Source organism: Coregonus lavaretus, assembly GCF_964263955.1.
Source record: "Coregonus lavaretus genome assembly, chromosome: 3".
Taxonomy (NCBI): Eukaryota; Metazoa; Chordata; class Actinopteri; order Salmoniformes; family Salmonidae; genus Coregonus; species Coregonus lavaretus.
In genome coordinates, this window is record NC_139990.1 from 33,986,685 (window position 1) to 34,058,773 (window position 72,089).

A 72,089-nucleotide genomic window follows, 5' to 3' on the forward strand; every position below is an offset into this window, starting at 1 on the left:
CTAGTCCCATGCAGGGTTTGATACAGTACTACCTAGTCCCATGCACTCTCAGATACAGTACTACCTAGTCCCGTGCAGGGTTTGATACAGTACTACCTAGTCCCGTGCAGGGTTTGATACAGTACTACCTAGTCCCGTGCAGGGTTTGGAAAGTTCAAACGAGAGGGATCACATCAATGGAATTTGGAAGTATGGTCCCCATAACAGCCTCAACTGTCATCCCAAATGTACTCCCCTCTTAGTCTTTATTTTCTGTTTCCCTTCTTTACCTCGTCGCTTTATCCTTCCATAGTTTCTCTTTCATAAGGCCTTCAAAAAGTTTCTGCTTTCATCTTACACTCATCCCATCTATCGACTTACTTTTACCTCATTTTCATCACATTACAGTCCATTTCGGTCTTTCACAGTAAGTTGTTCACTGCAAAAGAAAAGAGGTTGATCAGATAAGTTTCAATCCGCAACAAAAAAAGTACAACTCCAGTTTGGCCTTTTCCCTGTCAATCACATTTGAAACTAACCTTCAGAAGAGAACACCTGTGTGCCATGTATGATTAGTATTTTAATTGTTCGGTACTGAGAGATTGAGGTATTGAGAGGTTGAGGCTAGGGCTGGGCGATGTGGCCTAAAAACCATATTGAGTTTCTTAAACTTATGGGCGATTCACAATTATACATCTCAATTCTTTAAATGTTTTCTCTAAATAGCTTTGTTGTACAATTAAAAGGTCAAATACACTGCATTTCAAACAGTGAGCAATAATCAAATGAATTCAGGGTGTGTGAAATTAGGCTAAATAAGCCCCACTAATAATTATATTATTTTATCAAACTAGTTTAAGCTGCTTTTTTGTAATAAATCACTGATCTGGCTTTCAAGTCTGTCTATGAAAATGCCCTTTTTGTTACAAATTTAACCAGAACCATGCATAATGTACATTCACTAATAATGACTAACTTCTTCTAGCAGGTATTGAGGCATGGGGAGGGGCTTGGTGTGTGTGTGTGTATCTGTGTGTGAGAAAACAGAGGAAGAGGCGAAGCAAGAGGTTTCACTCGCCAAAATCTGTCCAAAATAAGCCCAATGCATTTCTATGGGCTTCTTTTGGACCTAAGCTTGTCGCCTGCCTTCCTGCCTTTGGGACAACGACTCCCATTGTTAGGGCAGAGACATGAGTATCTCATCATTAAGAAGGAAAGACAAGGCCAAAAAGACAACATGAGAACAAGCGGACATAAACGCTCATAAAAACAAAACAGAAAACTTGATTCTTGCGATACAGGCATTTGGAATATTGCGCAAAAACATACATTTTAATAAATCAAATTAATTTGATGTCACCCAGCCCTAGTTGAGGTTTTGAGGGAGTGTTACAGAATATATGTTATGTAGGATAGGTCTTAGGTGCATGATTAGACACTACCACTTCCACACTCCATTCCCAGGGGGCAGCAGCAACTGGGTCCATGTGCTCTGTCAAGCCTTGATAAAGCCCACAGGTGCAGGCAATCATGAGGATCACTACTTGAGAGAGAGGTGGCCATAGCGCCTCTCGGCCTGACAGTGTTTTGTTTTAGTTAGTTTTGGACCGGCCTTTTGGAGTTTTTTTGTAAATATGCATTTTGGTCGCCCTTTTGAACAACAAACAATTATCTGCTTGGGCTAGCCAAGCCATGTGAGTCAGGATGGAGCTGGTCCTGGATCCAGGTAAGTTTGCTGTCTCCTGAGCACATGTACATTAGTGTTGCAAGGTATACCGTAACATATGTACTTTTTTCGACACTAGAACATGAAAAACTGTTTGGTACTAGAATTTCGGTACTTCTGTCATGTGTCTCATGTTGTCTACTGATTGAGAGAGGATCAAGGTCTATCAGCGCAGCCGATGTCCCCTTACATCGCGAGAGCACCGTGCCTGCTCAACTTACTCATAGTTAGCTCTAGCCTGCCATGAGGAACCACTGAACTCACTGGGAGTCTGGGCTGCAGAACCAATCAGTTGGACAGGCCTTTGATTTCCATAGGGGGCCATGTTATTTTTCACGGGACCTCCTATGTGTGCACGCGCTTGCGCATTCACAATTTGTTTAATGGCTGTAATAGTGTAGACCATAGGCAGCTCGTGAGTTTCAAGTTTAAGGAAGCTTACTAGTTAGCCTACCATTTCTACTGATCTGCGTGCCAGTTATGATTATTTTTATGTGCATTTTCTTGGAACAGTTTCATTTCAATAATAACGTTTTTGTTTCTCAAAATCTTTGGCACGTGGTTAATCATAAAACTCTTAAGTAAAATTATAAAAATCTAAAAGTTAAAATTCAACTATGCCGAGAGCACTAGCCTCTGCCATATGGACACATTGATACACTGTGATCCATTGGTGGCTAAATAAACGAGAGCATAGAACTTAGAGATGCAGCAGTAGGCCTATAACTTCCATTGTCAAGTAAAATACATAGGCCTAAAGCCGACAAATAAAAACAGTAGAAAATATCCTGATAAATTCCGGTTCTTTCAATTACATTTGACATTTTAGTCATTTAGCAGACGCTCTTATCCAGAGCGACTTACAGGAGCAATTAGGGTTAAGTGCCTTGCTCAAGGGCACATTGGCAGATTTTTCACCTAGTTGGCTCGGGGATTAGAACCAGCGACCTTTTGGTTACTGGCACAACGCTCTTAACCACTAAGCTACCTGCCGCCCAATCACATTCATCTACTCCGCCTGTCTGCCTCCCTTTCTATCCGTCTTGAGTCATTGCTAGTGACGTGCAACATTGTATCAAATCATCACTTGGTCCAGCAGGAAGCTGTTGCTCGCGAACTTGCAACCTTGTACCAACTAGCCTATTCTGGGCCCTCAGTTTTCTGCGCCTGTGAGCTCGGGACATAAAGCTGTTTTCTTGAAATGACGTTTCCATTGCATATATGGGATCATCAGATCATGATATTTTGCTCTTTCACACGGCTTGGTGATTATCGAAGCTGGGTGTGTTGGAAAGATTTTTCAAATACTGAGGAATTATCATTCGCAATAGATTTTAATAAACAGACTTCGTTGACTTGTGTGAGGCGAGGAAAAAATTAGTGGCATATGGTGAGTTAAAACAATCAGACATTGCCAAATAGGCACTTTCATATATATATATATATACATACATACATATACACACACACACATCTATATATTCTGGAGAGAGATGCACCATATCTTCGCCCCACCCCCTCCCCTTCTTGATTCAACATTTTAAATTATACTCAAGACACATTATCTTCACACATATTTTAGACGCTTTTCACTGACAGCCTCAACTCAATCAGCTAGACCTATTGCCACGTGCGCTGCCCAAATCGCTGCCTTCCCAAACACTGGTGATTTGAAACAATCCACAGCAAAAAAAAAAAAAGAAGCTAATGATCCTCTGTGGCTAAGTCATGCTCCCTGGTGAAGTATTTTTAATTATTTTATTTAGACACGAGTAATTATATAATTTTGGCGAAACATCAATTTACTTTAGGGCAATCCAGCATCCTAATAGTGCACTGTGCACCGGCCAACTTTCCTTTTCAATTCCTAAGAGATCTGTATATAATGACGAGATGCTCATGTCTCCACCCTAACAATGGGAGTTGTTGTCCCAAAGGCGGGAAGGCAGGCGACAAGCTTAAGTCTGCATATTACTCCCATAGAAACACATTGGGCTTGTACTGGACAGAATTTAGCGAGAGTGAGACCTCTTACTTCGCCTCTTCCTGTCTGCTGAAACTATATCACCGGAGAAAGCATCCTGGCGAGCCAAACAGCATCCCTCTATATGTAGCCCATGTATCTGATACTGTCTGGACAGAAATAGTATGACATGCCATACTCTTTTGGTCCAGACAGCATCAGATACATGGTCTACACATAATGAGACAGAGGGTCGCTGTTTCGCTCGCTTATGGTCCTCATAAGCCGATTTCTCTGACGCACATCTTAAATTAGGTTAGACTTAACTAGGCCTAAGACCCAGGGTTCATACACATTTTGAAAGATTTAATTTCATGACTTCTCCATGACTTATGACCAATAATTGGTGGCGTCTCTAGTATGTATGTATAAAAAAGTACGCGTAAATGTGGTATCAACACGGAGGCTGCACTTAACCTCCCACAAAATATACTGAACACAAATATAAAAATGCAACATGCAACAATTTCAAAGATTTTAGTGAGTTACAGTTCATATAAGAAAATCTGTCAATTTAAATAAATTCATTAGGCCCTAATCTATGAATTTCACATAACTGGGAATACAGATATGCATCTGTTGGTCACAGATACCTTAAACAAAATGGGCCTCAGGATCTCGTCACGGTATCCCTGTGCGTTCAAAATGGCCATTGATAAAATGCAATTCTGTTCGTTGTCCGTAGCTTATGCCTGTCCATACCATTACCCCACCACCACGGGGCACTATGTTCACAACGTTGACATCAGCAAACACTCGCCCACACAAAGCCAATCACGTGGTCTGTGATTGTGAGGCCGGTTGAATGTACTGTCAAATTCTCTAAAACAACGTTGGAGGCGGCTTATGGTAGAGAAATTAACATTCAAATCTCTGGCAACAGCTCTGGTGGACATTCCTGCATTCAGCATGCCCATTGCACACTCCCGCAACACTTAAGACATGTGTGGCACTGTGTTGTGACTAAACTGCACATTTTAGTGGCCTTTTATTGTCCCCAGCACAAGGTGCACCTGTGTAATGATGATGCTGTTTAATCAGCTTCTTAATACACCTGTCAGGTGGATGTATTATATTGGCAAAGAAGAAATGCTCACAAACAGGGATGTAAACAAATGTATTATATTTTTTTATGATGGAAAAAAAGCTTTTTGTGCATATGGAACATTTCTGGGATCTTTTATTTCAGCTCATGAAACATGGGACCAACAGTGGGGAGAACAAGTATTTGATACACTGCCGATTTTGCAGCTTTTCCTACTTACAAAGCACGTAGAGGTCTGTAATTATTATCATAGGTACACTTCAACTGTGAGAGATGGAATCACATTTTATGATTTTTAAGTAATTAATTTGCATTTTATTGCATGACATAAGATTTGATACATCAGAAAAGGAGAACTTAATATTTGGTACAGAAACCTTTGTTTGCAATTACAGAGATCATACGTTTCCTGTAGGTCTTGACCAGGTTTGCACACACTGCAGCAGGGATTATGGCCCACTCCTCCATACAGACCTTCTCCAGATCCTTCAGGTTTCGGGGCTGTCGCTGGGCAATACGGACTCCCTCCAAAGATTTTCTATTGGGTTCAGGTCTGGAGACTGGCTAGGCCACTCCAGGACCTTGAGATGCTTCTTACGGAGCCATTCCTTAGTTGCCCTGGCTGTGTGTTTTGGGTCGTTGTCATGCTGGAAGACCCAGCCACGACCCATCTTCAATGCTCTTACTGAGGGAAGGAGGTTGTTGGCCAAGATCTCGCGATACATGGCCCCATCCATCCTCCCCTCAATACGGTGCAGTCGTCCTGTCCCCTTTGCAGAAAAGCATCCCCAAAGAATGATGTTTCCACCTCCATGCTTCATGGTTGGGATGGTGTTCTTGGGGTTGTACTCATCCTTCTTCTTCCTCCAAACACGGCGAGTGGAGTTTAGACCAAAAAGCTCTATTTTTGTCTCATCAGACCACATGACCTTCTCCCATTCCTCCTCTGGATCATCCAGATGGTCATTGGCAAACTTCAGACGGGCCTGGATATGCGCTGGCTTGAGCAGGGGGACCTTGCGTGCGCTGCAGGATTTTAATCCATGACGGCGTAGTGTGTTACTAATGGTTTTATTTGAGACTGTGGTCCCAGCTCTCTTCAGGTCATTGACCAGGTCCTGCCGTGTAGTTCTGGGCTGATCCCTCACCTTCCTCATGATCATTGATGCCCCACGAGGTGAGATCTTGCATGGAGCACCAGACTGAGGGTGATTGACCGTCATCTTGAACTTCTTCCATTTTCTAATAATTGCGCCAACAGTTGTTGCCTTCTCACCAAGCTGCTTGCCTATTGTCCTGTAGCCCATCCCAGCCTTGTGCAGGTCTACAATTTTATCCCTGATGTCCTTACACAGCTCTCTGGTCTTGGCCATTGTGGAGAGGTTGGAGTCTGTTTGATTGAGTGTGTGGACAGGTGTCTGTTATACAGGTAACGAGTTCAAACAGGTGCAGTTAATACAAGTAATGAGTGGAGAACAGGAGGGCTTCTTAAAGAAAAACTAAGAGGTCTGTGAGAGCCGGAATTCTTACTGGTTGGTAGGTGATCAAATACTCATGTCATGCAATAAAATGCAAATTAATTACTTAAAAATCATACAATGTGATTTTCTGGAATTTTGTTATAGATTCCGTCTCTCACAGTTGAAGTGTACCTATGATAAAAATTACAGACCTGTACATGCTTTGTAAGTAGGAAAACCTGCAAAATCGGCAGTGTATCAAATACTTGTTCTCCCCACTGTATATGTTTTGTTCAGTGTAGAATACATGTTAGTAGGGCTGGGCGATATGGCCTAAAAATAATAGGTAGATTTTTTTCAAACATACTGTATACCGATTTTAATGTTTTCTGTAAATAAGCTTTGTTGTACAATTTAAAAGGTCAAATACACTGCATTTCAAAGAGTCAGCAATAATCTAATGAACTCAGGGCTTGTTAAATTATACCTAGGCTAAATATAAGCCTTCCACAACCATAAGCCCCACAATTCTTTATCAAAATAGTTTAACCTGCTTTTTTGCAATAATCACAGATCTGGCTTTCAAGTCTATGAAAATTACCTTTTTTGTTACAAATTTAACCAGTACCATGGCATATTGCACAGTCATTATTAGTGAATAACTTCTTGTAGCAGGCATTATAGAAAATTAACACAGGTATCATAAACAATCTCTCAAGCACAAGCACACGTGCTAGTGAGTAGCCAGCTAATCTTTATACTTCAAGTTTAGCCAATTTGGATCTATTTGCTAGCTAACAAGGTCAAACAGCCCATATACCTTCTTCAAGAAATGTACCTTTGAGTTTAGTCATATTTATCTTCGCTACCTTAGAAGTGTTTACTTTGCAGGCTGACTAGCATCTATTGAGTTGCTCCATACAGTGCATTCGGAAAGAATTCAGACCCCTTCACTTTTTCCACATTTTGTTACGTTACAGCCTTATTCTAAAATGGATTAAAAGATTTTTTTGTGTCAATCTACACACAATACCCGATAATGACAAAGCAAAAACAGGTTTAGAAAAAAACATACCTTATTTACATAAGTATTCAGACCCTTTGCTATGAGACTCGAAATTGAGCTCAGGTGCATCCTGTTTCCATTGATCATCCTTGAGATGTTTCTACAACTTGATTGAGTCCACCTGTGGATAATTAAATTGATTGGACATGATTTGGAAAGGCACACCTGTCTATATAAGGTCCCACAGTTGACAGAGCATGTCAGAGCAAAAACCAAGCCATGAGGTAGAAGGAATTGTCTGTAGCGCTCCAAGACATGATTGTGTCGAGGCACAGATCTGGGGAAGGGTACCAAAAAACATCTGAAGCATTGAAGGTCCCCAAGAACACAGTGGCCTCCATCATTCTTAAATGGAAAAAGTTTGGAACCACCAAGACTTTTCCTAGAGCTAGCCACCCAGCCAAACTGAGCAATCTGGGGAGAAGGGCCTTGGTCAGGGAGGTGACCAAGAACCCGATGGTCACTCTGATAGAGCTCCTCTGTGGAGATGGGAGAGCCTTCCAGAAGGACAACCATCTCTGCAGCACTCCACCAATCAGGCCTTTATGGTAGAGTGGCCAGACGGAAGCCACTCCTCAGTAAAAGGCACATGACAGCCCGCTTGGGACTCTAAAGGACTCTCAGACCATGAGAAGGCTGTCCTGTAGCTCAGTTGGTAGAGCATGGCGCTTGCAACGCCAGGGTTGTGGGTTCGTGTCCCACGGGGGGCCAGTATGAAAAATGTATGCACTCACTAACTGTAAGTCGCTCTGGATAAGAGCGTCTGCTAAATGACTAAAATGTAAAATGTAAATGAGAAACAAGGTTCTCTGGTCTGATGAAACCAAGATTGAACTCTTTGGCCTGAATGCCAACTGTCACGTCTTGAGGAAACCAGGCACCGCTCATCACCTGGACAATAGCATCCCTACGGTGAAGCATGGTGGTGGCAGCATCATGCTGTGGGGATGTTTTTCAGCGGCAGGGACTGGGAGACTAGTCAGGATCGAGGGAAAGATGAACAGAGCAAAGTACAGAGAGATCCTTGATGAAAACCTTCTCCAGAGTGCTCAGGACCTCAGACTGGGCTGAAGGTTCACCTTCCAACAGGAAAACGACCCTAAGCACACAGCCAAAACAACGCAGGAGTGGCTTCCGGACAAGTCTCTGAATGTCCTTGAGTGGCCCAGCGAGAACCCGGACTTGAACCCGATCGAACATCTCTGGAGAGACCTGAAAATAGCTGCCAAAGGTGCTTCAACAAAGTACTGAGTAAAGGGTCTGAATACTTAAGTAAATGTGATACGTTTTTTATTTTTAATACATTTGCAAACATTTCTAAAAACCTGTTTGTCATTATGGGTTATTGTGTGTAAATTGATGAGAAAAAAAACAAACAATTTCATCCATTTTAGAATAAGGCTGTAACGTAACAAAATGTGGAAAAAGTGAAGGGGTCTGAATACTTTCAGAATGCACTGTATGTACGTGTATATATTACTGAACAAAAAATAAACGTAAACACGTAAAGTGTTGGTCCCATGTTTCATGAGATGTAATAAAAGATCTCAGATTTTTTTTTGGCACACATTTCTTTACATCCCTGTTAGTGAGCATTTCTCCTTTGCCAAGAAATCCATCCACCTGACAGGTGTGGCATATCAATAAGCTGATTCAAAAGCATGATCATTACACAGGTGCACCTTGTGCTGGGGACAATAAAAGGCTACTTTAAAATGTGCAGTTGTGTCACAAAACAGATGTCTCAAGTTTTGAGGGAGCGTGCAATTGGCATGCTGACTGCAGGAATGTCCACCAGAGTTGTTGCCAGAGAATTTAATGTTACTTTCTCTACCATAAGCAGTCTCCAATGTCGTTTAAGAGAATTTGGCAGTACGTCCAACCGGAATAAAAACAGACCATGTGTAACCACGCCAGACCAGGACTTCACCTGCAGGATCGTCTGAGACCAGCCACCCGGACAGCTGATGAAACAGAGTATTTCTGTCTGTAATAAAGCCCTTTTGTGGGGAAAAACTCTTTCTGATTGGCTGGGCCTGGCTCCCCAGTGGGGACTGCGCCCCTGCCCAGTCATGTGAAATCCAGAGATTATGGCCTAATTAATGTATTTCCTTATATGAACTGTAACTGTCTTCTTGAAATTGTTGCATGTTGCGTTTTCTTTTTTTGTTCAGTATAATAGTGTAAATATAGGACACTTGTAGAAAGCAGCATGGTTGTCTCCAACATCTTTCTGCATCTGACTATGCAGACCGCAGAGTGAATAGCAAGAATGTGCTCGTAACTCCATGGTCGAGCAACTGCTCTCTCTGAGGGACAGGTTGCGGGGCTTGGTGTGGGAAGCGGCATGCAGCAGGAGGCAAGGGAGAAAGCCTCCTCAAGTAGCAAACTGAGTAAACTATAAAAACTGACATTACACGCGCCAGAGTTGCGTATCCCATTTAACAAACCAAACATTGAAATACCGTTATATAAGGTAAAATAAAGACCCAAACTGGTCTGTGCATCAATACTGGTATATAGTAAAATAAAGTATACCGCCCATCCCTACCTGGTTGTCTAGGGCTTAATTGAAAGGAAAAACCATCAGACACTAGGCCAACCATGGAATGAGTTTGACACCCCTGGGTTAAGGTATTGAATACTTTCATTGTTAGGCATTGATAGGTTGAGGTATTGAGCGGTTGAGGTATCGCGTACTTACATAACAGCTGCTTGTCTGAGGAACTATGTCACTGAGTGAGATTACGTCATCTCCACCGATACACTCGTCAACTGACGACACTGATGTCACTGCTTCAAAACTGAGGACAAGATATAATTTGTTTGTGTGTGTAGAGCATATACCTTATAGTGGAAAGGTCTGGGAGAATGCATTTCCCTTCCTTACCTTTTGGGGGTGCTAGCGTCCTGCTCTGTGCTGGCTGCCTCATGCACCTCCTCTCCCACAGACCTTTGAGAACAGATTAATAAAAGCATGATTCAACCATATAAACATGACACAGAAGTGATGTAGTGATGAGACCATGGGAAATTACTCAATACAACAGCATAACAGGACAGCTTGGCGAAAGACACACACACCTGATGGAGGGAGCTGTGGTAGAGAGTGCCAAGCTTCCCAACAAGGAGTTGAAGAGGGTTGTTTCACCAGAGTTACTGGTGACAACATCGTGTGTGGGGGTCTTTGGGAGTATGTCAGGGCGTCCTGACTGCACTTCTGGGGGGGGGGGGGACATAAATCATTAGTAAAAGGCGTCAAGCCCTGGGATGTGCTCTTAACTGTAACTTCCAATGACAACTATATCCTTAATAACAAATCAATCACCAATGTCATCCACATTACATTTCTTCCAAAATTCCCCTCCCTTTCCTAAACCCTCCCTCCCTTCCTCCTCCCATTGCTCACTGCTGACTCCCTCAGTCTCGGTACTTTGGGAGTGTGGGACTCCTAGGCTGCGGCTACTGCTGGGCTGGGGGAATGGAGAGGGTCTGGAGCCTGCAGTGTTGGCCCTCCGTAAGACTCCCTGGGTCCCCACACGGCTCTTCTTTGATGGGGATGTCTTCACTGGAGGAGAGGAAGGGGTGGTGAGAGGACTGCTACTCTGGCTGCGTTCCGATTTTCTACCCTTCTCAAGAAGTGTGCACTCGTTCACGCCCCATTATGCATTTAAAAGCATTGTATTGGTGCAAGCATGGCTGGAAGGAGTTTCCACCGTATTCCTCACAATAGTCCATTCCTTTTCAATACATGACGGGGAGTGCACACTTCTGGAGAAGGGTAGAGAATCGGAACGCGGCCATAGTGTGGAGAGAGAGGTTTTGTAGAGTAACACTCAAGCGCTTACATGGAATCTTCTTGAAGACTGTATTGCACATGAATTTCTGAAAGCGGTCTGCGTAGAAACCTGGTCTGTGCACTGACACTGTATCCTGGAAGAAAGAGGGGTTAAAATAGTAGCACTAATACCAGACAGCTTATGAAAAAGGTCACCACAGAGGATAGTCTGTCTGAACTCTTACCCCGTCATGGACCAGAGCTTTCCAGGAGTGCTCTATCTTCTTCACAAACCTGACCACAAACACAAGACATCGGTTGCTTACAACAGACCAGGGTTGGAGTCACTTACATTTTAATTCCAGTCAATTCAGGAAGTGAAACCAAATTCCAATTCTTCCTAATTGAAAAACATTGAAGAGAACTGGAAATGGAATTTCAGTTTACTTCCTGAATTTACTGAAATTGAATTGACCCCAACCATGCTACAGACCTAATCAGTTCATCCAGGATTCTACAGCGTGTTTTGGTGATAGTTGTGGGCCAAAATTCTTCATTTTGCAGAGGCAATTCTGATATTTAGCTTGGCAATTTGCAATGATTGTCCAATTTGTCACAAATGGGCTGACGGGGGAAAACATTTGTGTTGTTTGATTGAAACATTTTATGCTGTAAAAGTTGGTTAACTGCGAGTCCTCTTTGTAGTGCGGTGATCAGACAGTTATATGATTTGATGGTTTTATTCGGTAATAGTGCAGTGTTGTCAAATTTGCAAGTCCTTGCATCAAATGCGGAGAATTGTTGATTTTGCTAAAAATCTTGCGATCGCAGAATTGCAAAATCCTGGAGGGACTGCCTAATGTATTCATAGTTTCACACATTTAAATTTTTTACATTTTAGTCATTTAGCAGACGCTCTTATCCAGAGCGACTTACAGTTAGTGAATACATATATTTTTTTAAATACTGGCCCCCCGTGGGAATCGAACCCACAACTCTGGCGTTGCAAACGCCATGCTCTATCAACTGAGCTACATCCCTGCCGGCCATTCCCTCCCCTACCCTGGACGACGCTGGGCCAATTGTGCGCCACCCATGAGTCTCCCGGTCGCGGCCGGCTGCGACAGAGCACATACTTCAGACAGACACACAAATACAGACAAAACTATTAATATACCACTACGTATAATGAGAGCAGTAGTTACCTGTAGGACTGCAGAATGTCGATTATGCCAATGTACACCAGCATCCTCTTGCCCTTGGAGTTGCATGCCGGAATACCTCCCATGCTGCAAGGACATTGAGAATACATCATGCACCAACACACAAGTCCTTTTAGTCTAAATTTGAACTTACCAGCAGCCTACAATATACATCCTATTACTTCAGATATGCAGACGTAACGTGTCTAATGATCAAATCGAGATGTGTAGCGGACATACAAGGTAACCAATCATTGGCCCTGTAAGCTCCTGAAACAAAAGAGTATGCATAATACTCACTTGTCCTCAGTGTCCAGTGCTCCCTTGCCATGTGCCTCTCCTTGGATGGCCTCTATGGCGGTGCAGTAGAGGGACTTCTGGCCCTGTGATGGTGGGGGCCTCTGGTCGGCCGCCCCCGCTGCCGCCTCTCCAGCCCGCTCCCGGGCCGCCTGCTCCAGGTCGTGGATCCCCACCAGCATGCTGTAGTCCATGATCTTAAAGCTCTGTAGCAGCTACATGGGATAAAGGAGTCATTACTAGGTCTGTTTCGGTGACCGTATTACCGCCACACCGGCAGTCATGAGTCATGACCGCAGTCAAATTCCACGTGACTTGAGTCACGGTAATCTCCTCTTATGCACTCTGGACATGCGTTGGTAGTACCCAAATCGCTAACTACAGTGGGGAGAACAAGTATATGATACACTGCCGAATTTGCAGGTTTTCCTACTTACAAAGCATGTACAGGTCTGTCATTTTTATCATAGGTACACTTCAACTGTGAGAGACGGAATCTAAAACAAAAATCCAGAAAATCACATTGTATGATTTTTAAGTAATTAATTTTCATTTTATTGCATGACATAAGTATTTGATCACCTACCAACCAGTAAGAATTCCGGCTCTCACAGACCTTAGTTTTTCTTTTAAGAAGCCCTCCTGTTCTCCACTCATTACCTGTATTAACTGCACCTGTTTGAACTCGTTACCTGTATAAAAGACACCTGTCCACACACTCAATCAAACAGACTCCAACCTCTCCACAATGGCCAAGACCAGAGAGCTGTGTAAGGACATCAGGGATAAAATTGTAGACCTGCACAAGGCTGGGATGGGCTACAGGACAATAGGCAAGCAGCTTGGTGAGAAGGCAACAACTGTTGGCGCAATTATTAGAAAATGGAAGAAGTTCAAGATGACGGTCAATCACCCTCAGTCTGGTGCTCCATGCAAGATCTCACCTCGTGGGGCATCAATGATCATGAGGAAGGTGAGGGATCAGCCCAGAACTACACGGCAGGACCTGGTCAATGACCTGAAGAGAGCTGGGACCACAGTCTCAAATAAAACCATTAGTAACACACTACGCCGTTATGGATTAAAATCCTGCAGCGCACGCAAGGTCCCCCTGCTCAAGCCAGCGCATGTCCAGCCCGTCTGAAGTTTGCCAATGACCATCTGGGTGATCCAGAGGAGGAATGGGAGAAGGTCATGTGTTCTGATGAGACAAAAATTGAGCTTTTTGGTCTAAACTCCACTCGCCGTGTTTGGAGGAAGAAGGATGAGTACAATCCCAAGAACACCATCCCAACCGTGAAGCATGGAGGTGGAAACATCATTCTTTGGGGATGCTTTTCTGCAAAGGGGACTGGACGACTGCACCGTATTGAGGGGAGGATGGATGGGGCCATGTATCGCGAGATCTTGGCCAACAACCTCCTTCCCTCAGTAAGAGCATTGAAGATGGGTCGTGGCTGGGTCTTCCAGCATGACAACGACCCGAAACACACAGCCAGGACAACTAAGGAGTGGCTCCGTAAGAAGCATCTCAAGGTCCTGGAGTGGCCTAGCCAGTCTCCAGACCTGAACCCAATAGAAAATCTTTGGAGGGAGCTGAAAGTCCGTATTGCCCAGCGACAGCCCCGAAACCTGAAGGATCTTGAGAAGGTGTGTATGGAGACTCATACAATGTGATCTCTCACAGTTGAAGTGTACCTATGATAAAAATTACAGACCTCTACATGCTTTGTAAGTAGGAAAACCTGCAAAATCGGCAGTGTATCAAATACTTGTTCTCCCCACTGTACCAACAGGCCGCTTGTACTCAGTGCTCTATAGTTCCTCTAACCACTGACATCAATGCAAATGAAATCAAAAATCACCTCAAAACAGTATCATGCTTTTAAACTCACTGTTAGGCTACATTTCTTTACCTCACCGTGATGATCAATTTGAAAAAAGAAGTTCAACAACAGGTTTAACTGAGTGGAAAACCTGGTCGTTGTGGATGTTGTTTCAGAGCCAAACAACCAAATGGACAGTGCTTTCTAAGGTGATGATTAATTGAAAGCATTTAAGACATTGCATGTAGAACACCCATACTCATATTAGAGCTTATACAGTGCATTCGGAAAGTAAATCAGACCCCTTCCCTTTTCCACATTTTGTTACGTTACGGACTTATCCTAAAATGGATAAAAATATTTTTTCCCCCTTCATCAATCTACACACAATACCCCATAATGACAAAGCGAAAACAGGTTTAGACATTTTGCAAATGTATTAAAAATAAAAACAGAAATACCTTATTTACATAAGTATTAATACCCTTTGCTACGAGACTCGAAAAAATTTAGCTCCGGTGCATCACGTTTCCATTGATCATCCTTGAGCTGTTTCTACAACTTGATTGGAGTCCACCTGTGGTACATTCAATTGATTGGACATGATTTGGAAAGGCACACACACACCTGTCTATATGAAGTCCCACAGTTGACAGTGCATGTCAGAGCAAAAACCAAGCCATGAGGTCGAAGGAATTGTCCGTAGAGCTCAGAGTCAGGATTGTGTCGAGGCACAGATCTGGGGAAGGGCACCAAAACATTTCTGCAGCATTGAAGGTCCCCAAGAACACAGTGGCCTCCATTATTCTTAAATAAAAGAAGTTTGGAACCACCAAGACTCGTCCTAGAGCTGGCCGCACGGCCAAACTGAGCAATCTGGGAAGAAGGGCCTTGGTCAGGGAGGTGACCAAGAACCCAATGGTCACTCTGACAGGGCTCCAGAGTTCCTCTGTGGAGATGGGAAAACCTTCCAGAAGGACAACCATCTCTACAGCACTCCACCAATCAGGCAGTTACGGTAGTGGCCAGATGGAAGCCACTCCTCAGTAAAAGGCACATCACAGCCTGCTTGGAATTTGCCAAAAGGCACCTAAAGGACTCTCAGACCATGAGAAACAAGATTATCTGGTCTGATGTAACCAAGATTGAACTCTTTGGCCTGAATGCCAAGCGTCACATCTTGATGAAACCAGGCACCATCCCTACTGTGAAGCATGGTGGTGGCAGCATCATGCTGTGGGGATGTTTTTCAGCGGCAGGGACTGGGAGACTAGTCAGGATCGAGGGAAAGATGAACGGAGCAAAGTACAGAGAGATCCTTGATGAAAACCTGCTCGAGCGCTCAGGACCTCAGACAGGGCCGAAGGTTCACCTTCCAACAGGACAACGACCCTAAGCACACAGCCAAGACAATGCAGGAGTGGCTTTGGGACAAGTCTCTGAATGTCCTTGAGTGGCCCAGCCAGAGCCCGGACTTGAACCTGATCGAACATCTCTGGAGAGACCTGAAAATAGCTGTGCAGCTACGCTCCTCATCCATCCTGACAGAGCTTGAGAGGATCTGCAGAGAAGAATGGGAGAAACTCCCCAAATACAGATGTGCCAAGCTTGTAGCGTCATACCAAGAACACTTGAGGCTGTAATCGCTGCCAAAGGGTCTGAATTTTCTAAAAACCCGTTTTTGCTTTGTCATTATGGGGTATTGTGTGTAGATCCTTTTTAGAATAAGGCTGTAACGTAACAAAATGTGCAAAAAGTCAAGGGGTCCATACATTGACGCAATGTACATACGCATCAAATCAAATTTTATTTGCCACATGCGCCGAATACAACAGGTGTACAGTGAAATGCTTACTTACAGCCCTTAACCAACAATGCAGTTTTAAGAAATTAAAAAAAATAGATAAGTGTAAAAAGAAAAGAAAAAAGAGCAAATAACAGGAGGGAGGCTATATACAGGGGGTACCGGTACAGTCAATGTGCGGGGGGTTACCGGTTAGTCGAGGTAATTTAGGGTAGAGTTAAAGTGACTATGCATAGATAAAACAGAGTAGCAGCTGCGTAAAAGCGGGGGTGGGGTGTGGGGGCAATGCAAATAGTCTGGGTAGCCATGATTAGTTGTTCAGGAGTCTTATGGCTTGGGGGTAGAAGCTGTTAAGCCTTTTGGACCTAGACTTGGCGCTCCGGTACCACTTGCCGTGCGGCAGCAGAGAGAACAGTCTATGACTAGGGTGGTTGGAGTCTTTGACAATTTTGAGGGCCTTCCTCTGACACCGCCTGGTATAGAGGTCCTGGATGGCAGGAAGCTTGGCCCCAGTGATGTACTGGGCCGTACGCACTACCCTCTGTAGTGCCTTGCGGTCGGAGGCCGAGCAGTTGCCATACCAGGCGGTGATGCAACCAGTCAGGATGCTCTGGATGGTGCAGCTATAGAACTTTTTGAGGATCTGAGGACCTATGCCAAATCTTTTCAGTCTCCTGGCGTTGTCATGCCCTCTTCACGACTGTCTTGGTGTGTTTGGACCATGATAGTTTGTTGGTGATGTGGACACCAAGGAACTTGAAGCTCTCAACCTGTTCCACTATATAAGCATATGCCTATATATGAGCCCAAGGCCGAAAAAAAAATCACTGAATAAAAAAATGGATTGTGCAGTTATACAACACATAGCCTAATAGTCTACCGCATATTACCCACGGCAGAAAAATACAAACTGATTTAAGATGACTTTGGTACATTGGTCTAGCCTACAGGGCCTTCAGAAAGTATTCATACCCCTTGACTTATTCCACATGCTGTTGTGTTACAGCCTGAATTCAAAATGGGTTAAATATTTTCTCTCACCCATCTACACACAATACCCCATAATGACAAAGTGATAACATGTTTTTAGAAATGTTAGCACCTTTCTTAAATGAAATACACAAATCTTATTTACATAAGTATTCACACCCAATACTTTGTAGAAGCATCTGTCAAAACATAAGTAAAAACTGTAACTCGGACACTCAGGAACATTCACCGTCTTCTTGGTAAGCAACTGCAGTGTAGATTTGGCCTTGTTTTAGGTTATTGTCCTGCTGAAAGGTGAATTCATCTCAGTATCTTGTGGAAAGCAGACTGAACCAGGTTTTCCTCTAGGATTTTGCCTGTGCTTAGCTCCATTCCATTTATTTTCTATCCTGAAAAACTCCCCAGTCCTTAACGATTACAAGTATACACATAACATGATACAGCCACCACTACGCTTGAAAATATGGAGAGTGGTACTCTGTAATATGTTGTATTGTATTTGCCCCAAACTTAACAATTTGTATTCAGGACAAAACATTAGTTGCTTTGCCACATTTCTTGCAATTACTTTAGTGCCTTGTGGCAAACAGCATGCATGTTTTGGAAACATTTTTATTCTGTACAGGCTTCTTCCTTTTTACTCTACAATATTGTTGATCCATCCTCAGTTTTCTCCCATCACAGCCATAAACTCTGTAACTGTTTTAAAGTCACCATTGGCCTCATGGTGAAATCCCTGAGCGGTTTCCTTCCTCTCCGGCAACTGAGTAAGGAAGGACCCTGTATCTTTTTAGTGACCGGGTGTATTGATACACCATCCAAAGTGTAATTAATAACTTCAGCATGCTCAAAGTGATATTCAATGTAAGTATTTTTTAAATCAACCAATAGGTTCCCTTCTTTGCGAGGCATTGGAAAACCTCCCTGGTCTTTGTGGTTGAATCTGTTTGAATTTCACTGCTCGACTGAGGGACCTTACAGATAATTGTATGAGTGGGGTACAGAGATGAGGTAGTCATTTAAAAAAAAGTATGTTAAACACTATTATTGCACACAGAATCCACGTAACTTATTATGACTTGTTAAGCAAATGTTTACTCCTGAACTTATTTAGGCTTGCCATAACAAATGGGTTGAATACTTATTGACTCAAGACATTTCAGCTTTACATTTGTTATTAATTGTAAAAAAAAATATTGAAAAACAATTCCACTTTGACATTTGTCCTTTATAGTAGGCCATCTTTTGGATTTGGAAAAAGTAAAGGGGTATGAATACTTTCTGACGGCACTGTAGGCTGGACCAATTATGTACCAAAGACATCTTAAATAATGTTTTTGTGTGGTTTTTCTGCCGTGTGTAATATGCGGTAGGCTATTAGGCTATGTATTGTATAACTACACAATCATTATTTTAATTCAGGGCTTGGGCTCATATAGACATATGCATATTTATAAGCTCTAATATGGGTGTTCTACATGCAACGTCTTAAATGCTTTAAATTAAGCATCACCTTAGAAAGCACTGTCCATTTCGTTGTTTGGCTCTGAAACACCATCCACAACAACCATGTTTTCTACTCAGTTTCAAGGCACTGTAGACTCCAAAGTTAAACAAATTATAGTAAATCGCCTTTGAGTGTAGACTTGTAGACTGTATTATTATGCATACTGGATGGACTGGTTACCTTTTGCTACGCTCCAAACTTTTTAGCCATGAGTCAGAGAGAACGTATAGAACTAGGCGATGCTATGCAGGGCGGCTTACAGAGTTAGCCTACAATTATAGTGAATTTGTATTTGATTTTGAATAATAGGGCTTTTATATTTTCATAACTAATAGCCTGACATTACCTTTAGCTACAGAATATCTCACCACCGTGCGTTTCCATCTCCATCTCCTTCTCCTTCATTATTTTCTTGAGCATGCAGCGATAGGGGCTGTCAACAGTTTAATTAAATATGTTTCATTGTGAAAACATGTCGTCACGATCGATGTTCCCAAACAGATTTCACCATTAAGCAATTGGTAGCTGCAGGAATATGGTTGGAGAGCCCATGGCATACAGAGTTTGGGCAGAATATCACCTGTCGCGAGTAGCCTACCCAGCATGGAAAGCGGCCTCCATTTGGTATTCGAGTGCATACAGATGACATGTCTTTTTTTCCCCTGCCCTTGTTTTTACCCATTTGATAATGGGCCATTCTAAATCGAAACAACACATTTTACATATTAGTAAAGACAAGATTAAATTGAGAATAGTCTGAGTGAAAATATGATCACTTGATGAGAGAACAGGTGCAGCCTGCAGCAAGGAACAGAGCGCAAGCTTTTTTTTGTGACTTTTTCAAATAGTCAGCCTATAGTCGCATCATGCAGCCCATATCTGTTTTGATCTCTAAGACATTCTAAGGTTTGTATCATTCACAAATAAATTTGCCAAATAACTAAATCTAGCGTATAGTGGGGGAAAAAAGTATTTAGTCAGCCACCAATTGTGCAAGTTCTCCCACTTAAAAAGATGAGAGGCCTGTAATTTTCATCATAGGTACACGTCAACTATGACAGACAAATTGAGGAAAAAAAATCCAGAAAATCACATTGTAGGATTTTTAATGAATTTATTTGCAAATTATGGTGGAAAATAAGTATTTGGTCACCTACAAACAAGCAAGATTTCTGGCTCTCACAGACGTGTAACAACTTCTTTAAGAGGCTCCTCTGTCCTCCACTCGTTACCTGTATTAATGGCACCTGTTTGAACTTGTTATCAGTATAAAAGACACTTGTCCACAACCTCAAACAGTCACACTCCAAACTCCACTATGGCCAAGACCAAAGAGCTGTCAAAGGACACCAGAAACAAAATTGTAGACCTGCACCAGGCTGGGAAGACTGAATCTGCAATAGGTAAGCAGCTTGGTTTGAAGAAATCAACTGTGGGAGCAATTATTAGGAAATGGAAGACATACAAGACCACTGATAATCTCCCTCGATCTGGGGCTCCACGCAAGATCTCACCCTGTGGGGTCAAAATGATCACAAGAACGGTGAGCAAAAATCCCAGAACCACACGGGGGGACCTAGTGAATGACCTGCAGAGAGCTGGGACCAAAGTAACAAAGCCTACCATCAGTAACACACTACGCCGCCAGGGACTCAAATCCTGCAGTGTCCCCCTGCTTAAGCCAGTACATGTCCAGGCCCGTCTGAAGAGTGCATTTGGATGATCCAGAAGAGGATTGGGAGAATGTCATATGGTCAGATGAAACCAAAATCGAACTTTTTGGTAAAAACTCAACTCGTCGTGTTTGGAGGACAAAGAATGCTGAGTTGCATCCAAAGAACACCATACCTACTGTGAAGCATGGGGGTGGAAACATCATGCTTTGGGGCTGTTTTTCTGCAAAGGGACCAGGACGACTGATCCGTGTAAAGGAAAGAATGAATGGGGCCATGTATCGTGAGATTTTGAGTGAAAACCTCCTTCCATCAGCAAGGGCATTGAAGATGAAACGTGGCTGGGTCTTTCAGCATGACAAAGATCCCAAACACACCGCCCGGGCAACGAAGGAGTGGCTTCGTAAGAAGCATTTCAAGGTCCTGGAGTGGCCTAGACAGTCTCCAGATCTCAACCCCATAGAAAATCTTTGGAGGGAGTTGAAAGTCCGTGTTGCCCAGCGACAGCCCCAAAACATCACTGCTCTAGAGGAGATCTGCATGGAGGAATGGGCCAAAATACCAACAACAGTGTGTGAAAACCTTGTGAAGACTTACAGAAAACGTTTGACCTGTGTCATTGCCAACAAAGGGTATATAACAAAGTATTGAGAAACTTTTGTTATTGACCAAATACTTATTTTCCACCATAATTTGCAAATAAATTCATTAAAAATCCTACAATGTGATTTTCTGGATTTTCTTTTCTCATTTTGTCTGTCATAGTTGACGTGTACCTATGATGAAAATTACAGGCCTCTCTCTGTAGCTCAGCTGGTAGAGCACGGCGCTTGTAACGCCAAGGTGGTGGGTTCGATCCCCGGGACCACCCATACACAAAAATGTATGCACGCATGACTGTAAGTCGCTTTGGATAAAAGCGTCTGCTAAATGGCATATTATATTATATTATATCTTTTTAAGTGGGAGAACTTGCACAATTGGTGGCTGACTAAATACTTTTTTCCCCCACTGTATAACCTATTTCAAATTATCACTTTTACGCTCAACATAGCCACTTCATATGCGCACTCACTCTGGAATGGGAAAAATATAATTTATATTTTATTCAGCAAAGTTCAATTATTCTTACAATAAAATCATATAAAATAATGACACAGGACTTAAGCATATCTTGTCTGCTAAATGGACTAGCCTACAGCCTATGGCATGGCACACAGCCTGATAACATACAGTAGGCTGACTCATATTTGGTTCTTCTGAAATTCATTTTCTTCATATGATGTTTCTTTAGACCTGCCTAAAGTAAATGTGATGGTGTATATGGATTTATTAGACTTTTTTAAATGTAGATGTTCCAAAAGCGTGCATCAGCAGTTTGTATGCCGGGAGCCCTGGAGATGATAAACATGTTTATGTTTAATAATGGTCAATTACCGTGAGACCGGCAGTCATTTGCATGACAGTAACCGTCTGACAATGTCATGACCGCCACAGCTCTAGTCAGGACTCAGAGAAACGGTGAATACCAATTTAGGATCAGTTTAGCATTTTAGATTACAAGGAATAAGATTACATGGACAGGGGGGACCTGATTCTAGATCTTCAACCAGAAAAAAAATAACTAGACCACCTTTACTCCGCACACAGAGACGCGTACAAAGCTCTCCCTCGTTCTCCATTTGGCAAATCTGACCATAATTACAGTGGGGAAAAAAAGTATGTAGTCAGCCACCAATTATGCAAGTTCTCCCACTTAAAAAGATGAGAGGCCTGTAATTTTCATCATAGGTACACGTCAACTATGACAGACAAAATGAGAAAAAAAAATCCAGAAAATCACATTGTAGGATTTTTAATGAATTTATTTGCAAATTATGGTGGAAAATAAGTATTTGGTCAATAACAAAAGTTTCTCAATACTTTGTTATATACCCTTTGTTGGCAATGACACAGGTCAAACGTTTTCTGTAAGTCTTCACAAGGTTTTCACACACTGTTGCTGGTATTTTGGCCCATTCCTCCATGCAGATCTCCTCTAGAGCAGTGATGTTTTGGGGCTGTCGCTGGGCAACACGGACTTTCAACTCCCTCCAAAGATTTTCTATGGGGTTGAGATCTGGAGACTGTCTAGGCCACTCCAGGACCTTGAAATGCTTCTTACGAAGCCACTCCTTCGTTGCCCGGGCGGTGTGTTTGGGATCTTTGTCATGCTGAAAGACCCAGCCACGTTTCATCTTCAATGCCCTTGCTGATGGAAGGAGGTTTTCACTCAAAATCTCACGATACATGGCCCCATTCATTCTTTCCTTTACACGGATCAGTCGTCCTGGTCCCTTTGCAGAAAAACAGCCCCAAAGCATGATGTTTCCACCCCCATGCTTCACAGTAGGTATGGTGTTCTTTGGATGCAACTCAGCATTCTTTGTCCTCCAAACACGACGAGTTGAGTTTTTACCAAAAAGTTCTATTTTGGTTTCATCTGACCATATGACATTCTCCAAATCCTCTTCTGGATCATCCAAATGCACTCTAGCAAACTTCAGACGGGCCTGGACATGTACTGGGGGACACGTCTGGCACTGCAGGATTTGAGTCCCTGGCGGCGTAGTGTGTTACTGATGGTAGGCTTTGTTACTTTGGTCCCAGCTCTCTGCAGGTCATTCACTAGGTCCCCCCGTGTGGTTCTGGGATTTTTGCTCACCGTTCTTGTGATCATTTTGACCCCACGGGGTGAGATCTTGCGTGGAGCCCCAGATCGAGGGAGATTATCAGTGGTCTTGTATGTCTTCCATTTCCTAATAATTGCTCCCACAGTTGATTTCTTCAAACCAAGCTGCTTACCTATTGCAGATTCAGTCTTCCCAGCCTGGTGCAGGTCTACAATTTTGTTTCTGGTGTCCTTTGACAGCTCTTTGGTCTTGGCCATAGTGGAGTTTGGAGTGTGACTGTTTGAGGTTGTGGACAGGTGTCTTTTATACTGATAACAAGTTCAAACAGGTGCCATTAATACAGGTAACGAGTGGAGGACAGAGGAGCCTCTTAAAGAAGAAGTTACAGGTCTGTGAGAGCCAGAAATCTTGCTTGTTTGTAGATGACCAAATACTTATTTTCCACCATAATTTGCAAATAAATTCATTAAAAATCCTACAATGTGATTTTCTGGATTTTTTTCCCTCAATTTGTCTGTCATAGTTGACGTGTACCTATGATGAAAATTACAGGCCTCTCTCATTTTTTTAAGTGGGAGAACTTGCACAATTGGTGGCTGACTAAATACTTTTTTCCCCCACTGTATATCCTCCTGATTCCTGCTTAAAAGCAAAAACTAAAGTAGGAAGTACCAGTGACTCGCACAATACAGAAGTGGTCAGATGACGCGGAGGCTAAGAAACAGGACTGTTTTGCTAGCACAGCCTGGAAGATGTTCCGGGATTCATCCGATGGCATTAAGTATATCACATCAGACACCGGCTTCATCATTAAGTGCATCGACGACGTTGTCCCCACAGTGACCGTACGTACATACAGTGCCTTGCAAAAGTATTCACCCCCCCTTGGCATTTTTCCTATTTTGTTGCATTACAACCTGTAATTTAAATGGATTTTTATTTGGATTTCATGTAATGGACATACACAAAATAATCCAAATTGGTGAAGTGAAATGAAAAAAATAACTTATTTAAAAAAATTATACAAAATCAATAACAGAAAAGTGGTGCGTGCACACAGTTGAAGTAGGAAGTTTACATACACCTTAGCCAAATACATTTAAACTCAGTTTTTCACAATTCCTGACATTTAATCCTAGTAAGAATTCCCTGTCTTAGGTCAGTTAGGATCACCACTTTATTTTAAGAATGTGAAATGTCAGAATAATAGTAGAGAGAATTATTTATTTCAGCTTTTATTTCTTTCATCACATTCCCAGTGGGTCAGAAGTTTACATACACTCAATTAGTATTTGGTAGCATTGCCTTTCAATTGTTTAACTTGGGTCAAACGTTTCAGGTAGCCTTCCACAAGCTTCCCACAATAAGTTGGGTGAATTTTGGCCCATTCCTCCTGACAGAGCTGGTGTAACTGAGTCAGGTTTGTAGGCCTCCTTGCTCGCACACACTTTTTCAGTTCTGCCCACAAATGTTCTATAGGATTGAAGTCAGGGCTTTGTGATGGCCACTCCAATACCTTGACTTTGTTGTCCTTTGCCACATTTTGGAAGTATGCTTGGGGTCATTGTCCATTTGGAAGACCTATTTGCAACCAAGCTTTAACTTCCTGACTGATGTCTTGAGATGTTGCTTCAATATATCCACATAATTTTCCTTCCTCATGATGCCATCTATTTTGTGAAGTGCACCAGTCCCTCCTGCAGCAAAGCACCCCCACAGCATGCTGCCACCCCCGTGCTTCACGGTTGGGATGGTGTTCTTCGGCTTGCAAGCTGCCCCTTTTTCCTCCAAACATAACAATGGTCATTATGGCCAAACAAGTTCTATTTTTGTTTCATCAGACCAGAGGATATTTCTCCAAAAAGTACGATCTTTGTCCCCATGTGCAGTTGCAAACCGTAGTCTGCCTTTTTTATGGCGGTTTTGGAGCAGTGGATTCTTCCTTGCTGAGCGGCCTTTCAGGTTATGTCGATACAGGTCACGGTTTACTGTGGATATAGATAGATAGATACTTTTGTACCTGTTTCCTCCAGCATCTTCACAAGGTCCTTTGCTAGGATTGATTTGCACTGTTCGCACCAAAGTACGTTCATCTCTAGGAGACAGAACGCTTCTCCTTCCTGAGCGGTATGACGGCTGCGTGGTCCCATGGTGTTTATACTTGCGTACGATTGTTTGTACAGATGAACGTGGTACCTTCAGGCGTTTGGAAATTGCTCCCAAGGATGAACAAGATTTGTGGAGGTCTATAATTTTTTTTCTGAGGCCTTGGCTGATTTCTTTTGATTTTCCCACTGAGTTTGAAGGTAGGCCTTGAAATACATCCACAGGTACACCTCCATTGACTCAAATGATGTCAATTAGCCTATCAGAAGCTTCTAAAGCCAGGACATCATTTTCTGGAATTTTCCAAGCTGTTTAAAGGCACAGTCAACTTAGTGTATGTAAACTTCTGACCCACTAGAATTGTGATAGAGTGAATTATAACTTAAATAATCTGTCTAAACAATTGTTGGAAAAATTACTTGTGTCATGCACAAAGTAGATGGCCTAACCAACTTGCCAAAACTATAGTTTGTTAACAAGACATTTGTGGAGTGGTTGAAAAACGAGTTTTAATGACTCCAACCTAAGTATATGTAAACTTCCGACTTCAACTGTATGTATTCACCCCCTTTGCTATGAAGCCCCTAAATAACATCTGGTGCAACCAATTACCTTCAGAAGTCACATAATTTGTTAAATAAAGTCCACCTGTGTGCAATCTATGTGTCAAATGATCTGTCACAGGATCTCAGTATATATATATATATATATATATATATATATATATATATATATATATATATATATATATATATATATATATATATATATATATATATATATATATATATATATATATATATATATATATATATATATATATACACACACACACACACACACACCTGTTCTGAAAGGCCCCAGAGTCTGCAACACCACTAAGCAAGGGGCACCACCAAGCAAGCGGCACCATGAAGACCAAGGACCTGCAAACAGGTCAGGGACAAAGTTGTGGAGAAGTACAGATCAGGGTGGGTTATAAAAAAATATCAGAAACTTTGAACATCCCACGGAGCACCATTAAATCCAATATAAAAAAATGGAAAGAATATGGCACCACAACAAACCTGCCAAGAGAGGGCCGCCCACCAAAACTCACGGACCAGGCAAGGAGGGCATTAATCAGAGAGGCAACAAAGAGACCAAAGATAACACTGCAAAGCTCCACAGCAGAGATTGGAGTATCTGTCCATAGGACCACTTTAAGCCGTACACTCCACAGAGCTGGGCTTTACGGAAGAGTGGCCAGAAAAAAAGCCATTGCTTAAAGAAAGAAATAAGCAAACACGTTTGGTGTTTGCCAAAAGGCATGTGGGAGACTCCCTAAACATATGGAAGAAGGTACTCTGGTCAGATGAGACTAAAATTGAGCTTTTTGGCCTTCAAGGAAAACGCTATGTCTGGCGCAAACCAAACACCTCTCATCACCTCGAGAACACCATGGTAGTGGCAGCATCATGCTGTGGGGTTGTTTTTCATCGGCAGGGACTGGGAAACTGGTCAGAATTGAAGGAATGATGGATGGTGTTGAATACAGGGAAATTCTTGAGGGAAACCTGTTTCAGTCTTTTAGAGATTTGAGACTGGGACGGAGGTTCACCTTCCAGCAGGACAATGACCCTAAGAATACTGCTAAAGCAACACTTGAGTGGTTTAAGGGGAAACATTTAAATGTCTTGGAATGGCCTAGTCAAAACCCAGACCTATATCCAATTGAGAATCTGTGGTATGACTTAAAAATTGCTGTACACAAGCGGAACCCATCCAACTTGAAGGAGCTGGAGCAGTTTTGCCTTGAAGAATGAGCAAAAATCCCAGTGGCTAGATGTGCCAAGCTTATAGAGACATATCCCAAGAGACTTGCAGCTGTAATTGCTGCAAAAGGTGGCTCTACAAAGTATTTACTTTGGGGGAGTGAATAATTATGCACGCTCAAGTTCTGTTTTTTTGCCTTATTTCCTGTTTGTTTCACAAAAAAAGTACACTGCTCAAAAAAATAAAGGGAACACTTAAACAACACAATGTAACTCCAAGTCAATCACACTTCTGTGAAATCAAACTGTCCACTTAGGAAGCAACACTGATTGACAATACATTTCACATGCTGTTGTGCAAATGGAATAGACAACAGGTGGAAATTATAGGCAATTAGCAAGACACCCCCAATAAAGGACTGGTTTTGCAGGTGGTGACCACAGACCACTTCTCAGTTCCTATGCTTCCTGGCTGATGTTTTGGTCACTTTTGAATGCTGGCGGTGCTTTCACTCTAGTGGTAGCATGAGACGGAGTCTGCAACCCACACAAGTGGCTCAGGTAGTGCAGCTCATCCAGGATGGCACATCAATGCGAGCTGTGGCAAGAAGGTTTGCTGTGTCTGTCAGCGTAGTGTCCAGAGCATGGAGGCGCTACCAGGAGACAGGCCAGTACATCAGGAGATGTGGAGGAGGCCATAGGAGGGCAACAACCCAGCAGCAGGACTGCTACCTCCGCCTTTGTGCAAGGAGGAGCAGGAGGAGCACTGCCAGAGCCCTGCAAACTGACCTCCAGCAGGCCACAAATGTGCATGTGTCTGCTCAAACGGTCAGAAACAGACTCCATGAGGGTGGTATGAGGGCCCGACGTCCACAGGTGGGGGTTGTGCTTACAGCCCAACACCGTGCAGGACGTTTGGCATTTGCCAGAGAACACCAAGATTGGCAAATTCACCACTGGCGCCCTGTGCTCTTCACAGATGAAAGCAGGTTCACACTGAGCACGTGACAGACGTGACAGAGTCTGGAGACGCCGTAGAGAACGTTCTGCTGCCTGCAACATCCTCCAGCATGACCGGTTTGGCGGTGGGTCAGTTATGGTGTGGGGTGGCATTTCTTTGGGGGGCCGCACAGCCCTCCATGTGCTCGCCAGAGGCAGCCTGACTGCCATTAGGTACCGAGATGAGATCCTCAGATCCCTTGTGAGACCATATGCTGGTGCGGTTGGCCCTGGGTTCCTCCTAATGCAAGACAATGCTAGACCTCATGTGGCTGGAGTGTGTCAGCAGTTCCTGCAAGAGGAAGGCATTGATGCTATGGACTGGCCCGCCTGTTCCCCAGACCTGAATCCAATTGAGCACATCTGGGACATCATGTCTCGCTCCATCCACCAACGCCACGTTGCACCACAGACTGTCCAGGAGTTGGCGGATGCTTTAGTCCAGGTCTGGGAGGAGATCCCTCAGGAGACCATCCGCCACCTCATCAGGAGCATGCCCAGGCGTTGTAGGGAGGTCATACAGGCACGTGGAGGCCACACACACTACTGAGCCTCATTTTGACTTGTTTTAAGGACATTACATCAAAGTTGGATCAGCCTGTAGTGTGGTTTTCCACTTTAATTTTGAGGGTGACTCCAAATCCAGACCTCCATGGGTTGATAATTTTGATTTCCATTGATAATTTGTGTGATTTTGTTGTCCGCACATTCAACTATGTAAAGAAAAAAGTATTTAATAAGATTATTTCATTCATTCAGATCTAGGATGTGTTATTTTAGTGTTCCCTTTATTTTTTTAAGCAGTGTATTTTACATCTTCAAAGTGGTAGGCATGTTGTGTAAATCAAATGACACAAACCCCCCCAAAAAAATCAATTTTAATTCCAGGTTGTAAGGCAACAAAATAGGAAAAATGCCAAGGGGGGGGGGGGGTGAATACTTTCGCAAGCCACTGTATCCCAACCAGAAACTATGGATTACAGGCAACATCCGCACTGAGCTAAAGGCTAGAGCTGCCGCTTTCAAGGAGCAGGACACTAATCCGGACGCTTATAAGAAATCCCGCTATGCCCGCCGACGAATCATCAAACAGGCAAAGCGTCAATACAGGACTAAGATTAAATCCTACTACACCAGCTCTGACGCTCGTCAGATGTGGCAGGGCTTGCAAACTATTAGATTACAAAGGGAAACCCAGCCGCAAGCTGCCCAGTGACGCGAGCCTACCAGACGAGCTAAATACCTATGTTTGCTTCAAGGCAAGCAACACTGAACCATGCATGAGAGCACCAGCTGTTCCAGACGACTGATCACGCTCTCCGTAGCCGATGTGAGTAAGACCTTTTAAACAGGTCAACATTCACAAGGCCGCAGGGATTACCAGCATGCGTACTCAGAGCATACGCTGACCAACTGGCAAATGTCTTCACTGACATTTTCAACCTTTCCCTGACCGAGTCTGTAATACCAACATGTTTCAAGCAGACCACCATAGTCCCTGTGCCCAAGGACACTAAGATAACCTGCCTAAATGACTACCGCCCCGTAGCACTCATGTCTGTACCATGAAGTGCTTTGAAAGGCTGGTCATGGCTCATATCAACACCATCATCCCAGAAACCCTAGACTAACTACAATTTGCATACCACCCCAACAGATCCACAGATGATGCAATCTCTATTGCACTCCACACTGCCCTTTCTCACCTGGACAAAAGGAACACCTACGTGAGAATGCGGATTCTTGACTACACCTCAGCGTTCAACACCATGGTGCCCTTAAAGCTCATCACTAAGCTAAGGACTCTGGGACTGAACACCTTCCTCTGCAACTGGATCCTGGACTTCCTGACGGGCCACCCCCAGGTGGTAAGGGTACACAACAACATCTGTCACGCTGATCCTCAACCTGGGGGCCCTTCGGGGGTGCGTGCTTAGTCCCCTCCTGTACTCCCTGTTCACCCACGACTGCGTGGCCAGGCACGACTCCAACACCATTAAGTTTGCAAACGACAACGGTAGTAGGCCTGATCATCAACAACGATGAGACAGCTTATAGGGAGGTCAGAGACCTGGCAGTGTGGTGCCAGGACAACAACTTCTCCCTCAATGTGAGAAAGACAAAGGAACTGATCGTGGACTACAGGAAAAGGAGGGCTGAGCAAGCCCCCTATTCACATCGACGGGGCTGTAGTGGAGCCGGTCGAGCGATTTCAAGTTCCTTGGTGTCCACATCACTAACAAACTATCATGGTCCAAACACACCAAGACAGTCGTGAAGAGGGCATGACAACGCCAGGAGACTGAAAAGATTTGGCATGGGTCCTCAGATCCTCAATGTTCTACAACTGCACCATCGAGAGCATCCTGACTGGTTGCATCACCGCTTGGTATGGCAACTGCTCACCATCCGACCGCAAGGGCCTACAGAGGGTAGTGTGTACGGCCCAGTACATCACTGGGGCCAAGCTTCCGGCCATCCAGGACCCTAAGAATTGTCAGACTCCAGCCACCCAAGTCATAGACTGTTCTCTCTGCTACCGCACGGCAAGCTGTACCGGAGCTCCAAGTCTAGGTCCAAAAGGCTCCTACCCCCAAGCCATAAGACTGCTAAACAGTTAATCAAATGGCTACCCGGACTATTTGCATTGACCCCCCCCCTCCCCCCCCCGCTGTTTATTATCTATGCATAGTCACTTTACCCCTACCTACACTACCAGTCAAAAGTTTGGACACACCTACTCATTCAAGGGTTTTTCTTTATTTTTACATTGTAGAATAATAGTGAAGACATCAAAACTATGAAAAAAAACATATGGAATCATGTAGTAAACAAAAAAAAGTGCTAAACAAATCAAAATATATTATATATTTGAGATTCTTCAAATAGCCACCCTTTGCATTGATGACAGCTTTGCACACTTGGCATTCTCTCAACCAGCATCACCTGGAATGCTTTTCCAACAGTCTTGAAGGAGTTCCCACATACGCTGAGCACTTGTTGGCTGCTTTCCTTCATTCTGCGGTCCGACACATCCCAAACCATCTCAATTGGTCAATTATCCTCACATGGCCTCTCCTATCATTGCTACGCAGACGACACACAACTAATCTTCTCCTTACCCCCTTCTGATAACCAGGTGGCGAATCGCATCTCTGCATGTCTGGCAGACATATCAATGTGGATGACGGCTCACCACCTCAAGCTGAACCTCTGCAAGACGGAGCTGCTCTTCCTCCCGGGGAAGGACTGCCCGTTCCATGATCTCGCCATCACGGTTGAAAACTCTGTTGTGTTTTCCTCCCAGAGTGCAAAGAGCCTTGGCGTGACCCTGGACAACACCCTGTTGTTCTCCGCTAACATCAAGGTGGTTACCCGATCCTGTAGGTTCATGCTCTACAACATTCGGAGAGTACGACCCTGCCTTACACAGGAAGCGGCACAGGTCCTAATCCAGGCACTTGTCATCTCCCGTCTGGATTACTGCAACTCGCTGTTGGCTGGGCTCCCTGCCTGTGCCATTAAACCCCTACAACTCATCCAGAATGCCGCAGCCCGTCTGGTGTTCAACCTTCCCAAGTTCTCTCACGTCACCCCGCTCCTCCGCACACTCCACTGGCTTCCAGTTGAAGCTCGCATCTGCTACAAGACCATGGTGCTTGCCTACGGAGCTGTGAGGGGAACGGCACATCCGTACCTTCAGGCTCTGATCAGTCCCTACACCCAAACGAGGGCATTGCGTTCATCCACCTCTGGCCTGCTGGCCCCCCTACCTCTGCGGAAGCACAGTTCCCGCTCAGCCCAGTCAAAACTGTTCGCTGCTCTGGCACCCCAATGGTGGAACAAGCTCCCTCACGACGCCAGGACAGCGGAGTCACTCACCACCTTCCGGAGACACTTGAAACCCCACCTCTTTAAGGAATACCTGGGATATGATAAAGTAATCCTTCTACCCCCCTTACCCCACCCCAAAAAAATACAAATAATAATAACATATTGTAAAGTGGTTATCCCACTGGCTATAAGGTGAATGCACCAATTTGTAAGTTGCTCTGGATAAGAGCATCTGCTAAATGACGTAAATGTAATTGGGTTGAGGTCAGGGGATTGTGGAGGCCAGGTCATCTGATGCAGCAGTCCATCACTCTCCTTCTTGGCAAACTAGCCCTTACACAGCCTGGAGGTGTGTTGGGTCATTGTCCTGTTGAAAAACAAATGATAGTCCCACTAAGCCCAAACTATGCTGGTTAAGTGTGCCTTGAATTCTAAATAAATCACAGACAGTGTCACCAGCAAAGCACCCCCACACCATAACACCTCCTCAATGCTTTATGGTGGGAAATACACAAGCGGAGATTATCTGTTCACCCACACTTCGTCTCATAAAGACACGGCGGTTGGAACCAAAAATATCCAATTTGGACTCCAGAACAAAGGACACATTTCCACCGGTCTAATGTCCATTGATCGAGTTTCTTGGCCCAAGCAGGTCTCTTCTTCTTATTGGTGTCCTTTAGTAGTGGTTTCTTTGCAGCAATTCGACCATGATGGCCTGATTCACACAGTCCCCTCTGAACAGTTGATGTTGAGATGTGGTCCTCTGTAGCTCAGCTGGTAGAGCACGGCGCTTGTAACGCCAGGGTAGTGGGTTCAATCCCCGGGACCACCCATACGTAAAAATGTATGCACACATGACTAAGTCGCTTTGGATAAAAGCGTCTGCTAAATGGCATATTATTATTATTATTTATGTGTCTGTTACTTGAACTCTGTGAAGCATTTATTTGGGCTGCAATTTCTGAGGCTGGTAACTCTAATGAACTTATCCTCTGCAGCAGAGGTAACTCTGGGTCTTCCATTCCTGTGGCGGTCCTCATGAGAGCCAGTTTCATCATAGCGCTTGATGGTTTTTGCAATTTTCCGGATTGACTGACCTTCATGTCTTAAAGTAATGATGGACTGTTGTTTCTCTTTGCTTATTTGAGCTGTTCTTGCCATAATATGGACTTGGTCTTTTACCAAATAGGGCTATCGTCTGTTATTTCATAGTTGATGTCTTCACTATTATTCTACAATGTAGAAAATAGTAAAAAAATAAAGAAACCCTTGAATGAGCAGGTGTGTCCAGTTTTTGACTGGTACTGTACATGTATATATTACCTTGACTAACCTGTACCCCCACACATTGACTCGGTACCGGTACCACCTGTATATAGTCACGTTATTGTTATTTTGTGTTACTTTTTTTTGTTCCGTTTATTTTATAGCAAATATTTTCTTACTTAAAAAAAAAAAACTCTGCACTGTTGTATTCGGCGCATGTGAGAAATAAAATTGGATTTGTTTTCTTAAATTAGTTAACCCGTTAAACTCTGAGTGGTTAAACACTGAGTTGTTTAGCCTGTTAACTCCCCCCATGAAAGCTACAGGCCCCCAATCTAGTGGACGAACTGGGAATCAGACAGGGGATATATTTACAAAATCAAATCATATTTGTCACATGCTTCGTAAACAACAGGTGTAGACTAACAGTGAAATGCTTACTTACGGGCCCTTCCCAACAATACCTATCCACCTATCAATGGATAGGAAGTGACTTCAGCTTTCTCCTCATGTACATCATTCCTGTAAGACGTAAAATTAAGGAATGGTACGTTGCACAAGCCCTGCAATTTTTAAATGACTGTGTTCCTATTGGAATTTACGCATGGTTAGAGTGCCACCATTAGGTAAAAGACCTGACCATTATAAAATGTTTTATACTTTGACATTTTATTCCCCAAAATGGGGACAATTGGAGGGGCTCCTCCCCCACCCCGCCCTAAAAACAGTACATTTCAGTTTTTTGGGCCTGTTGCATTCCGGGCTATGTAGTAATCACACTGTTTCCTGTCACCTTTTTCAGAATCCCACAGTTCTTACAGTGAGGGAAAAAAGTATTTAATCCCCTGCTGATTTTGTACATTTGCCCACTGACAAAGACATGATCAGACTATAATTTTAATGGTAGGTTTATTTGAACAGTGAGAGACAGAATAACAACAAAAAAATCCAGAAAAACGCAAGTCAAAAATGTTATAAATTGATTTGCATTTTAATGAGGGAAATAAGTATTTGACCCATCTGCAAAACATGACTTCGTACTTGGTGGCAAAACACTTGTTGGCAATCACAGAGGTCAGATGTTTCTTGTAGTTGGCCACCAGGTTTGCACACATCTCAGGATGGATTTTGTTCCACTCCTCTTTGCAGATCTTCTCCAAGTCATTAAGGTTTCGAGGCTGATGTTTGGCAACTCGAACCTTCAGCTCCCTCCACAGATTTTCTATATGATTAAGGTCTGGTTATTGGCTAGGCCACTCCAGGACCTTAATGTGCTTCTTCTTGAGCCACTCCTTTGTTGCCTTGGCCGTGTGTTTTGGGTCATTGTCATGCTGGAATACCCATCCACGACCCATTTTCAATGCCCTGGCTGAGGGAAGGAGGTTCTCACCCAAGATTTGACGGTACATGGCCCCGTCCATCATCCCTTTGATGCAGTGAAGTTGTCCTGTCCCCTTAGCAGAAAAACACCCCCAAAGCATAATGTTTCCACCTCCATGTTTGACGGTGGGAATGGTATTCTTGGGGTCATAGGCAGCATTCCTCCTCCTCCAAACACGGCGAGTTGAGTTGAAGTCAAAGAGCTTGATTTTGGTCTCATCTGACCACAACACTTTCACCTAGTTCTCCTCTGAATCAATCAGATGTTCATTGGCAAACTTCAGACGGCATGTATATGTGCTTTCTTGAGCAGGGGGACCTTGCGGGCGCTGCAGGATTTCAGTCCTTCACGGCGTAGTGTGTTACCAATTGTTTTCTTGGTGACTATGGTCCCAGCTGCCTTGAGATCATTGACAAGATCCTCCCGTGTAGTTCTGGGCTGATTCCTCACCGTTCTCATGATCATTGCAACTGCACGAGGTGAGCTCTTGCATGGAGCCTCAGGCCGAGGGAGATTGACAGTTCTTTTGCGTTTCTTCCATTTGCGAATAATCGCACCAACTGTTGTCATCTTCTCACCAAGCTGCTTGGCGATGGTCTTGTAGCCCATTCCAGCCTTGTGTAGGTCTACAATCTTGTCCCTGATATCCTTGGAGAGCTCTTTGGTCTTGGCCATGGTGGAGAGTTTGGAATCTGATTGATTGATTGCTTCTGTGGACAGGTGTCTTTTATACAGGTAACAAACTGAGATTAGGAGAACTCCCTTTAAGAGTGTGCTCCTAATCTCAGCTCGTTACCTGTATAAAAGACACCTGGGAGCCAGAAATCTTTCTGATTGAGAGGGGGTCAAATACTTATTTCCCTCATTAAAATGCATATCAATTTATAACATTTTTGACATGCGTTTTTCTGGATTTTGTTGTTGTTATTCTGTCTCTCACTGTTCAAATAAACCTACCATTAAAACTATAGACTGATCATTTCTTTGTCAGTGGGCAAACGTACAAAATCAGCAGGGGATCAAATACTTTTTTCCCTCACTGTACCTTTCCAACAGTACTAAGCATGTGTTTGTAGGACTTATAGTTTTGAAACCAAAATGTACTTAGGGTAGTATATAATATTATGCGTCGTTTAGAAAATGCCACCAGAGGGCATCAGAGTTTAAGAGGTTAAATCCGCTTTGTGTTTTGTTTCCTTGCCACGATACTAACAAGTATCACAATACTGGTATCGTCCCGGCCCTAAAATATACACTACCACCCACGAACACCTCTACAGACCCATTCTCCCTCCCTCTCACCAGGCAGTCTCTCTGGATGGTCTTGCTGAGGGCGTTGTAGTTGTCCGGCTCCAGCAGCAGACCGTCGGGAAAGTCCAGAATGAAGTCCAGGTCCTTGAATGTGGGCACAGCCTTTTCTCGCTCCTTGGTCGAGGCTCGTCTCTTATAGGTGGAGCCCTTCATGTCGTACTTGAGGTGCATGCGCACGGCGCGCGGGAGCAGGTTGTTCATGACAGCGATGCGGATGTTCTTTCCCCCCGCCTGGACACAGTAGAGACCGTAGAACTTTGGCAGCAAGGTTCGCTTGTTCTGGTTCAGGTTCTAGAGAGCGAGTGGAGGGGAAAGGATTGGGGTCCACGTATATCAATCAAATCCACTTTGGTACCGTTTTATTAGCATAGAATGCAACACACAGAGTAAATCAGGAAACACTCAGGACAAATCTTGAATTGTGTAGCAATTACTAGGTCAACTTGGTAACTCAAAGGACAAAACATAGGGTACACAATGGATTACCACACAGACACGCACACTCTTGCATGCACATGCGTACCCACACTCACTCTCTCTCTTACCATGAAGTAGCCAGGCAATAGTTTCTGTAAGAACTCGGCCTCTTTGTGCTGCACAGTCTTAATGATGAACTCATCATCGCTGGAGACGTAGAACAGAGATCCACTGGCTCCAGAGTTGGACAGCTCAATCAGTTCCTCATTACACAATGAGTACTGCAACAAAAACAGTGATTCATTATTTGTTACCGTAAAACTTCAATTAATAGCCTGGGCATTTATTTGCTTAAATCACTGGACACAACAGGCACTTATTAGAGACAGGCTTCTATTTGAGCCAGACATCTATTTCCTTAATGCACACAGCTCATGTGCATAGTTAATTGTTAAATTCCAGCATTTTAATAAATGTATTCATTTCCTGCACTAATGTGTTATCATTTACACACAGTGTCACATTTCTTTTGTATTTAGTATGCCTCTATTTCGAGAAAAAAATAATGATTATCCTCTGACTGCATTTTCGGCAGTTCTTACTTTCGCCACTAGAGAGCGATCAGCCGATTTCTGGGGGTCTGTACTCCCGAAGTTGTTGACTGTTTTTGTGCTTGCCAGTTAGCTAGCAGCTGTTAGCAGCCAATAGCTAACAGTTTTTTTTACTGGCAATAAAAACAAATGATTGTCATCATTTTTTAGAGTCATTAGTGAATTATGTAATGTAACAAATCAACCATTAAACCTTGTAAACAATTCATAGTAACCTCTTAAACAATTCATTTAGACTGGCCTTTTATTTGAAAAAGGCGTTTATTTGAAATGTGTGCCGTTGCCCAGCGGCTATTTGAGACTGGGCTTTCAATTGAAGTTTATACGGTAGTTAAATAGACCATTCCACTTCCAGTATTGCCTTTACCATCTATGATTTCCCTGTTGATCTCCTTTATAATCTGTTGTTTTACTATACTACGTTCAGTCTTCTCTCTCCTTATTTTCTCCTGCTCTCATTTAGCTTCCAGTAACAGAAGAAGGACAGCAAGGTGGGTTGAGAGAGTGTTGTACCAGGTAATCGTCTGGTCGGATACCAAACATCTCCCTGAAGTAGCGAAAGGCGATGGGAGCGTAGGTCTTGAACCTGAAGTCACTGTAGTGGTGGGCTGGGGTCAGGTTACTGCCCTCACTAAGGACGAATATAGGAGTGTGATTAATACATCAATAAGTGACAGCAGACAGAGAACATGAGCCTACTTACGTAAACACAATTCTACTTGTTAAGAATGCAATATTGAAGCAGAGGAGAACATTAAGGGATAATCAACGAGAGGCTATGCGTTCTTTGGAAAATAATGAACGACGTGAAACGTATGTTCCACAACCCACTAGCAGAGTGGAACTAACCTTCCACAGAGTTGCATTATTTTCCAGAGAACACATAGAGCCACGAGTTGATTATCCCTTTTATAGCATAGCTATAATTTAACACATTTGCTGCTAGAAATGTGTTCAACATCCACTGAAGTAGCTAGCAAGTTTACTAGATAGCTATAGTAGTTGCCTTGGTAAACAAACAAACCTGCTAGTTTAGCTAGCCGAACCATCAGTCCTAGCTTGCTATTATGAAAATCAACAATGCAAACGTTTTCAATTCGACATTTGCTTTCAAAAGCAGCTCAAACAGAGCATGTAAGAATGAACTATAGCCATTGAATTCTACCGTGCAAATATACAGTGCGTTATAGGGAAATAATGCAAGCTCTAGAATGTCCTTCAAGCCAATCAGAAACTAGTATTCAACAATGCCATGGTACATTTGGGGAGAACATTAATTAACCTATTTGTTTGTCACAATTCCAAACTTGCAATATTGACATAAAAATCCCATCCTTGCTTCCTACTCCCGCTATACTTTCCTCTCTATAAACCACACACACCTGGGGAAAAATATGCTCTCCACCACTTCAAAGTCCTGCATGAGTACATCTCTCTCAGGCTTCTGACTCAGGCTGCCCACTGTGTGTGTGATGCCCAACTGGATGGCACCTTTCAGGGCAGATGAGGTAGTCTGGAGGAGGGCAGAGCAGAGATCGAGATTGAATAGAAGGTAAGATAACGTATTTCCCAGGTTGAACATATGCACATGTTAAACTCAGCAGAGGAGTGCTCTTTGAGTTTGAAGTGCATGCCTGGGGTGCAGACCGTAGCAAATATATATATATAAAATTGTTTTTTTTTAATGAAAACTAGTGTTCCTATTAGACAAATTCAGATATGTCCATCCCCATTTCGTCCTGTTTAGTTCCTAGTGAATACACCCCAAATTACATAAACATTCCTGACAGTGCTCACTGCTTTCTAATCAGCTGCGACACAACCATACACACATTGTCAGTTATCTCAGGACTATGACCTCTTCAAATGGGGAAATATAAATAACTGAGACATTTAGAAACCAGCAGATGTATCTTCACAATTATGTTATGTAATTAACTGACAACAGGGACTGAATATGTTCATTCATAAGACATGAGAAAAACATTCAAGTAGGAAAGATGAGGTCTGTTACAGTGTGTGAATGGGAGTTGACCAAGAACTCTGACCTTCTTGTAGGTGGTCTCCCCAGTGGGGTCAAGCCCACGGTGGCCAATAGTCTTCTTTATAGTTTGAGATGAGCTTGAGGACCCTGGACCCTGCGAGTGGAAGAAGAGGTGAGTCACAGGGAGAGACAAAGAACATAACACAACCTTTGGGTGAGCCTACTTTATATATATTAGTGTGATTACTGAAGGCATAAAATATTGGCGTGGAAACCACACTGTACATCTTCATCTTTTCACCTCTAAAGAAGCCATCTTCCGAGTCCCAGTTGAGCCTACAGAGAAAGAAATTAAAAGTGAGGGACAGAAAGAATGAAAGACAGAACAAGCAAAAAGATTTGAGAGCCGTTGGTTACTGCACACACTGTACTGTGCAATAGACCGTAGAGCTGCCGTTGTCAATTGTTGCCGTTGGTCATGCCAATCCCAACCAGTCTAAAAACACACAAAAACCTACTTAGACCCAGTTTATACAAAAGGTGTTTTTTGGCCACGGATACATTCAAAGGTGTCAAGACACCACATTCTGTAGCCTAAGACTGAATATGAATACAAAATATAAAAAAAGAACTAGCTAGGCTACTAATGACGATGTATTGCTTGTTTGTTGCTTGCTTTTTAAGTGCTTTGAGATTGTTATTGAAAGCGCTATAGAAATGTAATACTATTATTATTCTTATTATTTAAATGATATAGCCCAAGGAGTAAGATGCGTACATGGGATGTCATCAGTTACCAGTTGTCCCAGCTTTGGGCAGCTGAATCAGTTTCCAAGACAACGAGGCATGCAAACATTCACAGGCCTAAATTGACAGAACCTGAATAGTTCATGTCAACCAGTGCAGTTATCTGTGGTTTGCAAGCTCTCACACACACACACACACTACTATTTTGTAATTTCCTGTTGACAGTAACAAAAGACATGATGTAAATAAAAATACAAAGTACATGTGTTTGCCTGTGTGGCAGTGTCTTGTCAACCAAAAACATAATCACACACTACTGCATGCATCATGAACACCCAAGTTTCAGTTATTTGTTACCTCTGAAAAACTCACTGAAAAGACAGGGTTTCATACACCACCACAAACATGGGAGCAGACAGTGTAGTTGTGTTTTCACACAGACACACTGGTACCTCTGAGGATAGTCTCCTCCAGAACTGAGTCTGCACATCTGTGGGATCGCATGGGGGGGTTAAACGGTTATTGTCACTTTTTCCTGTTAGTAGCTATGTTGTGCACTACTGAACAGTGCCAACCCTAGGACATGGAGTTGTGTACTTGGCAAAGGTGGGTTCTGTCACACGGCTGTATTTAAAGCGCAATCCACATTCTACAGGAAAGAGTCTCAGACATATGATCTCCAAAACGAGTAGCTATTAGGTGTAGAGATATCAGAGAATGTGCACTTACCAGTGGAACTCGCTGGACCTGAAGAAACAGTTCCGGCTGTGGCCATTAATGAAACGTGCACTGTTCTTGCTAAGCGTCAACAAGCTAGCTGCCTAGATTGCAAGGTATAACGTTATTTTCGTCTAAGCGATTGTTCTGGTGCGTTTCCACACAGCTCTGATCCAGGGTCGTCAAGCCAAATAAACTGGACCGAGTGACTAGGCGAAATTCTGGCTACCCCACACTGGCAAAACTCGGCTTGTTTTGCTGGGGTAAGCTGAGGTGTTGGGTCCTCCTTACTCCCCTGAAAAGAAAACATAGTTAGCTAACGTTAGCTAGCAAACAAGATAGCGCCCCTGACATTGACAAACTGACGTGTTGCTAGATTCACCGGTCCTGGCTGGTCATTGCTAGCTAACGTTTACATTATATTTTCGTCATTAGCTGACGCGCTTATCCAGAAACACGTAGCTAGCTAAAGCTACTTTAACTTAAATAACGTTAGTTGGTTAAAATCGCAAGCCACGTTGGCTTCCTGAGTCCTAGCAATGAAAATGGCTATTTCTGATATTTCACATGGCTAACTAGCTAAAATGGGACATGGTGTCGGTAGGAGCAACTAGCTAATAATTTATTTTTTTAAATAACATGTTGACTAAGTATTGTTAAAAAATATATATATATACTAGATAGTTGCTCTTACCGACACCATCTCACCTTTTTTTTTGGTATCGTTTTCAAACAGCAACGCTAACCTAGCCTAGTTTGCTAGCTAATGTCAGCGGAGATTCACCGCTGTAGATTTGTTTTCAGTTTGGATATTGGTTAGATATTCGGAGCTTGCTCGTTAATACATCTTCCACTGAAGGTCCTAGGATGATGAGTGATATGTAAAATCAGATGGTAGAGAGCAAGGTACCCTTTTTTTCTCCGTTCCGTTTTCAAAATGTGACTTTGCGTTGGCTTTCAATGAGGGAATATTATGCACTGTCTATGGGACCGTCTTAAAAGTGCAATCAGCAGAACCAGGGGTCTCATTTATCAACCTTGTCCAGGCACAAATCTGTGAGTAAACCATGCGTGGGATCGTTTCCACACAAAGTGTGAGATTTATCAATATGAACATTTCCTTGAGAGTGAGTAAATTTATGCACAGCCATGACCATGGGTAAGCACAGTGCCACGTGGCGCTGCTTATTGTGAGTAATATGTTTGTTGTATTTACATTGAGAATTCATGCAACAGATCTTGACAGGCTATATATAATTTGACCACATCAGTGCATTTGTTATGATAAATCCATATAAAGTACAGTAATTTGTTAAATTAGAAGCACGTGTTAAAAACCATTGTAGAAATACTATAAAAGACTGCGATAATGGAAATCAAATGAGAGATGGCTGATCTTGCTCAGTTAGAAAATATGGCACATGCTGCATTTCGCAGAGCGTGTTTTTAGAGGCCGGTGGGACTTTTTTCCAGAAAGTACAGATTGGCTCATCAGATATCCTTTCCCCAAAACCAATGGTATAGGATCTTTGACAATGTAAGACCTACTTAAAGGCAAACACATGCCATTCCGGAGCACATGAAAGTGCCATCCAGCCTCAGGTTTTTGGCAACGTGCACTTTTCAGCGGGAGCTTGCCGAGCGGCATCTCACATCCCTCGATGAGCCAATGTTTTGGATGCAATCATCAGCAAAGCGAACTGTAACATACAATTTGCATACACCGTCACACAACATGTTGAAATCAAGAGGGGCTCCCAAATACGAAAAAGACGGCACCAACATCACCATAAAAGCACAATTGTGGAGGCTAGGTCATCTGACGCAGCACTCCATCACTCTCCTTCCTGGTAAAAATAGCCCTTACACAGCCTGGAGGTGTGTTGGGTCATTGTCCTGTTGAAAAACAAATTATAGTCCCACTAAGTACAATCCAGATGGGATGGCGTATCGCTGCAGAATGCTGTGGTAACCATGCTGGTTAAGTGTGCCTTGAATTCTAAATAAAATCACAGACAGTGTCACCAGCAAATTACACCATAACACCACCTCCTCCATGCTTTACGGTGGGAAATAAACATGCAGAGTTCATCCGTTCACCCACACCACGTCTCACAAAGACAGGTTGGAACCAAAAATCTCAAATTTGGACTCCAGACCAAAGGACAAATTACCACCGGTCTAATGTCCATTGCTCGTGTTTCTTGGCCCCAGCAAGGCTCTTCTTATTATTGGTGTCCTTTAGTAGTGGTTTCTTTGCAGCAATTCGACCACGAAGGCCTGATTCACACAGTCTCCTCTGAACAGTTGATGTTGAGATGTTACTTGAACTCTGTGAAGCATTTATTTGGGCTGCAATTTCTGAGGCTGGTAAATCTAATGAACTTATCCTCTGCAGCAGAGGTAACTCTGGGTCTTCCATTCCTGTGGCGGTCCTCATGAGAGCCTGTTTCATCATAGCGCTTGATGGTTTTTGCGACTGCACTTGAAGAACCTTTCAAAGTTCTTGAAATTTTCCGTATTGACTGACCTTCATGTCTTAAAATAATGATGGACTGTCGTTTCTCTTCGCTTATTTGAGCTGTTCTTGCCATAATATGGACTTGGTCTTTTACCACATAGTGCTATCTTCTGTATACCACCCCTACCTTGTCACAACACAACTGATTGGCTCAAACACATTAAGAAGGAACGAAATTCCACAAATTAACTTTTAAGAAGGCACACCTGTTAATTGAAATGCATTCCAGGTGACTACTTCATGAAGCTGGTTGAGAGAATCCCAAGAGTGTGCAAAGCTGTCATCAAGGCAAAGGGTGGCTATTTGAAGAATCTCAAATATAAAATATATTTTGATTTGTTTAACACTTTTTTGGTTTCTACATGATTCCATATGTGTTATTTAATAGTTTTGATGTCTTCACTATTATTCTACAATGTAGAAAATAGTAAAAATAAAACCCATGAATGAGTAGGTGTTCTAAAACTTTTGACCGGTAGTGTATGTGGACACCCCTTCAAATTAGTGGATTCAACTAATTCAGCCACACCCATTGCTGACAGGTGTATAAAATCGAGCACACAGCCATGCACTCTCCATAGACAAACATTGGCAGTAGAATAGCCTTACTGAAGAGCTCAGTGACTTTCAACCTGGCACTGTCATAGGATGCCACCTTTCCAACAAGTCAGTTCGTCAAATTTCTGCCCTGCTAGAGCTAGCCCGGTCAACTGCAAGTGCTGTTATTGTGAAGTGAAAACATCTAGGAGCAACAACGGTTCAACTGCGAAGTGGTAGGCCAAACAAGCTCACAGAACGGGACCGCTGATGTGCGTAGTGCGTAAAAATCGTCTGTCGTCGGTTGCAACACTCACTACCGAGTTCCAAACTGCCTCCGGAAGCAACGTCAGCACAATAACTGTTTGTCGGGAGCTTCATGAAATGGGTTTCCATTGCCGAGCAGCCGCACACAAGCCTAAGGTCACCATGCGTCGGCTGGAGTGGTGTAAAGCTTGTCGCCATTGGACTCTGGAGCAGTGGAAACGCGTTCTCTGGAGTGATGAATCACGTTTCCCCATCTGGCTGTCCGACGGACAAATCTGGGTTTGGCGGATGCCAGGAGAACGCTACCTGCCCAAATGCATTGTGCCAAATGTAAAGTTTGGTGGAGGAGGAATAATGGTCTGGGGCTGTTTTTCATGGTTCGGGCTAGGTCCCTTAGTTCTAGTGAAGGGAAATCTTAACGCTACAGCATACAATGACATTCTAGACGATTCTGTGCTTCCAACTTTGTGGCAACAGTTTGAGAAGGCCCTTTCCTGTTTCAGCATGACTATGCCCCCCTGCACAAAGAGAGATCCATACAAAAATGGTTTGTCGAGATCGATGTGGAAGAATTTGACTGGTCTGCACAGAGCCCTGACCTCAACCCCATCGAACACCTTTGGGATGAATTGGAACGCCAACTGCGAGGCAGGCCTAATCACCCAACATCAGTGCCCTACCTCACTAATGCTTGTGGCTGAAAGGAAGCAGCAAAGGGGGGACCAACTCCATATTAATGCCCATGATTTTGGAATGAGATGTTCGACGAGCAGGTGTCCACATACTTTTGGTCAATTTGTGTATGTGAACAGAAAAGGTGGCCAGGTGGAACACACGACTTGTTCATTCTGCAGAACATCATGTTGGCCTATATGCCTACAGGAGGGAGCTGTTGAGGATGGATGGCTTATTGGTGAGTGTTGCCTACTCATTTGAAGTGAATTTGCCATCCCTAAAGCAACCTCAATTGTCCTAATGGTCCTCTCTTTTAGCTGTTTTTACTGGTCAAACTACAACTGAGTGAGCCAAATAAAACCTTTTGGTTGTGCTCAATCTCTGACACCAGCACCTCTATTGTGGTCTCAAAAAAACAATTGTAAGGTTTTTTTGGTTGCTCCTGTAGTGTATTGAGATTATGACGTTGTTAATGTTTTTCATGAAGAAATGGAATGTTGTTTATTTTAGTATCAAGAGGGACTGTTTTAATGTAACGCCACATACAACAGACAGGAAGTGTGTTGTAGACAGGGGAGACTGGTGATTGGCCAGAAGAGGGAGCATCTTTTTGCATTGTTTATAAATAGGGGGTAAACGAAGAAGAGAGGCAGAGCAGCCATTCTGAGGCGTCACTCTCCGGGTGTCATGTCACCTGTCACTTATGCTGAAGCTTGTGATCTGAATAAACTTATGATCAAGGATTCAGTATGAGCGGACTCCTTTGTTTATCAGCAATAATTGCCACCACTCACTCGATACGATACTCCATTGTAGAGAACAATTAGTATTTATCAACGGTTATCTCCTACCGGTGTGTGTATGACGCTCGTAGGATTAATTGGGGGAAGTATTGAACGACTGTCACTTCTGGTGACTTTTTAAAAATACATTCTACTCCAATGCATGAAAATTTAATTATGTTGACATCATCTGAAATTTAACTGATGCGTGCCACTGCACTGTAGGGAGATGATGAGGAGCAAGCAGTGGCTGTACGCTCATGGCTCTCATTTGTGCCACTGCTCGGTCTGTTTGCTACAACTATACGTTGTAACTTGCCATTAATTTATTAAGTTAGACCTAACTTTCAATATCGTCCAATCAATATGAGCTACAGATCTACAAACAAGTGCAGTGGATTCCTTTAACGCTCTATCCAAAGGTACACCTTTTTTTTTTTCAAATTCCTCCCCTTTGATATTCTACAAATATGTATCTTATTACAGCTGTGGTTATTTGTTCACGTACAGATACAATTTTCAATAGTTTCTTATCCAAATTACATATAAAACCACTTGATGTTAGGCCACCTCCCTCCTCCATAGTACACCCATTACAAAAACAAATGTCTTCCATTGCACTGATCTTATATGATCAGTTATGGGTCTTATTTTTAATACCTTACTGTCCATATGAGCTACAGTTCCTTTACCTCTCTTATGAAAAGATACAGCTTTACATTCTCTCTAAATTCTTCCCCTTTGATTCTCTATAAATATTTTTCCAATTACTGTCACGTACATATGTCATTTTCTGTAGCTACACTACCGGTCAAAAGTTTTAGAACACCTACTTATTCAAGGGTTTCTCTTTATTTTGACTATTTTCTACATTGTAGAATAGTAGTGAAGATATCAAAACTATGAAATAACACATATGGAATTATGTAGTAAGTGTTAAACAAATCAAAATATATTTTATATTTGAGATTCTTCAAATAGCCACCCTTTGCCTTGACAGCTTTTCACACTCTTGGCATTTTCTCAACCAGCTTCACCTGGAATGCTTTTCCAACAGTCTTGAAGGAGTTCCCACATATGTTGAGCACTTGTTGGCTGCGTTTCCTTCATTCTGCGGTCCGACTCATCCCAAAACATCTCAATTTGGTTGAGGTCGGGGGATTGTGGAGGCCAGGTCATCTGATGCAGCACTTTTATTAGTTGTTTAAATAAAATACATATTTTTTTAATGGCTATTTTTAGTGGCCAACAAGTTGCTTGGGCAGAGTGGATTACATTAACATTGTTGTAGTGTCCAAATTGGGAATTTAGCCAGGACACTGGGGTAAGAACCTATTCTCTTACGAGAAGTAGGCCTACCATGTTAAGCTATTCAATAACCATAGTCAAGACACCCGTTTAATGCCCCTTCCGAAAGACTGCATCCTCCACAGGGCAATGTCATAGGCACAATACCCAATCAACCCCTTGCACTTGTGGAGATCAAACCTTGTGGAGATTGGTATAAGCAGTATGGTGAAACTTCCACCTAATGCTATAAGAGGGCAAGTTGGAGCTATTGCCATATTGCTTACACCTGTCAAATCCACTTAGATCTCCACAAGTGCATAGGGATCGATTTGGGATTGGGCCATACACCACTTACAGGACCATCTGGTGTGTAATGCCACATTTCTAACCAGATAGGATAGGCGACCCAGTTCCCTTCATGCAGAGGCAACCCAGCATTTGGGGTGAAGGGATTTAATGTTGCAGTGGTAATAAAGTGACCTTAAATGAAGTGTTAAAGTTCTCAAATTTGGAAAGAAGTGGAAGGCGCTCAACCAATATGAGTAGAGGTGCAAATAAATCATTTGATCATCATTGAAAAGGAAAGGCGCAAAAAAACTATTAAGGGTGTTTTCACACGTCGTCCCTTTCAGGCAATTTTTGTGTGCTGTGTGAACACCCCAAAGGAACTCAGACCCCTCAAAAGAGCCCCCGAAGCGAACTGAACTGAGACATCTCGAAAGACTCAGCCCTCCTTGGAATGAGTTTGACACATGCACTAGACTACTGCAACACCGTTTCACCTGTCATACACCCTCACTCACATTGGTGCCACAAAAGAGAGATGATGATGTGCAGGTTCGCGGAAAAAACGTGTGCTGTTTTTGGATATTGATTAACGATGGTCAAGGATGCACAGAAATTCCAAAATATGTGGAGTTTTTAGTTCAGATTATTTGTTTGCAATATGTGATCTATAGGCTAAGAGAGCTTCATACGCTGTTTATTCCATTATGGGGTTTGAATAGTGTGAGAAGACAACATATTTGGTGAGAATCACATCATAGGGCAGGGTTTCCCAAACTCGGTCCTGGGGCCTCCCCTGGTGCACGTTTTGGTTTTTGCCATAGCACTACACAGCTGATTCAAATGATCAAAGCTTGATGATGAGTTGGTTATTTGAATCAACTGTGTAATGCTAGGGCAAAAAACCCAGGACCAAGTTTGGGGAAACCCTGACATAGGGTACAAAGTCAATTCTAGCTCTTAAAGGGGCAGCCTACATTGTGTGTACAATTTACAATTACAGCATGATTTAATCTGCAATTATTCTTCTATTTATTTGGTTACCAATAATATTTGCATGTTAATAGTATCTTCTGATTACAATTATGTCTCATCTTTTAACTAAATGCAATCTATTAGCTTCCAAAATGTAAGTAGGTATATCTAGCTGTCCGATAACACATTCTGATGGAATGTCTTGCACTTTGTAAAAACCCAGAGTGCATTGAGTGAACATTGGGAAAAGATCTTGGTTCCTTTCTAAACATAGCAATGTGAATGTAAAGAGGACTTGGACCAAGTGAAGTGAACTGGCAAAAGAGTTGAGTCCTCATTCAAAGGCACGGGTAGTGTGAATACAAAGACAACGGAGTTATTTTGCTCTTTACATTTTATTTTACCCCTGAGTTCACTTTAAAAGAGGACTATATATGAAAACACCCTAAGCTTGACGTTTCGGGCTTCGTCAATGGCCTTCAGTTCGGTTCCATGTTGAAAGTCACTGAGCTCTTCAGTAAGGCCATTCTACTGCCAATGTTTGTCTATGGAGACTGCATGGCTGTTTGCTCGATTGTATACACCTGTCAGCAATGGGCGTGGCTGAAATAGCCAAATCCACTAATTTGAAGGAGTGTCCACATACACTACCGGTCAAAAGTTTTAGAAAACCTACTCATTCATGGGTTTTATTTTTTTACTATTTTCTACATTGTAGAATAATAGTGAAGACGTCAAAACTATAAAATAACACATATGGAATCATGTAGTAACCAAAACAGTGTTAAACAAATCAAAATATATTTTATATTTCAGATTCTTCAAATAGCCACCCTTTGCCTTGATGACAGCTTTGCACACTCTTGGCATTCTCTCAACCAGCTTCATCTGGAATGCTTTTCCAACAGTCTTGAAGGAGTTCCCACATATGCTGAGCACTTGTTGGCTGCTTTTCCTTCACTCTGCGGTCCGACTCATCCCAAACCATCTCAATTTGGTTGAGGTCGGGGGATTGTGGAGGCCAGGTCATCTGATGCAGCACTCCACCACTCTCCTTCTTGGTAAAATAGCCCTTACACAGCCTGGAGGTGTGTTGGGTCATTGTCCTGTTGAAAAACAAATGATAGTCCCACTAAGCCCAAACCAGATGGGATGGCGTATCGCTGCAGAATGCTGTGGTAGCCATGCTGGTTAAGTGTGCCTTGAATTCTAAATAAATCACAGACAGTGTCACCAGCAAAGCACCCCCACACCATAACACCACCTCCTCCATGCTTTACGGTGGGAAATACACATGCAGAGATCATCCGTTCACCCACACCGCGTCTCACAAAGACACGGCGGTTGGAACCAAAAATCTCAAATTTTGACTCCAGACCAAAGGACAAATTTCCACCGGTCTAATGTCCATTGCTCGTGTTTCTTGGCCCGAGCAAGTCTCTTCTTCTTATATGTGTCCTTTAGTAGTGGTTCCTTTGCAGCAATTCGACCATGAAAGCCTGATTCACACAGTCTCCTCTGAACAGTTGAGATGTGTCTGTTACTTGAACTCTGTGAAGCATTTATTTGGGCTGCAATTTCTGAGGCTGGTAACTCTAATGAACTTATCCTCTGCAGCAGAGGTAACTCTGGGTCTCCCATTCCTGTGGCGGTCCTCATGAGAGCCAGTTTCATCATAGAGATTGATGTTTTTTGTGACTGCACTTGAAGAAACTTTCAAAGTTCTTGACATTTTCTGGATTGACTGACCTTCATGTCTTAAAGTAATGATGGACTGTCGTTTCTCTTTGCTTATTTGAGCTGTTCTTGCCATAATATGGACTTGGTCTTTTACCAAATAGGACTATCTTCTGTATTACCCCCCCCCCCCCCCCCCCCCCACCTTGTCACAACTATAATAATAATAATAATATTAATAATAATAATAATAATAATAATATGCCATTTAGCAGACACAACTGATTGGCTCAAACGCATTAAGAAGGAAAGAAATTCCACAAATTAACTTTTAAGAAGGCACACCTGTTAATTAAAATGCATTCCAGGTGACTACCTCATGAAGCTGGTTGAGAGAATGCCAAGAGTGTGCAAAGCTGTCATCAAGGCAAAGGGTGGCTATTTGAAGAATCTCAAATATAAAATATATTCTGATTTGTTAAACACTTTTTGGTTACTACATGATTCCATGTGTTATTTCATAGTTTTGATGTCTTCACTATTATTCTACAATGTAGAAAATAGTAAAAAAATAAAGAAAAACCCTTGAATGGTGTTCTAAAACCTTTGAGCGGTAGTGTACTTTTATGCATATATAGTGTAAGGGCTGTGTTTCGTGTAGGCTTACCCTGAGGTGACGTTTTGATAACCATGTAAATCTCTCTCTGACAAGGTCAATATATTCGACTCCATTTACTCGGATTCAAAAATGCTAATTAGCGTCAAAGTAGACATCATGAAAGACTACAAATCCCTGCAAGCTCCTGCACGTCATCTCTAGCTGACACCTTTGCTAACGGTATTGTGTAAATTTCAAACTTGTACAAGACAGTTCACAGAATTGTCAATTTAAAGAAATGTAGCCAATTTATTCATTAATTCTTACAGTGGGGAGAACAAGTATTTGATACACTGCCGATTTTGCAGGTTTTCCTACTTACAAAGCATGTAGAGGTCTGTCATTTTTATCATAGGTACACTTCAACTGTGAGAGACGGAATCTAAAACAAAAATCCAGAAAATCACATTGTATGATTTTTAAGTAATTCATTTGCATTTTATTGCATGACATAAGTATTTGATCACCTACCAACCAGTAAGAATTCCGGCTCTCACAGACATGTTAGTTTTTCTTTAAGAAGCCCTCCAGTTCTCCACTCATTACCTGTATTAACTGCACCTGTTTGCACTCGTTACCTGTATAAAAGACACCTGTCCACACACGCAATCAAACAGACTCCAACCTCTCCACAATGGCCAAGACCAGAGAGCTGTGTAAGGACATCAGGGATAAAATTGTAGACCTGCACAAGGCTGGGATGGGCTACAGGACAATAGGCAAGCAGCTTGGTGAGAAGGCAACAACTGTTGGCGCAATTATTAGAAAATGGAAGAAGTTCAAGATGACGGTCAATCACCCTCGGTCTGGGGCATCAATGATCATGAGGAAGGTGAGGGATCAGCCCAGAACTACACAGCAGGACCTGGTCAATGACCTGAAGAGAGCTGGGACCACAGTCTCAAAGAAAACCATTAGAAACACACTACGCCGTCATGGATTAAAATCCTGCAGCGCACGCAAGGTCCCCCTGCTCAAGCCAGCGCATGTCCAGGCCCGTCTGAAGTTTGCCAATGACCATCTGGGTGATCCAGAGGAGGAATGGGAGAAGGTCATGTGGTCTGATGAGACAAAAATATAGCTTTTTGGTCTAAACTCCACTCGCCGTGTTTGGAGGAAGAAGAAGGATGAGTACATCCCCAAGAACACCATCCCAACCGTGAAGCATGGAGGTGGAAACATCATTCTTTGGGGATGCTTTTCTGCAAAGGGGACAGGACGACTGCACCGTATTGAGGGGAGGATGGATGGGGCCATGTATCGCGAGATCTTGGCCAACAACCTCCTTCACTCAGTAAGAGCATTGAAGATGGGTCGTGGCTGGGTCTTCCAGCATGACAACGACCCGAAACACACAGCCAGGGCAACTAAGGAGTGGCTCCGTAAGAAGCATCTCAAGGTCCTGGAGTGGCCTAGCCAGTCTCCAGACCTGAACCCAATAGAACATCTTTGGAGGGAGCTGAAAGTCTGTATTGCCCAGCGACAGCCCCGAAACCTGAAGGATCTGGAGAAGGTCTGTATGGATGAGTGGGCCAAAATCCCTGCTGCAGTGTGTGCAAACCTGGTCAAGACCTACAGGAAATGTATGATCTCTGTAATTGCAAACAAAGGTTTCTGTACCAAATATTAAGTTCTGCTTTTCTGATGTATCAAATACTTATGTCATGCAATAAAATGCAAATTAATTACTTAAAAATCATACAATGTGATTTTCTGGATTTTTGTTTTAGATTCCGTCTCTCACAGTTGAAGTGTACCTATGATAAAAATGACAGACCTCTACATGCTTTGTAAGTAGGAAAACCTGCAAAATCGGCAGTGTATCAAATACTTGTTCTCCCCACTGTACCTTTGCCTCGATTCGGCATTCTCAGATCATCATGGCATTTGTAGTTCTTTATGATAGCCACATTAGCAGCTAATTAGCATTTCATTTTGGTGGGGGTAAATACAGGTGAATTTATGGATATTATGACTCATACTGTGGTACTCTATTAGCAAGGAAACTATTCAGCTGGTGGTGCCAATGAGAGGTGTAGCTGTCAATAAAAGTAGGTCCACAGTGTAAGAGATACTGTGGTCAATGTCTCCACTTAGTGGAATAATGTTACATATCTGCAATATTGAAAATCATTTTCAGTGTTCATTTCATAACCATCTGGATATAGAGCTACAGAAAATTAGATCTGTATGTGAACAAATAACCACAGCTGTAATAGGATAAATATTTGTAAAAAATAAAAGGGGAGGAATTTTGAACAAAATAAAAGGTATACCTTTCATAAGAGATGAGAGAACCCAACGCACTGGTTTGTAGATCTGTAGCGCATATGGACAGTGAAATATTGAAAAAAGGACCCACAACTGGAAATATTAATATAAAATCAGTGCAATTGAAAATATAATTTCTGATGGGTGTACTATGGAGAAGGGTGGTCTGTGACCTAACATCAAGTGGTTTTACAGATACAGTGCCTTCAGAAAGTATTTATACCCCTTGACTTATTCCCCATTTTGTTGTGTTACTTATTGACTCAAGACAGTTCAGCTTTTCATTTTTATTAAATTTGTACAAATTATGTCTAGGCCAGTGACAAAATCTCAATTTAATCCATTTTAAATTCAGGCTGTAATACAATACAATTTGGAAAAAGTCAAGGGGTGTGAATACTTTAAAGGCACTGTATATGTCATTTGGATAACAAACTATTGAAAATTAGATCTGTACGTAAAAAAAAAAAAGAGATTATTTTTTTTTTAAGGGGAGGAATTTGAAAAATAAATGGTGTACCTTTCACACGAGAGGTAAAGGGAGATGTCAATCTATCGTCAATATGCACGCCCCTATGATATGACGTTATAGTAAGACTGGAGGAGTTGGAGATGGAATTTAGAAAAAGTTGGTGAAGCAACAGCTGTGCTGAAATGCGAACAATATGGTTGTCAGTTCTGATGGTATGGAGCGGGAGGATGAGGGTCAAGGACCAGAATGGTCGGTAGTGGAAAGACATAGGAAGAAGAGAGTTCATGATAGAGAAAGCAGTGAAGCGTCTATTAAAGAAAGCATAAAGAGGGCCAAGGTAGGAAGCAAGAGTAATGTGTTGGAGTGGAAAGTGGTGATAGTGTTTGAAGAGACCATAGGGCCTCACTTACACCCTATCTGACTAACTAATACCATAGAGAGAAAAGGTAGGTGAAGTGAAATTAGCTCGGTTAATTGGAAATGGTAGATTGTTAATATTTTGTGGTAGCCAGGCTCAACAAGAGAATATTCTTAAAATTGAAAAACTTAATGGGAAGAAGATTAAAAGCGATGTCCCTGGTGCTTATGCTAGATTGAGGGGAGTCATCACTGGGGTCCCAATATCTATGTCCATAGATAATATTAAAGAAAATGTGAAGGGAAGAAGAGTGATTGAGGCCAAAAGGTTGATCAGTAGGAAAGAAGGTCAAAGAAGTGAAAGTGCTGCTGAGGTTTGAGAAGGTTATGCCTGGGAAAGTACAGATAGGATTCCTTTGTTTCAATGTCAGAGAATTTGTCCCATCCCCATTGCGGTGTTTTAAATAGTGCAGCATTTGGTGGATGCCAGGCACAGAGAGAGGCTAGAGAGGCTCAGAGATATAGAATTAGTCATGATGTATCGTTTGCAGAGGCTCTAAGACAGATTGATGGAACTACAGTGTGGAATGATGGACTTCCGTGGCTGCTCCTGTAGTAAGTTCACCTAATGTCGGGGCTGGTGTTTCTGCTGGTCCTGGCATGGTTTGGAGGCCCGTTCAGAAATCTTGCACTCATGAATGTGCGGTGTCAAAGGACACTTTGATAATGAATAAAGTTGACTTCATAGCTTTTATTGGTAAGGTTATCAATACGACTTGGGTTGTGGAAAGCAGAAATGCCAGGTTGAAGATTATTGTGGAGACAGCAAAAGAGATATTGGCGGTAACAGATGTTGTTGACATGTTGAACAATCCTAAGGGTGTAGTGTCTCAGCATGATATAGATCAGGTTTTATGGGGGAGGGGTGGGTGTGGTAGAAGTTAGTAGGGATTTATTTGTTTTTTATTTTATTTTCATTGTAGTATAGAATTGGGCAGATCATATGATTGATTGTACATTCCAGCACAGTAGGTGGCAGCATGCACTTAAACGATTGTTTGCGGACCGCCATGATATCATAGAAGAGGGAAAAATAAGAATAGAGGTAAAGGAAACCACTGCAATTGTCTGTCGATCTGTAGCTCATATTGATAGAAAGGTATTGAAATTTAGACCAATCACAAGAAATATCCATATAGAATCAGGAAAGTGGTGAACTATAAATATTATTAATATAGCATGGATGAGGGGGGTCAGTGACTTCACATTGTGGTTTAACATCTGGATAGGAAGCTTCCTTGTAAATGGGTCAAATATTGCACCCTTAGTAGCTAGAGGTAACTGATAAAAATGCTGGGTCCTTCAGCAACTGGAGGCCCTACACAGTGTGTGTAATAGTCATTTAGGTCTAAACCTCCTGAATGTGAATGCTTACACTTAATCACCGGCATTGCACTTTTAAGATGGTCCCTAAACCACCAGAGCGCAAGAAAATTGCATATTTTTGGCTTTGTTAAGGTAAGAGTTCGACTATCGATAAAAACCTTGCTCTCTAACATCATCTGATTCTAGATACAGTATATCACTCTCATCATCCTAGGACCTAACGTCTGAGAGCTATTGACGAGCAAACTTAGAATATCGAACACATTTACTGTGGGGAGTAACGTTAGTCTGGTGGTGCTAGCAACTAATCTTGATAACAATGGATTTCTCTGCTTACCAAATTAACACTATGGTCAATTGAAGTACGTAGTAATTAGTGGATGCTTATCTGGGCATCTCAGATTTGTTCCGGTGGTGTCCTCTTGTTGCTGTTAGTTTCCCCGCAGATTGTACAGCTAACTAGTACTTCCTAACCCCGATTCGAGAAACAAACTGCCCCGACATGCACTGCCAGCTGTGGTGTTTTATTACCATTACCACACCATCCGGGAAAAGGCCAAGGAAACAGTGCAAGGTTTGACAGGCAGCAATCCAAACTGGTCCCTCCCCCGCCTCCTTTCACCTTAGTAGAAAAGTGCAAGTAAATGACACTATGAAAACATGTCTGAAAGTAGACTATAAATTCCTTAAGAACCAAATTATCACTGAATAACTTACCCCGCCCCGTATGTCAAAAATACAAAATACACAGAAAAGATAACATTGAATTTGGACAGACCAACTATTCAACTACACTTACTATCCCTAAAAAAAAACTTTTATTTTGGACGCAGTTTTTGCAGCATACTGCAGTTATACTGCACTCTTAAGTGCAGAAAGGGTAAATGCAGAGTCCAGGTTTAACTATTTAACTAACTACACTGAACAAAAATATAAACTCAACATGTAAAGTGTTGGTCCCATGTTTCATGAGCTGATATAAAATATCCCAGAAATTGTCCATATGCACAAAAGGCTTATTTCTCTCAAATGTTGTGCACATATTTGTTTACATCAATGTTAGTGAGCATTTCTTCTTTGCGAAGATAATCCATCCACCTGACAGGTGTGGCATATCAAAAAGCTGATTAAACAGCATGATCATTACACAGGTGCACCTTGAGCTGGGGACAATAAAAGGCCACTCTAAAATGTGCAGTTTTGTCACAACACAATGCCACAAATGTCTCAAGTTTTGAGGGAGTGTGCAATTGGCATGCTGACTGCAGGAATATCCACCAGAGCTGTTGCCAAATAATTGTATGTTAATGTATCTACCATAAGCCGCCTCCAACGTCGTTTTAGAGAATTTGGCAGTACGTCCAACCGACCTCACAACCGCAGATCACGTGTATGGCGTCGTGTGGGTGAGCGGTTTGCTGATGTCAACGTTGTGAACAGAGTGCCCCATGGTGGCGGTGGGGTTATGGTATGGGCAGGCATAAGCTACGGACAACGAACACAATTGCATTTTATCGATGGCAATTTGAATGCACAGAGATACAGTGCCTTGCAAAAGTATTCATCCTCCTTGGCGTTTTTCCTATTTTGTTGTATTACAACCTGTAATTTAAATTGATTTTTATTTGGATTTCATGTAATGGACATACACAAAATAGTCCAAATTGGTGAAGTGAAATGAAAAAAATAACTTGTTTCAAAACAATTCTACAAAATAAATAACGGAAAAGTGGTGCGTGCATACAGTTGCAGTCAGAAGTGTACATACAGTGGGGGAAAAAAGTATTTAGTCAGCCACCAATTGTGCAAGTTCTCACACTTAAAAAGATGAGAGGCCTGTAATTTTCATCATAGGTACACGTCAACTGTGACAGACAAAATGAGAAAAAAAAATCCAGAAAATCACATTGTAGGATTTTTAATGAATTTATATATATACCCTTTGTTGGCAATGATACAGGTCAAACGTTTTCTGTAAGTCTTCACAAGGTTTTCACACACTGTTGCTGGTATTTTGGCCCATTCCTCCATGCAGATCTCCTCTAGAGCAGTGATGTTTTGGGGCTGTCGCTGGGCAACACGGACTTTCAACTCCCTCCAAAGATTTTCTATGGGGTTGAGATCTGGAGACTGGCTAGGCCACTCCAGGACCTTGAAATGCTTCTTACGAAGCCACTCCTTCGTTGCCCGGGCGGTGTGTTTGGGATCATTGTCATGCTGAAAGACCCAGCCACGTTTCATCTTCAATGCCCTTGCTGATGGAAGGAGGTTTTCACTCAAAATCTCACGATACATGGCCCCATTCATTCTTTCCTTTACACGGATCAGTCGTCCTGGTCCCTTTGCAGAAAAACAGCCCCAAAGCATGATGTTTCCACCCCCATGCTTCACAGTAGGTATGGTGTTCTTTGGATGCAACTCAGCATTCTTTGTCCTCCAAACACGACGAGTTGAGTTTTTACCAAAAAGTTCTATTTTGGTTTCATCTGACCATATGACATTCTCCCAATCCTCTTATGGATCATCCAAATGCACTCTAGCAAACTTCAGATGGGCCTGGACATGTACTGGCTTAAGCAGGGGGACACGTCTGGCACTGCAGGATTTGAGTCCCTGGCGGCGTAGTGTGTTACTGATGGTAGGCTTTGTTACTTTGGTCCCAGCTCTCTGCAGGTCATTCACTAGGTCCCCCCGTGTGGTTCTGGGATTTTTGCTCACCGTTCTTGTGATCATTTTGACCCTACGGGGTGAGATCTTGCGTGGAGCCCCAGATCGAGGGAGATTATCAGTGGTCTTGTATGTCTTCCATTTCCTAATAATTGCTCCCACAGTTGATTTCTTCAAACCAAGCTGCTTACCTATTGCAGATTCAGTCTTCCCAGCCTGGTGCAGGTCTACAATTTTGTTTCTGGTGTCCTTTGACAGCTCTTTGGTCTTGGCCATAGTGGAGTTTGGAGTGTGACTGTTTGAGGTTGTGGACAGGTGTCTTTTATACTGATAACAAGTTCAAACAGGTGCCATTAATACAGGTAACGAGTGGAGGACAGAGGAGCCTCTTAAAGAAGAAGTTACAGGTCTGTGAGAGCCAGAAATCTTGCTTGTTTGTAGGTGACCAAATACTTTTTTCCACCATAATTTGCAAATAAATTCATAAAAAATCCTACAATGTGATTTTCTGGAGAATTTTTTTTCTCAATTTGTCTGTCATAGTTGACGTGTACCTATGATGAAAATTACAGGCCTCTCTCGTCTTTTTAAGTGGGAGAACTTGCACAATTGGTGGCTGACTAAATACTTTTTTCCCCCACTGTACACCTTAGCCAAATACATTTAAACTCAGTTTTTCACAATTCCTGACATTTAATCCTAGTAAAAGATCCCTGTCTTAGGTCAGTTAGGATCACCACTTTATTTTAAGAATGTGAAATGTCAGAATAATAGTAGAGAGAATGATTTATTTCAGCTTTTATTTATTTCATCACATTCCCAGTGGGTCAAAAGTTTACATACTCTCAATTAGTTTATGGTAGCATTGCCTTTAAATTGTTTAACTTGGGTCACACGTTTCGGGTAGCCTTCCACAAGCTTCCCACAATAAGTTGGGTGAATTTTGGCCCATTCCTCCTGACAGAGCTGGTGTAACTGAGTCAGGTTTGTAGGCCTCCTTGCTCGCACACACTTTTTCAGTTCTGCCCACACATTTTCTATAGGATTGAGGTCAGGGCTTTGTGATGGCCACTCCAATACCTTGACTTTGTTGTCCTTAAGCCATTTTGCCACAACTGTCATGCACAAAGTAGATGTCCTAACCGACTTGCCAAAACTATAGTTTGTTAACAAGAAATTTGTGGAGTGGTTGAAAAACAAGTTTTAATGACTCCAACCTAAGTGTATGTAAACTTCCGACTTCAACTTTGCTATGAAGCCCCTAAATAAGATCTGGTGCAACCAATTACCTTCAGAAGTCACATAATTAGTTAAATAAAGTCCACCTGTGTGCAATCTAAGTGCCACATGATCTCAGTATACAGAGAGGGAAAAAAGTATTTGATCCCCTGCTGATTTTGTACGTTTGCCCACTGACAAAGACATGATCAGTCTATAATTTTAATGGTAGGTTTATTTGAACAGTGAGAGACAGAATAACAACAAAAAAATCCAGAAAAACGCATGTCATAAATGTTATGAATTGATTTGCATTTTAATGAGGGAAATAAGTATTTGACCCCTCTGCAAAACATGACTTAGTACTTGGTGGCAAAACCCTTGTTGGCAATCACAGAGGTCAGACGTTTCTTGTAGTTGGCCACCAGGTTTGCACACATCTCAGGAGGGATTTTGTCCCACTCCTCTTTGCAGATCTTCTCCAAGTCATTAAGGTTTCGAGGCTGACGTTTGGCAACTCGAACATTCAGATCCCTCCACAGATGTTCTATGGGATTAAGGTCTGGAGACTGGCTAGGCCACTCCAGGACCTTAATGTGCTTCTTCTTGAGCCACTCCTTTGTTGCCTTGGCCGTGTGTTTTGGGTCATTGTCATGCTAGAATACCTATCCACGACCCATTTTCAATGCCCTGGCTGAGGGAAGGAGGTTCTCACCCAAGATTTGACGGTACATGGCCCCGTCCATCGTTCCTTTGATGCCGTGAAGTTGTCCTGTCCCCTTAGCAGAAAAACACCCCCAAAGCATAATGTTTCCACCTCCATGTTTGACGGTGGGGATGGTGTTCTTGGGGTCATAGGCAGCATTCCTCCTCCTCCAAACACGGCGTGTTGAGTTGATGCCAAAGAGCTCCATTTTGGTCTCATCTGACCACAACACTTTCACCCAGTTCTCCTCTGAATCATTCAGATGTTCATTGGAAAACTTCAGATGGGCCTGTATATGTGCTTTCTTGAGCAAGGGGACCCTGCGGGCGCTGCAGGATTTCAGTCCTTCACGGCGTAGTGTGTTACCAATTGTTTTCTTGGTGACTATGGTCCCAGCTGCCTTGAGATCATTGACAAGATCCTCCTGTGTAGTTCTGGGCTGATTCCTCACCGTTCTCATGATCATTGCAACTCCACGAGGTGAGATCTTGCATGTAGCCCCAGGCCGAGGGAGATTGACAGTTCTTTTGTGTTTCTTCCATTTGCGAATAATCGCACCAACTGTTGTCACCTTCTCACCAAGCTGCTTGGCGATGGTCTTGTAGCCCATTCCAGCCTTGTGTAGGTCTACAATCTTGTCCCTGACATCCTTGGAGAGCTCTTTGGTCTTGGCCATGGTGGAGAGTTTGGAATCTGATTGATTGATTGCTTCTGTGGACAGGTGTCTTTTATACAGGTGACAAATTGAGATTAGGAGCACTCCCTTTAAGAGTGTGCTCCTATTCTCAGCTCGTTACCTGTATAAAAGACACCTGGGAGCCAGAAATCTTTCTGATTGAGAGGGGGTCAAATACTTATTTCCCTCATTAAAATGCAAATCAATTTCTAACATTTTTGACATGCGTTTTTCTGGATTTTTTTGTTGTTATTCTGTCTCTCACTGTTCAAATAAACCTACCATTAAAATTATAGACTGATCATTTCTTTGTCAGTGGGCAAACGTACAAAATCAGCAGGGGATCAAATACTTTTCCCCCCTCACTGTACAGTGGGGAGAACAAGTATTTGATACACTGCCGATTTTGCAGGTTTTCCTACTTACAAAGCATGTAGAGGTCTGTAATGTTTATCATTGGTACACTTCAACTGGGAGAGACGGAATCTAAAACAAAAATCCAGAAAATCACATTGTATGATTTTTAAGTAATTAATTTGCATTTTATTGCATGACATAAGTATTTGATCACCTACCAACTAGTAAGAATTCCGGCTCTCACAGACCTGTTAGTTTTTCTTTAAGAAGCCCTCCTGTTCTCCACTCATTACCTGTATTAACTGCACCTGTTTGAACACGTTACCTGTATAAAAGACACCTGTCCACACACTCAATCAAACATACTCCAACCTCTCCACAATGGCCAAGACCAGAGAGCTGTGTAAGGACATCAGGGATAAAATGGTAGACCTGCACAAGGCTGGGATGGGCTACAGGACAATAGGCAAGCAGCTTGATGAGAAGGCAACAACTGTTGGCGCAATTATTAGAAAATTGAAGAAGTTCAAGATGACAGTCAATCACCCTCGGTCTGGGGCTCCATGCAAGATCTCACCTCGTGGGGCATCAATGATCATGAGGAAGGTGAGGGATCAGCCCAGAACTACACGGCAGGACCTGGTCAATGACCTGAAGAGAGCTGGGACCACAGTCTCAAAGAAAACCATTAGTAACACACTAAGCCGTCATGGATTAAAATCCTGCAGCGCACGCAATGTCCCCCTGCTCAAGCCAGCGCATGTCCAGGCCCGTCTGAAGTTTACCAATGACCATCTGGATGATCCAGAGGAGGAATGGGACAAGGTCATGTGGTCTGATGAGACAAAAATAGAGCTTTTTGGTCTAAACTCCACTCGCCGTGTTTGGAGGAAGAAGAAGGATGAGTACAACCCCAAGAACACCATCCCAACCGTGAAGCATGGAGGTGGAAACATCATTCTTTGGGGATGCTTTTCTGCAAAGGGGACAGGACGACTGCACCATTTTGAGGGGAGGATGGATGGGGCCATGTATCGCGAGATCTTGGCCAACAACCTCCTTCCCTCAGTAAGAGCATTGAAGATGGGTCGTGGCTGGGTCTTCCAGCATGACAATGACCCGAAACACACAGCCAGGGCAACTAAGGAGTGGCTCCGTAAGAAGCATCTCAAGGTCCTGGAGTGGCCTAGCAAGTCTCCAGACCTGAACCCAATAGAAAATCTTTGGAGGGAGCTGAATGTCCGTATTGCCCAGCGACAGCCCCGAAACCTGAAGGATCTGGAGAAGGTCTGTATGGAGGAGTGGGCCAAAATCCCTGCTGCAGTGTGTGCAAACCTGGTCAAGACCTACAGGAAACGTATGATCTTTGTAATTGCAAACAAAGGTTTCTGTACCAAATATTAAGTTCTGCTTTTCTGATGTATCAAATACTTATGTCATGCAATAAAATGCAAACTAATTACTTAAAAATCATACAATGTGATTTTCTGGATTTTTCTTTTAGATTCCATCTCTCACAGTTGAAGTGTACCTATGATAAAAATTACAGACCTCTACATGCTTTGTAAATAGGAAAACCTGCAAAATTGGCAGTGTATCAAATACTTGTTCTCCCCACTGTATATATATATATATATATATATATATATATATATATATATATATATATACACAGTGAGGGAAAAAGTATTTGATCCCCTGCTGATTTTGTACGTTTGCCCACTGACAAAGACATGATCAGTCTATAATTTTAATGGTAGGTTTATTTGAACATTGAGAGACAGAATAACAACAAAAGAATCCAGAAAAATGCATGTCATAAATGTTATGAATTGATTTGCAGTTTAATGAGGGAAATAAGTATTTGACCCCTCTGCAAAACATGACTTAGTACTTGGTGGCAAAACCTTTGTTGGCAATCACAGAGGTCAGACGTTTCTTGTAGTTGGCCACCAGGTTTGGACACATCTCAGGAGGGATTTTGTTCCACTCCTCTTTGCAGATCTTCTCCAAGTCATTAAGGTTTCGAGGCTGACGTTTGGCAACTCGAACCTTCAGCTCCCTCCACAGATTTTCTATGAGATTAAGGTCTGGAGACTGGCTAGGCCACTCCAGGACCTTAATGTGCCTCTTCTTGAGCCATTCCTTTGTTGCCTTGGCTCTGTGTTTTGGGTCATTGTCATGCTGGAATACCCATCAACTACCCATTTTCAATGCCCTGGCTGAGGGAAGGAGGTTCTCACCCAAGATTTGACGGTATATGGCCCCGTCCATCGTCCCTTTGATGCGGTGAAGTTGTCCTGTCCCCTTAGCAGAAAAACACCCCCAAAGCATAATGTTTCCACCTCCATGTTTGACGGTGGGGATGGTGTTCTTGGGGTCATAGGCAGCATTCCTCCTCCTCCAAACACAGCGAGTTGAGTTGATGCCAAAGAGCTCAATTTTGGTCTCATCTGACCACAACACTTTCACCCAGTTTTCCTCTGAATCATTGGCAAACTTCAGACGGGCATGTTTATGTGCTGTCTTGAGCAGGGGAACCTTGCGGGCGCTGCAGGATTTCAGTCCTTAACGGCGTAGTGTGTTACCAATTGTTTTCTTGGTGACTATGGTCCCAGCTGCCTTGAGATCATTGACAAGATCCTCCCGTGTAGTTCTGGGCTGATTCCTCACCGTTCTCATGATCATTGCAACTCCACAAGGTGAGATCTTGCATGGAGCCCCAGGCTGAGGGAGATTGACAGTTATTTTGTGATTCTTCCATTCGCGAATAATCGCACCAACTGTTGTCACCTTCTCACCAAGCTGCTTGGTGATGGTCTTGTAGCCCATTCCAGCTGTGTGTAGGTCTACAATCTTGTCCCTGACATCCTTGGAGAGCTCTTTGGTCTTGACCATGGTGAAGAGTTTGGAATCTGATTGATTGATTGCTTCTGTGGACAGGTGTCTTTTATACAGGTAACAAACTGAGATTAGGAGCACTCTCTTTAAGAGGGTGCTCCTAATCTCAGCTCGTTACCTGTATAAAAGACACCTGGGAGCCAGAAATCTTTCTGATTGAGAGGGGGTCAAATACTTATTTCCCTCATTAAAATGCAAATCAATTTATAAACATTTTGACATGCGTTTTTCTGGATTTTTTTGTTGTTATTCTGTCTCTCACTGTTCAAATAAACCTACCATTAAAATTATAGACTGATCATTTCTTTGTCAGTGGGCAAATGTACAAAATCAGCAGGGGATCAAATACTTTTTTCCCTCACTGTATATATATACCTGTTCTGAAAGGCCCTAGAGTCTACAACACCACTAAGCAAGGGGCACCACCAAGCAAGCGGCACCATGAAGACTAAGGAGCTCTCCAAACAGGTCAGGGACAAAGTTGTGGAGAAGTACAGATCAGGGTTGGCTTATAAAAAAATATCAGAAACTTTGAACATCCCACGGAGCACCATTAAATCCATTATTTAAAAAACTCACGGACCAGGCAAGGAGGGCATTAATCAGAGAGGCAACAAAGAGACCAAAGATAACCCCAAAGGAGCTGCAAAGCTCCACAGCGGAGATTGGAGTATCTGTCCATAGGACCACTTTAAGCCGTACACTCCACAGAGCTGGGCTTTACGGAAGAGTGGACAGAAAAAAAGTAATTGCTTAAAGAAAGAAATAAGCAAACACGTTTGGTGTTCGCCAAAAGGCATGTGGGAGACGACCCCAAACATATGGAAGAAGGTACTCTGGTCAGATGAGACTAAAATTGAGCTTTTTGGCCATCAAGGAAAACATTATGTCTGGCGCAAACCCAACACCTCTCATCACCCCGAGAACACCATCCACACAGTGAAGAATGGTGGTGGCAGCATCATGCTGTAGGGATGTTTTTCATCAGCAGGGACTGGGAAACTGGTCAGAATTGAAGGAATAATGGATGACGCTAAATACAGGGAAATTCTTGAGGGAAACCTGTTTCAGTCTTCCAGAGATTTGAGACTGGGACGGAGGTTCACCTTCCAGCAGGACAATGACCCTAAGCATACTACTAAAGCAACACTCGAGTGGTTTAAGGGGAAACATTTACATGTCTTGGAATGGCCTAGTCAAAGCCCAGACCTCAATCCAACTGAGAATGTGGTATGACTTAAAGATTGCTGTACACCAGAGGAACCCATCCAACTTGAAGGAGCTGGTGGCTAGATGTGCCAAAAATCCCAGTGGCTAGATGTGCCAAGCTTATAGAGACATAACCCAAGAGACTTGCAGCTGTAATTGCTGCAAAAGGTGGCTCTACAAATTATTGACTTTGGGAGGGTGAATAGTTATGCACGCTCAACTTTTCTGTTTTCTTTGTCTTGTTTGTTTCACAATAAAAAAATATTTTGCATCTTCAAATTGGTAGGCATGTTGTGTAAATCAAATGATACAACCCCCTCCCAAAATCCATCTTAATTCCAGGTTGTAAGGCAACAAAATAGGAAAAATGCCAAAGGGGGTGAATACTTTTGCAAGCCACTGTACATCATTACACACACCTGTCAAAATCCTTACGCACATCAGTGCTTCATTGGACTCACCTGAACTTCATCACTGTTTAATTACCTCCCCTATATCTGTCTGTTTCTCAGTTGTGATCCCGCTGTCAGCATTGTCGTTATTTTTCCCGTCATTATGTTTCATGTCTGTTTATATTAAATATTCACTCCCTGTACCTGCTTCTCGTCTTCCAGCGTCTGTCCTCACAATTATAATCTCCCACCATAATAATAGAGTCTTGTATTGCTTGCAAGGTTGATAATGTATTATGTATATTTTCAAAGAAGCCTGGATCATCGTTATTTGGTCCATAAAGGCTAATGAGCCATATCTGTTTATGGTCCAATAACATATCTAAAATCATCCATCTACCTTGCGGATCTGTTTGGACAATATGCACATTCGGATCAAAATTACTGTTAATTAATATCATCACCCCTTTTACGTTTCTTTGCCCATGGGAGAAGTATATTTCACCCCCCAGTCCTTTTTCCACACAACTTCATCTAAAATTGTTCAATGAGTTTCCTTTAAACAATAGATGTTATATTCCTTCTCTTTGAGCCAGGTAAGTATTGTTCTTATTTTCTTATCTGCTAAGCCATTATAACCGGCTATACTTATTTCACCATTCACCATAATGAGATACAAGTTTCAAATCTATTTATTATAATATATGTTTGTAAATGTACCATAGTGATTGAGTGTCCATATACAGTGGGGGGGAAAAGTATTTAGTCAGCCACCAATTGTGCAAGTTCTCCCACTTAAAAAGATGAGAGAAGCCTGTAATTTTCATCATAGGTACACGTCAACTATGACAGACAAATTGAGATTTTTTTTCTCCAGAAAATCACATTGTAGGATTTTTAATGAATTTATTTGCAAATTATGGTGGAAAATAAGTATTTGGTCACCTACAAACAAGCAAGATTTCTGGCTCTCACAGACCTGTAACTTCTTCTTTAAGAGGCTCCTCTGTCCTCCACTCGTTACCTATATTAATGGCACCTGTTTGAACTTGTTATCAGTATAAAAGACACCTGTTCACAACCTCAAACAGTCACACTCCAAACTCCACTATGGCCAAGACCAAAGAGCTGTCAAAGGACACCAGAAACAAAATTGTAGACCTGCACCAGGCTGGGAAGACTGAATCTGCAATAGGTAAGCAGCTTGGTTAGAAGAAATCAACTGTGGGAGCAATTATTAGGAAATGGAAGACATACAAGACCACTGATAATCTCCCTCGATCTGGGGCTCCATGCAAGATCTCACCCCGTGGGGTCAAAATGATCACAAGAACGGTGAGCAAAAATCCCAGAACCACACGGGGGGACCTAGTGAATGACCTGCAGAGAGCTGGGACCAAAGTAACAAAGCCTACCATCAGTAACACACTACGCCGCCGGGGACTTAAATCCTGCAGTGCCAGACGTGTCCCCCTGCTTAAGCCAGTACATGTCCAGGCCCGTCTGAAGTTTGCTAGAGTGCATTTGGATGATCCAGAAGAGGATTGGGAGAATGTCATATGGTCAGATGAAACCAAAATATGACTTTTTGGTAAAAACTCAACTCGTCGTGTTTGGAGGACAAAGAATGCTGAGTTGCATCCAAAGAACACCATACCTACTGTGAAGCATGGGGGTGGAAACATCATGCTTTGGGGGCTGTTTTTCTGCAAAGGGACCAGGACGACTGATCCGTGTAAAGGAAAGAATGAATGGGGCCATGTATCGTGAGATTTTGAGTGAAAACCTCCTTCCATCAGCAAGGGCATTGAAGATGAAACGTGGCTGGGTCTTTCAGCATGACAATGATCCCAAACACACCGCCCGGGCAACGAAGGAGTGGCTTCGTAAGAAGCATTTCAAGGTCCTGGAGTGGCCTAGCCAGTCTCCAGATCTCAACCCCATAGAAAATCTTTGGAGGGAGTTGAAAGTCCGTGTTGCCCAGCGACAGCCCCAAAACATCACTGCTCTAGAGGAGATCTGCATGGAGGAATGGGCCAAAATACCAGCAACAGTGTGTGAAAACCTTGTGAAGACTTACAGAAAACATTTGACCTGTGTCATTGCCAACAAAGGGTATATAACAAAGTATTGAGAAACTTTTGTTATTGACCAAATACTTATTTTCCACCATCATTTGCAAATAAATTCATTAAAAATCCTACAATGTGATTTTCTGGAATATTTTTTCTCATTTTGTCTGTCATAGTTGACGTGCACCTATGATGAAAATTACAGGCCTCTCTCATCTTTTTAAGTGGGAGAACTTGCACAATTGGTGGCTGACTAAATACTTTTTTTCCCCACTGTAGCTGTACCATGATATTTGCATTGCTACTAAGTAACCCTCCAAATGTTCTCCACTATTCCCCCCGTTAAAGCCCCTCCCCATCCCAAGTTGGGTTGTCATCCCAGTGACCTGCTGAACACCCCCGTCCCCCCGGATCCCTAGGCCCCCCGAGAGGCCAGGACCCATCCTTCGAAAACAGCACACAGTGCCAACCACAGAACAGAAGCTGATCCACCGCTAAAGGTATTTCCAATGCTCTCACCTCAATTTGCTTTATACAGTGGGGAAAAAAAGTATTTAGTCAGCCACCAATTGTGCAAGTTCTCCCACTTAAAAAGATGAGAGGCCTGTCATTTTCAACTATGACAGACAAATTGAGAAAAAAAATTCCAGAAAATCACATTGTAGGATTTTTAATGAATTTATTTGCAAATTATGGTGGAAAATAAGTATTTGGTCACCTACAAACAAGCAAGATTTCTGGCTCTCACAGACCTGTAACTTCTTCTTTAAGAGGCTCCTCCACTCGTTACCTGTATTAATGGCACCTGTTTGAACTTGTTATCAGTATAAAAGACACCTGTCCACAACCTCAAACAGTCACACTCCAAACTCCACTATGGTCAAGACCAAAGAGCTGTCAAAGGACACCAGAAACAAAATTGTAGACCTGCACCAGGCTGGGAAGACTGAATCTGCAATAGGTAAGCAGCTTGGTTTGAAGAAATCAACTGTGGGAGCAATTATTAGGAAATGGAAGACATACAAGACCACTGATAATCTCCCTCGATCTGGGGCTCCACGCAAGATCTCACCCCGTGGGGTCAAACTGATCACAAGAACGGTGATCAAAAATCCCAGAACCACACGGGGGGACCTAGTGAATGACCTGCAGAGAGCTGGGACCAAAGTAACAAAGCCTACCATCAGTAACACACTACGCCGCCGGGGACTTAAATCCTGCAGTGCCAGACGTGTCCCCCTGCTTAAGCCAGTACATGTCCAGGCCCATCTGAAGTTTGCTAGAGTGCATTTGGATGATCCAGAAGAGGATTGGGAGAATGTCATATGGTCAGATGAAACCAAAATATAACTTTTTGGTAAAAACTCAACTCATCGTGTTTGGAGGACAAAGAATGCTGAGTTGCATCCAAAGAACACCATACCTACTGTGAAGCATGGGGGTGGAAACTTCATGCTTTGGGGCTGTTTTTCTGCAAAGGGACCAGGACGACTGATCCGTGTAAAGGAAAGAATGAATGGGGCCATGTATCGTGAGATTTTGAGTGAAAACCTCCTTCCATCAGCAAGGGCATGGAAGATGAAACGTGGCTGGGTCTTTTAGCATGACAATGATCCCAAACACACCTCCCGGGCAACGAAGGAGTGGCTTCGTAAGAAGCATTTCAAGGTCCTGGAGTGGCCTAGCCAGTCTCCAGATCTCAACCCCATAGAAAATCTTTGGAGGGAGTTGAAAGTCTGTGTTGCCCAGCGACAGCCCCAAAACGTCACTGCTCTAGAGGAGATCTGCATGGAGGAATGGGCCAAAATACCAGCAACAGTGTGTGAAAACCTTGTGAAGACTTACAGAAAACATTTGACCTGTGTCATTGCCAACAAGGGGTATATAACAAAGTATTTAGAAACTTTTGTTATTGACCAAATACTTATTTTCCACCATAATTTGCAAATAAATTCATAAAAAATCCTACAATGTGATTTTCTGGAATTTCTTTTCTCATTTTGTCTGTCATATTTGACATGTACCTATGATGAAAATTACAGGCCTCTCTCATCTTTTTAAGTGGGAGAACTTGCACAATTGGTGGCTGACTAAATACTTTTTTCCCCCACTGTATATAGCTATTAAAAATAAATATCTATTCAAATATCTTGCGTATCTTAATTTCCATCATTAACAATTAATATGCGTAATAATGTTGGCAGTTAATGCAAAGGATTGTTACCTATAACCAGGTTTGCCATTGCATTACATTACATTTTTGTCAAGCAATTATTATTTTAGCAAACAATTATTGTGATTCATCCTATATTGTCGCTAACATCCTTACCCCCTTGCAACAGATGTGGGATACATACGCACACACATACTCTTACACACTCAACCACTTTCCCCCACAATCAACCATAAGCTCAGATGCTCAACGGTTGTTACATCCCAGAGCCCAACTCAAGAAAGGACCTGATTTACGAGTGCATATACAGTTATCGCTGTTTGAGAAAGCATGCAAGATTGAGCAAAAATATGAGATTTGATTAACCAATGTCAAGTCCTAGGTGATGTGATGATCAGATCCACCCCCTTCCCCTGAAACACACACACGCTAGTCTCCTGTTGTGACCATTTTCCCAAGCATCTCTGTGCAGTCAGACCTTTGATTATTTTGTGCCACCAGGGTCACAATAATATGCCCCTTCTCTGATTGTCCGAGTGTGACCCCCTCCCCATGGGTTACTGCAACCAGTGTTGCCAGCACTACCACTACCTTGGTGGGGGTACCCCACCGGAATCCCCACCGGCTAGGTACAAGGTCGTCAAGGTTCTCATTAACAGCTTTGAGAATTTCCTTGTATATAATGCACTCCCATCAGCGGGCTCTGGCTTTGTAGGACCAACCCTGCCAGGTAGGCTCAGAATCTTGAGGCGGCGGTGCTGCTCTAGTAGGTCTCTGACCGCATTTATCTTTCTGTTTTGGCTGCATATAGGCAACGTACAGCAGGCCCATAAAACAGACAGGGACTTCTCTTTGGTGTATGGGTCGCTCAAGTGGGTGTCTAGGGTATAGGGTTGGGGACCGTTCCATCATGATAGGACAATAGAAATATAAATGAGATGTATATAAAATGTATATCCCTCATCTGCACAAAATTGAAAGCTCTCTCACAACTCCTGCTCACAGACACACATTGGTTCTGGGATATGCAACCATTTCCTTTCTCTCTCACTTAACACCACACTTTTCCAACACAAAAACACACACCACACCTTCCATCACAATACATCCACACATACCCACATACTGTGCTTTCTATGTCTTCTGTTTGCTGTGTTTTTATCTCATTTACATTTACATTTATCTCATTTACATTTACATCATTTAGCAGACGCTCTTATCCAGAGCGACTTACAAATTGGTGCATTCACCCTATAGCCAGTGGGATAACCACTTTACAATTTTTTTTTTTTTGGGGGGGGGGGGGGGGGGGTAGAAGGATTACTTTATCCTATCCCAGGTATTCCTTAAAGAGGTGGGGTTTCAAATGTCTCCGGAAGGTGGTGAGTGACTCCGCTGTCCTGGCGTCGTGAGGGAGCTTGTTCCACCATTGGGGTGCCAGAGCAGCGAACAGTTTTGACTGGGCTGAGCGGGAACTATGCTTCCGCAGAGGAAGGGGAGCCAGCAGGCCAGAGGTGGATGAACGCAATGCCCTCGTTTGGGTGTAGGGACTGATCAGAGCCTGAAGGTACGGAGGTGCCGTTCCCCTCACAGCTCCATAGGCAAGCACCATGGTCTTGTAACAGATGCGAGCTTCAACTGGAAGCCAGTGGAGTGTGCGGAGGAGTGGGGTGACGTGAGAGAACTTGGGAAGGTTGAACACCAGACGGGCAGCGGCATTCTGGATGAGTTGTAGGGGTTTAATGGCACAGGCAGGGAGCCCAGCCAACAGCGAGTTGCAGTAATCCAGACGGGAGATCACAAGTGCCTGGATTAGGACCTGTGCCGCTTCCTGTGTAAGGCAGGGTCGTACTCTCCGAATGTTGTAGAGCATGAACCTGCAGGATCGGGTCACCGCCTTGATGTTAGCGGAGAACGACAGGGTGTTGTCCAGGGTCACGCCAAGGCTCTTTGCACTCTGGGAGGAGGACACAACGGAGTTGTCAACCGTGATGGCGAGATCATGGAACGGGCAGTCCTTCCCCGGGAGGAAGAGCAGCTCCGTCTTGCCAAGGTTCAGCTTGAGGTGGTGATCCGTCATCCATACTGATATGTCTGCCAGACATGCAGAGATGCGATTCGCCACCTGGTTATCAGAAGGGGGAAAGGAGAAGATTAGTTGTGTATCGTCAGCGTAGCAATGATAGGAGAGGCCATGTGAGGATATGACAGAGCCAAGTGACTTGGTGTATAGCGAGAATAGGAGAGGGCCTAGAACTGAGCCCTGGGGGACACCAGTGGTGAGAGCACGTGGTGCGGAGACAGCTTCTCGCCACGCCACTTGGTAGGAGCGACCGGTCAGGTAGGACGCAATCCAAGAGTGAGCCGCGCCGGAGATGCCCAGCTCGGAGAGGGTGGAGAGGAGGATCTGATGGTTCACAGTGTCAAAGGCAGCAGACAGGTCTAGAAGGACAAGAGCAGAGGAGAGAGAGTTAGCTTTAGCAGTGCGGAGAGCCTCCGTGACACAGAGAAGAGCAGTCTCAGTTGAATGAACAGTCCTGAAACCTGACTGGTTTGGGTCAAGAAGGTCATTCTGAGAGAGATAGCAAGAGAGTTGGCTAAAGACGGCACGCTCAATAGTTTTGGAAAGAAAAGAAAGAAGGGATACTGGTCTGTAGTTGTTGACATCAGAGGGATCAAGTGTTGGTTTTTTGAGAAGGGGTGCAACTCTCGCTCTCTTGAAGACGGAAGGGACATAGCCAGCGGTCAAGGATGAGTTGATCAGCGAGGTGAGGTAGGGGAGAAGGTCACTGGAGATGGTCTGGAGAAGAGAGGAGGGGATGGGGTCAAGCGGGCAGGTTGTTGGGCGGCCTGCAGTCACAAGTCGCGAGATTTTATCTGGAGAGAGAGGGGAGAAAGAAGTCAAAGCATAGGGTAGGGCAGTGTGAGCAGGACCAGCAGTGTCATTAGACTTAACAAACGAGGATCGGATGTCGTCAACCTTCTTTTCAAAGTGGTTGACGAAGTCATCCACAGAGAGGGAGGAGGGGGGGGGGGGGAGGAGGATTCAGCAGAGAGGAGAATGTGGCAAAGAGCTTCCTAGGGTTAGAGGCAGATGCTTGGAATTTAGAGTGGTAGAAAGTGGCCTTAGCAGCAGAAACAGATGAAGAGAATGTAGAGAGGAGGGAGTGAAAAGATGCCAGGTCCGCAGGGAGTCTAGTTTTCTTCCATTTCCGCTCAGCTGCCCGGAGCTCTGTTCTGTGAGCTCGCAATGAGTCATCAAGCCACGGAGCTGGAGGGGAGGACCGAGCCGGCCGGGAGGATAGGGGACACAGAGAGTCAAAGGATGCAGAAAGGGAGGAGAGGAGGGTTGAGGAGGAAATCTCCACCATGTTGATTGAGTACTTT

General features: G+C 43.1%; 1 protein-coding gene across 1 annotated transcript; it reads right to left on the reverse strand.

Moving 5' to 3' along the window:
• Positions 1 to 267: 267 nt before the first annotated feature.
• On the reverse strand, positions 268 to 41,158 carry LOC311121535 (phosphatidylinositol 4-phosphate 5-kinase type-1 alpha-like). Its single transcript, XM_084157973.1, has 17 exons — positions 41,089 to 41,158; positions 40,191 to 40,473; positions 39,016 to 39,050; positions 38,779 to 38,868; positions 38,113 to 38,243; positions 37,244 to 37,361; positions 36,248 to 36,400; positions 35,694 to 35,993; positions 12,580 to 12,791; positions 12,283 to 12,366; positions 11,323 to 11,371; positions 11,148 to 11,232; positions 10,709 to 10,867; positions 10,384 to 10,519; positions 10,190 to 10,252; positions 10,004 to 10,103; positions 268 to 418 (listed from the first exon to the last, which is right to left on the reverse strand). The coding sequence occupies exons 2-17, from the start codon at positions 40,234 to 40,236 to the stop codon at positions 416 to 418; spliced, it is 1,764 nt and encodes a 587-aa protein (XP_084014099.1). The 5' UTR covers positions 40,237 to 40,473; positions 41,089 to 41,158; the 3' UTR covers positions 268 to 415.
• Between the last annotated feature and the right edge of the window lie 30,931 nt (positions 41,159 to 72,089).

Bases quoted from the DNA above. Each gene is read 5' to 3' on its own strand.
- LOC311121535 (XM_084157973.1), bottom strand. From the start codon at position 40,236: ATGGCCACAGCCGGAACTGTTTCTTCAGGTCCAGCGAGTTCCACTG. The intron at 39,051-40,190 runs GTAAGTGCACAT...CTTTCTCTGTAG, and splicing joins AGGTCCAGCGAGTTCCACTG to GCTCAACTGGGACTCGGAAG. The intron at 12,792-35,693 runs GTGAGAGGGAGG...TATCCCATGTAG, and splicing joins CCATCCAGAGAGACTGCCTG to CTGCTACAGAGCTTTAAGAT.